Here is a 52929-nt window from a genome sequence, read left to right on the forward strand (position 1 = left end):
CTTCCATGGAAGATTCTATACTAAAAAGGGCAAAGGGTTATATTACAAAGAAACAGGTGAGCATGGCTTTACCCATGGGGCTGTAGCAAGACACACCCATGCACAAGACACTGACCCTCGAACCCAAGAAGGGTGGGGAAAGCTCTGCCATATTTCTGTGTCTGAGCGCCTCAGCACCCAGCCAGGGAGTGTGACTGTCACGTGCAAGGTTGGTCTCCCACACTTCTCTATTCTGCCATCTTGAAATGACATAGATCTGGATTTCTGCAGCACAATAAGGAATTACTGTCTATAGCAATCTATTATATACTTAAAAATAACTAGAAGACTACATTATGCTCCATCAATGTAAAAATAGTATGCCTCAAAAAAAGAAGAAAACTACAATAGTTTAAATGAAATTTTTCCTAGATGGGTTCAATATCAATTTGGCCAGGGGTTGGGGGGGTGCGCTGGGGGGATATAGCTCAGTTGGTAGAATGCTTGCCTCACATGCACAAGGATGTGGGTTCAATCCCCAACACCACAAAAAAAGAAAAGAAAAAAGTCATCAATATCAAATTTTGGGTGGGTAGAGGAAAAAGAATCAGTGAATTAAATAATATGTCAGTTCAGGTTAGCCCATCTGAAGAACAGTAAATAAAAACAATGATGAGACAGCGGGGAGCCGCCGAGAAGCGACCAGCAAGCAGGGAGATTGCTGCAGATTCTGTGGAATCCTGCCGCCTGAGCACTCACGGAGCCCCGGGCTGAGTTCGGGATTTCAGATGGGGAAGGAAACCGGACAGTTCTATCCCCCACAATGGAAACTCCACCAAGGAAACCAGCGGCCACCATCTTGGAGAGCTGAAGTAACCACCGCCACTCTCCAACAGATTGCAACAATGAAACAGGTGCGTGTTACTCAGCTCATCTCCCATACAGCGGGGAATTCGCATAAAATCTCTCCTAGGCTCTCTGGGGGAGGGATTATCAGAGCAAGCCTGCATAAAGACTCAGGGAAAATTAGAGACACCCGACCTTCAACTCCCCCTCCCATCAGCGGGGGAAAATGAAACCTGTATTACCAGTGCAGGGGGAGGGGCAAGCGGAAAAAATCAAAACAATAGAGGGCGGGGGTGGAGGGGGGTTCTCAATAAGCACCCTCCAGGCCCAGAGTACAGTTTGAACTGCCAAGAGGCATCACTCAGGGGAAATCTGGTCTAGCAGGAGAAACCAGGACCAGGAGGAGAAACCACAGGACTAGAGGCCAGGCCCTCGCGACTGGGCGGCTGGAGAACTCACGCCCACCGGCAAAACTCCACCCAGCGCCTGGGCAGCTGGAGACCGCCTGGCCGCCGGCGTCCGGATGCTGAAACCAACCAGAGACAGTCCAGTCCCACCCCTCCATTGGGACACCCCAGTAAGGAGCCTGGGGCCCTCTATAGCAGAGAGGTGACGTCACTGGAGCTTGACCGTCGGAATTCCTTCCCAACGGAATCTACTTTAGCAAGCATAGTCTACCAACACAAAGGAGAGACAACAGAGATATAAAAAACCAAAACAAATTTATAGAAGACAGCAGAAACACAGCAATCAAATAGAGCTAGAAAGTAGTGTGAACATCATGAAAAAAACAAGGGAAAAAAGGAGTACAAACAATGCAAGACAACTTAAATCTACAGGAGGACCTAGAAGCATCAGAAGCATGGATAGGGAAAGAACTCAAGGCATACCTAACTCAGATGGAAAGGAAAATTAGAGAAGACATGAGACAGCAAGTCCAAGCAATAAAAGTATATTTTGAAAATGAATTAAACAAACAAATTCAAATGGCAAAGAACAAGCTTTACCAGAAGATAGAGATCTTAAAAAAATCAAACAGTAATCCTAGAAATGCAGGAAACTATAAACCAAATTAAGAACTCAAACGAGAATATTACAAATAGACTAGATCAAGTAGAAGTCAGAACATCAGATAAAGAAGACAAAGTTTATCAACTTGAAGAGAATATAGTAAACACAGAAAAGATGCTTAAATCCCATGAGCAATCTATTCAAGAAATATGGGATGTCAGAAAAAAAACAAATTTGAGAGTCATCAGGATAGAAGAAGGCATAGAGAATCAAACCAAAGGAATGGACAACCTATTAAATGAAATAATTCTAGAAAACTTCCCAGAGATGAAAGATGGAATGGATTGCCAAATCTTGGAAGCCTACAGGACCCCAAACATTCAAAACTGTAATAGACCAACTCTAATACATATAATTATGAAGATAGCCAACATACAGAACAAGGAGAGAATATTAAAAGCTACGAGAGAAAGGAGGCAGATTACATTCAGGGGTAAACCAATTAGGTTAACGACTGATTTTTCATCACAGACTTTAAAAGCGAGAAGATCCTGGAACAATGTATTTCAAACGCTGAAAAAAAATGGTTTCCAAACAAGAATATTGTATCCAGCAAAATTAAGCTTCAGATTTGACAATGAAATTAAAATCTTTCATGATAAACAAAAGCTAAAAGAATTCACAGCCAGAAAACCAGCACTGCAAAGCATTTTGAGCAAAATACTACAAGAAGAGGAATTGAAAAATAGTGCCCAAAACTAACAGCAGGAGGTATTTCAGTAAAGGGGGAGGAAAATAACCAAAAAGTAAAAACTAGCCAAACTAAAATAAATAAATAAATAAACATGACTGGAAGTACAAATCATATTTCAATTGTAACCTTAAATATTAATGGCCTAAACTCACCAATCAAGAGTCATAGGCTAGTAACCTGGATCAAAAAAACAAATCCAACAATATGCTGCATTCAGGAGACTCATATGATAGGAAAAGACATACACAGGCTGAAGGTAAAAGGTTGGGGAAAATCATATCACTCACATGGCCCTCGGAAGCAAGCAGGAGTGGCCATACTCATATCAAATAAAATCAACTTCAAACCTAAGTTAATCAAAAGGGATGAAGAAGGACACTATATACTGTTAAAAGGAACCATCCACCAACAAGACATAACAATTATCAATTTGTATGCACCAAACAATGGAGCTGCAACATTCATAAAACAAACTCTCCTTAAGTTCAAGAGTCAAATAGACTACAACACAATAATTATGGGTGACTTCAACACACCACTCTCACCATTAGACAGATCCTCTAGACAAAAGCTGAATAAAGAAACTATTGAATTCAATAGCACAATCAATAACCTAGACTTAACCAACATATATAGAATATATCAACCATCATCAAGTGGATACACGTTCTTCTCAGCAGCACATGGATCCTACTCAAAGATAGACCATATATTATGCCATAGGGAAACTCTTAGTAAATATAAAGGCGTGGAGATAATACCATATACCATATCTGATCATAATGGAATGAAACTGGAAATCAATGATAAAAGAAGGAAGGAAAAATCCTACATCACATGGAAAATGAACAATATGTTACTGAATGATCAATGGGTTACAGAAGACATAAAGGAGGAGATAAAAAATTTCATAGAGACAAATGACAATACATACACAACATACCGGAATCTATGGGACACAATGAAAGCAGTTTTAAAAAAAGAAAAAAACAACAAATAAATGAACTCACACTACACCTCATAAACCTAGAAAAGGAAATGTAGTAGAAGACAAGAAATAATTAAAATTAGAGAAGAAATCAATGAAATTGAAACAAAAAAACATTGAAAAAAATTGAAAAAACTAAAAGTTGTTTCTTTGAAAAAATAAGATCGACAGGCCCTTAGCCATGCTAACGAAGAGAAGAAGAGAGAGAACTCAAATTACTAACATACGGGATGAAAAAGGCAATATCACAACAGACACTATAGAAATACAGAAGATTATTAGACAGTATTTTGAAACCCTATATTCCAATAAAATAGAAGATAGTGAAGATATCAATAAATTTCTTAAGTCATACGATATGCCCAGATTGAGTCAGGAAGACACACACAATTTAAACAGACCAATAACAAAGGAAGAAATTGAAGAAGCCATCAAAAGACTACCAACCAAAAAAAGCCCTGGACCGGATGGGTATACAGCAGAGTTTTACAAAACCTTCAAAGAAGAATTAATACCAATACTTTTCAAGCTATTTCAAGAAATAGAAAAAGAAGGAGCTCTTCCAAATTCATTCTATGAGGCCAACATCACCCTGAACCCAAAACCAGACAAAGACACTTCAAAGAAAGAAAACTACAGAACAATATCTCTAATGAACTTGGATGCAAAAATTCTCAATAAAATCTTGGCGAATCGAATACAAAAGCATATCAAAAAAATTGTACAACATGATCAAGTAGGATTCATCCCTGGGATGCAAGACTAGTTCAATATATGGAAATCAATAAATACTATTCACCACATCAATAGACTTAAAGACAAGAACCATATGATCATCTCGATAGATGCAGAAAAACCATTTGACAAAGTACAGCATCCCTTTATGTTCAAAGCACTAGAAAAACTAGGGATAACAGGAATTTACCTCAACATTGTAAAAGCTATATATGCTAAACCTCAGGCTAGCATCATCCTAAATGGAGAAAAACTGAAGGCATTCCCTCTAAAATCTGGAACAAGATAGGAATGCCCTCTATCACCACTTCTATTCAATTTAGTTCTTGAAACACTAGCCAGAGCAATTAGACAGACAAAAAAAATTAAAGGCATAAAAATAGGAAAAGAAGAACTTAAATTATTGCTATTTGTGGATGACATGATAATATATTTAACAGACCCAAAAGGGTCTACAAAGAAACTGCTAGAGTTAATAAATGAATTCAGCAAAATGTCAGGATATAAAATCAACACGCATAAATCAAAGGGAATCCTGTATATCAGCAACAAAACTTCTGAAATGGAAATGAGGAAAACCACTCCATTCACAATATCCTCAAAGAAAATAAAATACTTGGGAATCAACCTAACAAAAGAGGTGAAAGATTTATACAATGAAAACTACAAAACCCTAAAGAGAGAGATAGAAGAAGATCTTAGAAGATGGAAAAATGTACCCTGTTCATGGATAGGCAGAACTAAATCATCAAAATGGTGATACTACCCAAAGTTCTCTACAGGTTTAATGCGATGCCAATCAAAATCCCAATGGCATTTCTGTAGAAATAGATAAAGCAATTATGAAATTCATATGGAAAAACAAAAGACCCAAAATAGCAAAAGCAATTCTAAGCAGGAAGTGTGAATCTGGTGGTATAGTGATACCAGAGTTCAAACTGTACTACAAAGCAATAGTAACAAAAACAGTGTGGTACTGGTACCAAAACAGGCAGGTGGACCAATGGTACAGAATAGAGGACACAGAAACCAATCCACAAAATTACAACTTTCTTATATTTGATAAAGGGGCTAAAAGCATGCAATGGAGGAAGGATAGCATCTTCAACAAATGGTGCTGGGAAAATTAGAAATCCATATGCAACAAAATGAAGCTGAACCCCTTTCTCTCGCCATGCACAAAAGTTAACTCAAAATGGATCAAGGAGCTAGATATCAAATCAGAGACACTGCATCTGATAGAAGAAAAAGTTGGCTACAATCTACATACTGTGGGGTCGGGCTCCAAATTCCTTAATAGGACGCCCATAGCCCAAGAGTTAATAACAAGAATAAATAAATGGGACTTACTTAAACTAAAAAGTTTTTTCTCAGCAAGAGAAACAATAAGAGAGGTGAATAGAGAGCCTACATCCTGGGAACAAATTTTTACCCCTCACACTTTAGATAGAGCCCTAATATCCAGAATATACAAAGAACTCAAAAAATTAAACAATAACAAATAACCCAATCAACAAATGGGCCAAGGACCTGAACAGACACTTCACAGAAGAGGACATACAATCAATCAACAAGTACATGAAAAAATGTTCACCATCTCTAGCAGTCAGAGAAATGCAAATCAAAACCACCCTAAGATACCATCTCACTCCAGTAAGATTGGCAGCCATTATGAAGTCAAACAACAATAAGTGTTGGCGAGGGTGTGGGGAAAAGGGTACTCTTGTACATTGCTGGTGGGACTGCAAATTGGTTTGGCCAATTTGGAAAGCAGTATGGAGATACCTGGGAAAGCTCGGAATGGATCCACCATTTGACCCAGCTATCGCCCTCCTCGGACTATTCCCTGAGGATCTTAAAAGAGCGTACTATAGGGATACTGCCACATCAATGATCATAGCGGCACAATTCACAATAGCTAGACTGTGGAACCAACCTAGATGCCCTTCAATAGATGAATGGATAAAAAAAATGTGGCATCTATACACAATGGAGTATTATGTAGCACTAAGAAATGACAAAATCATGGCATTTGCAGGGAAATGGATGGCATTAGAGCAGATTATGCTAAGTGAAGCTAGCCAAGCCCTAAAAACCAAATACCAAATGTCTTCTTTGATACAAAGAGAGCAACTAAGAACAGAACAGGGAGGAAGAGCATGAGGAAAAGATTAACATTAAACAAAGATGAGTGGGGGGAGAGAAAGGAAGAGAGAAGGGAAAGCATATAGAAATGGTAGGAGACCCTCAATATTACACAAAATTACATAGAAGAGGATGTGAGGGGAAAGGGGAGGGAACAAGGGAGAGAATTAAACAACAGCAGATGAGGTAGAGAGGGAAGATGGGAGGGGAGGGGAGGGGGGATAGTAGAGTATAGGAAAGGTAGCAGAATACAACAGTCACTAATATGCCATTATGTAAAAATGTGAGTGTGTAACCAATGTGATTCTGCAATTTGTATTTGGAGTAAAAATGGGAGTTCGTAACCCAATTGAGTCAAATGTATGAAAGATGATATATCATGAGCTTTGTAATGTTTTGAACAACCAATAAAAAAAATTTTAAAAAAATAAAAATAAAAACAATGAAAAAAAATTGAATGGAACTAAGATCTATGGAAAAGCACAAAGCATATCAACATAAGCATAACAGGAATCCTAGAGGTGGAGAAAAAGTAGAAGTATGCACAAAGAATATTTGAACAGTAATGGCTGAAAAAGTCCCAAATTTGATGAAAGATATGAATCTACATATCCAGAAAGCTCATCAAGCTCCAAGTAGAATAAACTCGGACATACATTAGTTAACCTATCAAAAGACAAAAAAAAAAAAAAAGAAAAATATTGAAAGCAGCAAGTGAGAAAAGACTCATCTCATACAAGGGACCTTCAATAAGATTAGAAGCCTATTATTAATCAGAAACCAGGTAAGCCAGAAAGCAGTGGAATGTTATATTTAATAAGTGCTGAAAGAAAAAAAAACTGTCAATGATGAACTATATATCTAGGAAAACTGTCGTGACCCCTCACCGGCAAAGGAAACACGACGCAGGATTCTTCTTTCAGCAGTTTACTCAGGAGCTTTGAATCATGATGAGAAAACAGGAACAAGCAAGGAAAGAGCGTGAGCGGTCGGTCTGCCCTAGCTTAAGTACCCAGCCTCGCCAATGAACTAGCACCACGTGGAGGAGTCTAATAGGTACAGCGCAGCGAAAGCAGGCCAGAGCCCAGCCCCACAGCCTTACAAGGAGTTGTTTACTTCTAACAACTCTAACCGCTAAGTCATCAGAAGCAGGAGGCCAGTGCCATTTTCAGGGTGCGGTCGCCGGCCCCCAACAGAAAACTATCCTTAATAATCAAGGAAAAACTTAAAAATTCACAGATAAAAAACAATCTGAGGGAGTACATCACAAGTAGGGAATCCTTCATGCTGAAATGAAAGGACATTAGGCAATAACTCAAAGCCAAAGAAAGATATAAAGAACATCAGGAAAAGTGATTATATTATTCTACATGGATAAATATAAAAGCCAGCATTATTCTACTTTTGAGTTTGTAACCCTTTTTTCTAAAAATATGAATCCAAAGAAAACTTTTTTATAAAATTACAGATATATGTTAATGTGTACACAATATGAAAAGATAAAATTTATAACTATGATCAGGAGGATAAATACCGGAGTAGAGTTTAGTAGACTATAAAAGCTAAGTTGGTCTTAATTCCTACCACATGGTTATAAATGTGAGGTGTCAATTTTAATTCCCAGGACAACCACTAATAACAAAAAAAATAGAAAAGGAAATTAAAAGAATGAGAAAAGCACACTAGAAAAAAAGTCAAATAGAAGATAATAAAAAGTTAAGGAATAACAAAAAAGATGTAGGAAAAAAATGTTAAACTATGTAAATCAATACGGAGTTTCCTCAAAAGGCTAGGCATGGAAACACCATATGACCCAGCTATACCACTCCTCAGTATTTATCCTAAAGAATTAAAGTCATCATACACGTATTTAGAGCAGTACAATAGCCAAATCACAGAACCAGCCACGGTGTCCATCAACAGATAAATGGATTCAGAAAATGTGATATACTCAATGGAGTTTTATTCAGCCACAAAGAAAAATGAGTATGTCATTTGCAGGAAAATGGATGAAATTTGACACTATTATATTAAGTTAAATAAACCAAACTCAAAAATCCAAGTTTTCTCTCCTATGTGGAAATTAGAAAGAAAAAAAAATGAGAGAACTCATAATAATAGATCACTAGAATAAGGGAAAGGGATCAGAAGAAGGGAGGAGGAATGTACTGGGGAGTGAAATTGACCAAATTATATTGTTATGTGCATGTATGAATATGTAATAACATACCCCACCATCATGTGTAATTATAATACATCAATAACTTTTTTATTTTTAAAAAGAAAACAAATGGTAAAAGTAATTACTTTTACCTTTCTTACCAGTGAATACTTTAAATGTATTCTAAATTTAAATTATAAATGTGGTTAGTTTTTTTTCATCAACTTGACTGGAGCAAGGTTTTCCAGGAGGCAGTATATGCTCTTGAATCAGATCCAATACATGGTGCTATTTCTCCCATGGCCAGGAGTCACAGGTCCAAGGGGTTGCTACATCCACTGTCCCTTCCCAGATTCAAACCCATACCCTACTTGGGACACTGGAGGAACAAAGCCTGTGTTGCTTACAATGGAATTAATTGGGTTACCACTACTAAGGAGTCCTTCATGCTGTGAGATCGACACTTATGAAAGGCTGGGCTCCTAGAAAGCGTTTGATCAGGACCCTAAAGTTTTCCCCTCCAGCCATCAATGGCTGAGGAGCTATTCTTCCGGACACCACCATTCCCCATTCAAAGGAGCTTCTTAACAGCACAGGGCTATGAGGCAGCAGGGCATAGGAGGACCACTTGACAGGTGGAAACCAGAGCGCTGGCATTTGAGGATCACCTACTACGCCACATGCTTCTACTCCTCTCACAGGGTGAGATACAATGAATTGCTGGATGCAGATATATTGAAAGCTCTAAATAAATGAAAGTTTCCTTGTTACAGGAAGGTGAAGTCACAGGCTGGAATAAACACACGACTTCTTTCACACTATGCTTTTCAGGGTAGATATGAAAGTAGGTGGTATTTACCTGAGAAGATCTGAAGAAGATTTTGAAAAGAAGCAGAAAACAATTCATTGCACCTTTAAATTTTTTATTTTTTTAAAAAGGTCTGCTTTCCAGCTCAAGAGAATACCAGGATACTAGAGGGAAGGACACAGTGGGGTCTCCGGCTAGCCTTTCCAATGACATTTCCCGAGCTCTGGACCTAGAAAGAACCAAAAATAAATTGGTAAATGTGCTGAAATCATTCATCAAGCTTTCACTGAGCCCACACTTGTAGTAAAGCATTGGTACTGGGTACTTCTAGTACCATAGGTTAATGGTACTAGAAGTTTCTATTCCCATGTACTATATTCCTAATATCTTTCCACAATCATTTGTCCCAAACATAAACCATATTGTTTCCTGGGTGTGCTGTCAGGACAGGAGGAAGAAATACACTGTTCTCAAAAAAAAAAAAACCACAGAAGAATGAAATGCACATTTTTAAGAATTGAAATAAGACATCACAGCTCACAGTTGAGTTTTTAGTACATGCTATTAAATTCTTCAGTCTTCACTATATCTTAATGAGTAAGATACTATTTTTTGATCTCTGTTTTATAAATGAGGAAACAGAGCTAGAAGGACCAACCAGCTTCTCTAGGTCATACTTCAAGGCAAAATAGACACACAGCCCCAGTGGTGGGCTTCCATAGTGTGTGTACTCAACCACCACTCTTGATACATACCACTCAATCCAAAAACTAGGTCCAAAAACTAGGTCCAACAACAACTACACTTTCTAAGGTTTAATGTAGTGCCAGATAATACTGATGGCTACACTATGATGGCTTTAACAAATCATATTGAAATTCATCTAGAAGAATAAATCAATTAAATACATTAAATATTTTTTTAAATGATCATATTCTTGTCATATCACATTTTCAAACACTTCTACCTGACATTCATTATCAAGCTTCTGGGCTAACTGGGTTCAAAACAGAAACCTAACTGGTGGTGGTAAACAGAATTCTAGAAATGATACTATGGACTGAATGCATCTCTCCCAAATTCAGGTGTTGCAACTTCATCCCCAACGTGATTGTACTAGGCAGTAAGGACTTTGAGAGGAAATTAGATCTTAAGGGCAGATCTCTCATCAATGAGATTAGTGCCCCGACAAATGGAACCCAGACTGCTCACTCACTCTTCCCACCATGTAGAGTCACAAACTTAGCAGTGTGCAATCCAGAAGCAGGCCCTCATCAGAAGCCGGCTGTGATGCTACCCTGATGTCAGACTTTTAGCCTCCAAAACTGTGAGAAGTAAATTTCTCATTGTTCATCAGCTACCCAGTCTGTTATGTTGGTGACAGCAACTTGAACCAATTAAGAAAAAGAGATTCTATTTTTCACCAGTTCTTGGTTTCTAGTAAACCAGAAGAAACTTGACAGTGCAATTCTTGAACACTGGGATTTTTCAGGCGGGCCTTTCCATCAGAAATGCCTGACTCTCAGCAGAATACAACAGACACTAGTATGGCAGTATGTAAAAACGTGGACGTGTAACCGATGTGATTCTGCAATCTGTATTTGGGGTAAAAATGGGAGTTCATAACCCACTTGAATCTAATGTATGAAATATGATATGTCAAGAGCTATGTAATGTTTTGAACAACCAATTAAAAAAGAAAAGAAATGCCTGACTCTGACTTTGGGGGTTCTCCTTGCTCCAGAGCCTGCAGGACTTTGTGTGCTCTGTATCCAGTCTTTATCCTCTAGCAATAACCCAGAGAGGGCACCAGGATCTCTCTCAGAAACAGAAACTGGGCCCAGCATGGATGAGTTCACAAGTCCTTCAGACCCCGCCATGCCCAGACTCCCCAGAACCTGACACCTCTGAACTCATCCTATGGGGAAAGGGTCTTAGCGGCTGCACCCCTTGCCTTGCCTTCAGACCCTAAGGCCTTACCTTTTGCTCTTGCTTCTCCCTCCATTTCTGTTAGGTTTTCTTAATCCAGTCTGTACATCTCAGAACCTGTCAGGAGGGAGAAGAAGAAAAGTGAGAAGGAAGAAAAGTGAGCCATCATTTTCCCTTTTCCATCTGAAAGCCAAAAGCCTAAAAGAAAATCTCAACTTTCATCCTTCCCAACCCAGAGCCCAACAAGTTGCCAGGCAAGCTGCCGACAAGTCACTGAGGGAGAGAGATTCAGAGGGCATCAGAGCCCCCGAGTCACCACAGGGTCACATCCAGTCCAGCAATCTTCTCTCCCTTTGTGATCCTACTCTCCACTACATACTGGAGCACTCACCTTCTGCAGCTTCGATTGCACTGCCTATGAAAATGCCAAGGCATGGAAGGGAGGGCCCGAAGCCTCTAGGGGCAGCAGCTGCTGTGCTTCTGAACTGACTTGTCCTTGGAGAGGCAGGTGCCCTGCCCCGCAGTCTGCAGCTGTAGGTTCATATGAAGCACATCAGGCCATACTTCTTCCTCAGAGTCTGCAGGATTTTAGCAGCACTTTGGGGATCATCATCACCATCTTCACAGCTCAGTAAGACTCCGTGAACGGCTTCAGTCCCAAATAGGAGTCACTTCCACTAACGAAATAAACCATTCGTCCTTGACATTGGGTCTTCTTAGACACTCAATAGCGTAGGTTTCCTCTGCTTCCTCACCCAGGCCACTGGCACAGCACCATCACAACCACGGGAGCTACTGTCCACAGCCTTGACTTGAGTCCCCAGGTTATTTCAGTATGTTCTTCCCAAGTTCAGTGACACGCACCTTCCTAAAAGGGTCCCTTTGCCTTTTCAGGATTTTAAGCTCTGCCTTTCTCAAAGAACACAAGTCTTAATTGGGAATACCATGCAAAAGACCTGAGTATTTCAAAGAAAAACAGCTCATTCCAGGTGATAAGCCTAAGTCCCCTGGGGCCCTCTCAGCTGCAGGACATGGGCTCTCACCTGGGTGGTGGACATTTTGCTTTGCATTTCACTGTCCACTCCTAGGGGACAGGTTTTCTGTCTCACTTGTCACTTGCTGGGGATGAAAGGGAACTCTGTAGTACTATGCCGAGATGGCCTTTCCATGACCCAACAGTGTGCTGTGGTCTACGATGCTCCTCCTCCAGGGATCTTCCTGGAGTAACCCCCAACTGTCTCTCCTCAGTGCCTTGTCCTCCTCCCAAGACTGGCTTCATCTCAGAGTTCTGAGAAATTCACTTCCCAAGCAAGAAGTTCTTGGGCCCTTGTGTCCTTGGCCACCTTCAGGCTCTAGGTGCAGCGTGGAGGGTGAAAGGCTGAGCAGCTGCACAAAACAAAGTAAGCTGGAGGCAGGAATGAGACTCGACCCCCTTGTCAGGGAACCTGCTCCCCCAGATCATGGTTTGCGCTTTCCAAGTGAAAGTCTCATGCAGTAAGTCCTCCTGTGTCTTTTCCTCTGGCTCTGACCTGGAAGAGAGTCCTCTTGTGGTTCCACTGGGCCACCTGCTGCCTTGGACTTGGGCTCTATGCCATAATCACCAGTACCTTCTCCAGCAGCTGAAACCCTCTTTTCTGCTGGTCCAACAGGGCATCTAGACTGTTAAATCCACAGCAGCTGCCCAGCCAGCAAATGTCACTGTCACTTGTAAACCACAGTTGGGGCTTGCTCTTCAGCATCCCTTCATGGACTTTCTAAAAAAAAAAAAAAAAAAGGGAGGTTCTAGGGTTTCAGGCTCTTGGAGTCCTTGGTCACTGAGCACAGTGTCTGCAACGGGGCATTTTGGCAGCAACATTTGTAAGAGATCATGCTTTTGCTACAATAAGCTTCTTATGAATAGATCAAATCCATTCTCAGACCTCATGCAGTGACCACCATCCCCCCTTCAGGCTGGACAAAGGTGAGAGTGCCTCACCCCTTCAACCTTAAACATCCTTCTCTGGGTTGGTGGAGAACCCATGAGACACAGGTATAGAAGGGGACTGGAGGGAGAGGAGCCACCTGCCTCTAGTGGAGTCCTGCTTAGGGTTTTGGAGACAGATGGCTCAGGCACAAGAGGGGATTTTCCCTCCTGTGGAGGAAACAATTGGAATTCACATAAACTCTATGAGCTCGAGTTTCAAGTACAGAATAGGGATAACTGGACTCTATGACGTCCAAGGGCTCCCCTGTGGTCGATGGGATAATGCTCCCCTGAATATATCCATGTGCTTCTCCCCAGAACCTGTGAATATGTTATGTTATGTAGCAATGGAGAATTAAGCTGCAGGTGGAATTTAGGTTACTGATCAGTTAACCTTGAGACAAGGACCTAATCCTGGGTTATCCAGGATGAACCCATTACAATCACAAGGGCCCTTGGAAATGAGAGGGAGGCAGGCCAAGTAGCATCAGAATTAGAGACAGATTTGAAGGTTCTGGCTTTCAAGTGGGAAGAAATGCAGGTGGCCTCTAGAAATGGAAAAAAAAAAGAAAATGATTGTTCCTTAAAGCCTCCTGGAGGAGCAAAGCCTGGCCAGCACTTCCACATAAGCCCAGGGAAAGCTCTAAGACAATAAATTGATGCTCTTTAACACGTTCAGCTTGGGGTAATTTGTTACAGCAGCCACAGAACACTAATCCACCCTCCCTCCCTAACAGCAGCATGACAACATCCCATTGACTTTACTCTGCTGGCCAGGGCTCCGTCTCCCCTGCCTTAAGTTACAAAGACCCTGCTCCTAGCACAGCTGTGGGGCAGAATCCATATCCTGGTGCCACCTCACATCAACCTTGTATATGCGCTGAAGAAAAACAGGAATATAATGCCCTGGGTTTTTCAAAGGGCCTGGCTGTTTTTAAACCACTATCATTTAAAAAAGGAAAAAAAAAAAAAAGAAAAACTGTTTTCAGAGTGTTCTTCCATGCCAGTTACTGAGCAGCTCCCTAAGGATGCAAAAGCCAAATGGACATCCTCCTTTCCCTCAAGGAATTCACTGTCTAGTTGGAAAAAGAGACACAGGGGCAAATACTAGAATCCTTGATGTTCCAGAGGTTAGGCCAGTGTTGGGTTAGCCCAGCCTCCCTCTGCAGAAACAGCAACTGGCAAAAGACGGATGTTCAAAAGCCCCATGTGCTTCAACCTCAAAACCAACAATCAATGGAATCAGAGACACCTAAGAGGCTGTCAGGGCTTCTGGTTTTTTCATCTAACGAATAATTCTGAGTCCCAGCTAGGACACTGAGCCATTGAAAAATCTTTTCATGTGAGATTTTGTGCTACATGCTCTTTGTACTTGTCTTTTGTCAGAGGGGGATAGAAAGTTCTAGTTAATAGGGAACAGAGAAAAATCACTGCTGAGGAGCAGAATCATAAACAATCCATCCTTTGCCTATCATCTCCTCTCCCCTTCCTGATTCTCAGGTGACATTTCAAACTCATGTGTCTTCTTTATGTAGATGGATAAACTCAAACAAGTTTTTCCCTTTGGGGGTTTTGCTTGTTTTATTAAAACTTGAATTGTCCTGAGGAACTAAAAAGACTGACAATGAAAATTTAACTAAATTCCTCCTCTTGTGTTGAAATATCGACTGCTGAAATAGCCAAACTGGCACTATACCAGAAGGCAATCCGGTAAACGTTTTAGGTGGAATGTCTAAGAACAAATCATTTTAATGGGGGCCGAGGCTTGCCTGTTTCTGCAGTTAAGATAGAGCTTTTCTGAGCCTAGCCAGGTGAGGAACCACTCATATAGAAGTTGGATCCAATTGACAAGATCAGAGCTTCAATTACAAGCTGCCTGAGGATAGTTCTGGAGGCAGGTGATCTTCCCTGGGTGCTTGTTTAGCCCGAGTTCGTAAGAGGAGTATTGCCACAACCTAGTAAGGAAGGGCCCTGGTGGCTTCAAAGATTTCAAAATCACTGCCACTTAGGAAGGTCTGGCAGAAGATAATAACAACAACCATGGAAATAAAAACTTGTTACTTTCGAGTTTTATCAAAGCTGATAATGAAGGGTGGTGAAATCTGTTTACCACTCTGTGTGTGTCTCCTCCTTTACCTTCCTCCCAGTCCCTATCCCTTGCCCACCACACTGTTCACCAACTGCCCACAGCAGAGGAGGAGAGTGGTTCTTCCTGGATGCTTTTCCCACTGAACCCAGAACCTCTTGGTATCTGACCTGAGGAATGGCTTCTCCTCCTGTTCCCTCTTCCTTTGAAAGGCCATCCACCACGCTATAGATTCTCAAAGCAGCAATGATTCTCTCCTTCCCCCTCATTTCATCTCAACACAGGCTCTGCAGCCGCTTTAGATATCACGGGGCCATAGGCATGGAGGAATGCAGTGATCACACCCAAAGACAATAGTCTTAAATCATGTCAGATTTAAAGCAAGCCCCTAAACATCTCACACTAGCTGCAGCATCCACAGGCATTTACCACAAAGCCACATGATTCAAGACACCACTGGCAAACCCAAGGACCCCCCAAAAATATAGCACACAGGCTCATCCTTGGATGAAATGCAAAGCCCAGTAAAGGATGACATCGCTTCAGATTGAGGAATGGTTCAGAGCCAGTAGAGTCAGACTATGACCTGGGCTAGTGGCAAATGTTCTCCTGAGAAATGAAAGGATATGATATTTGTATCTCAAGTGCCAACAATACGTTCAACAACACGGAAGAGTTTTCCTATGTGACTAGAGGGTTATGTGTGTAGAAGAGTAGAGATTCAGGATGTAAAAAAAAAAAACAAAAACAAACAGGATCATTGGGACCAGACTATGCTTTGTCTCCTAAAGCAGAGTTAAAGAGATAGGACTTTCTTCTATTGGCAGTGTGGAGTCATTGAAGAGTTCAGGAGCAGGAATAGGCTGTTCCTGCTAAGTGATCTTTAGGATGGATAGATAGATGGAAGGCAGAGAGACTTTGGTGGATTGAGTAGCATCTCCCCCAAAATGCACATCCACCCAGAACCCCAGAATGTGCCCTTACTTGGGTCTTTTCGGATGTGATTAGCTAAGATGAGGTCATTCTGGATTAAGGTGGACCTTATATCCAATGTACAATCCTTGTACAAAGAGACAAGGATACACAAAGATGGAGTCAAGAACACCATGTGATAACAGAGGCAGAGACTGCAGTGGTCCCCCCTCACAAGCCAAAAAAAATGGCAAGGATCACCAGTAACCACCAGAACCTGGGAGAGAGACATGGCACAGGCTCTCCCCCACAACCCCCAACAAGGGACCCGGCCTGCTGGCATCTTCATTTTATACTTTGAGTCTGCAGCAGGACTGGGAAAAATTAATTTCTGTGATTGAGTCACTCAGTTTGTAGTACTCTGTTACGGCAACCCTAGGAAACTAACAAGCCAATAAAGAATTTAGCTGGAGTGCAAGCTCTGGAAATGACACCTGAGATGAAAATCAGGCCCTGGAAAAAACAATACTTGGAAAGAATGAGGGAGTCCATGGCAATTAATAGAGAACGAGACAACTGTAGCAGCAAAATGCTGCTCCAAATTCAGAGTGGCGCTCCAGTTTTACTCTGAGGACAGTTCTCTAGGGTGTGAATTTCAGGGGGGAAGCTTATGCTCCTTGGAAATACTCCTGGAAGTAGGAGATCAATTTGACCTCCCAGACTTGAAGTCTGCAAACTCTGAAGGGATCTCTGACAATCTCAACCCAAAGACAGTGATATTGCAAATTGAAAAACCAAGGTATATGGCGAGTACTCTTTTTTTTGCTCCACATTCTAAAGACTAGCCCAGAGTCTACAGAAGTGCAGAAAAGACAAAAGAAGAGCTTCCCCTGCTAAAGCCAGCATGGCAGAAGCAGGATGTTTCTAGAATAACCCAAAAGGAAAAGTCCTGCGCCCGCCATGTCGAGGTTGACTCTCCAGTGCCTCCTTTTCCAGATCTGGAATAAGAGAGCAATACATTTCCTGGGTATTCCTTGGCCTCCCTCTCAGCTGGGCCCCTGGAAAGCCCTTCGCCTACCTTGCACACTCAGAACTCAGGCAGCCATACTTCAGAGGGTACAGGGACACATGCCCTCACCCCAAAGCCTGGACAGGGAGTGAACTCTAGAGAGGTCAATTTTGCTCACCAAAGAGTAATTCACCACTCCCACTCCGGGCTGTCCTGAAACTCCTCAGAAGCACCCCCAGAAGCCTTCAATGAAAAGAACTCACAGGACTGTCCTCCACCCCACCCTTCAAGGGAGAAAAACCAAGAAACAATAATCCAGCCTACTGGCCAACTGCTCCTAGACCTCACCTGTGGATTCCAATTCCTTCAAATGCCTCAAGCTTCTCATGGCCTGGAGCCCTCCCTCCTTTCATCTGGGATGGGGAAGGGATTCTAAAAATGAGGGAGGACCTTGTCCCCAGCTTTGGGCTCACTAGCAGTGCAGCCAACTCCAGCCAACAGCTCAATCATCTCCTCTGTTCTCTTCCCCGGGACCCAGAGCTATCCTCCCCTTGAGCCCTGCTCCCTCCTAGTCTCACACACACACACACACACACACACACACACACACACACACCCCAGATGCCACTTGCGTGACCTAAAATGCAACTCACAATTAGGGTGAGAAGCACTAGCAGGCACCTTCCGCCCAACTCCATGGGCACCATTTTGACCAAGTGAGTTTCATAACACAGCTTAGAGGGCCAGTTAGGTACAGCAATACCCTTATACCCATCTCATTCCCTCTGCAAACTCTCCCTTCACACTTTTCTCCCTATTCCCCCACCCCTCCTAGGTCATACCTTTTTTGCTTCACCCAAGCCAGCCTCCCCAGCCCAGCTCAAATGCTCCCTCCACCCACCATCAGATTCTGTTCAGGCTCTCCCTTCTCTGGAGCCTTCTCAAGCACACAGGCCCAGATCAGGGAGCCCTCCTCTGTGGTTCTGCCACGGCCAGAGCAGCGTGCTCACTTAGTTCCACTGAAGCAACAAATGCACTTGGGCTTTTTTCCCAAATCTCTTTGCAATCCTTCTGGGGCTGCCATTTTGAGCAAGTCGTCACTATAGTCTCTGTTCTTGGCACAAGCCTGGCTGCCTGCAGGTACTGCCATCAGAGGCTAACAGTTGGTGGGCTATTTCTGAGGTACGAATGTGTTGCAGGCCCAAGTAGAAGCTGTCTGTAGAAGCTCCTTTGCTCATGTTAAAACTGAAGACCCAGATATCCCAGTGATGGCCCCAGCCGGAAGGAGACTGCTTCAGGTTGCCCCTTTCCTGCACATCAGCCCAGCCCAGAAGGACCCAGGCCAGGCTCCATACCCTTCCCAGGGACACAGAAGGCCTTGGTCCACTAAGAGAGAAGGACTATGGATTTTCCGGGTGGAAACACACCACCCCCACCCCAAAGATGCTTAGATCTAATGGCGTGTTAAAGGAGGAAAGAGCACAGGAGAGTTCCGTGTCCTGAACCTTATTCTTAAAGGGCCTTCAACCCTAGCCTTCAAATCGGATCTCCAATTGAGTTTCCACTCAGCCACTATTGTTTTTACGTGTGATTTTTAAAAAGCAGAGCCCCTGTCCATCTCTAAAATATCCTCAGATCTTGATACAGGGTAGATGAAAACTCAGAGGAGTTGAGGACGTGTCAAAGGAAGGGGGGCAGCCTGTTCTCCAACCCCTTTCCCATGGTGAAAAGCCAGATCAGCAAGGTCCAGAAGCCCTGCAAGGCATAGCCAAGGTCTACCAGAGGCCCAGTTGCCAGAGGTGGGGGCACATGGGCACCACAATCTTGGAGACTTTAGTCTCTTCTCCCTGTTGCCAGGAGAAGGGGAAAAAGTTTCTTACATCCAGATCTGAAATTCCCATACAGCCTTATCCCATTCTCTGTGTGTGGGCAGTGTGTCCCAAGCCGTCTACCTGGAAGGACATGAGCCATGGCAAAGAATGGGAGAGTAGGGGGCAGGAGAAAGACCAAATGAAGGCCAAATTTCCCTAGCAACAGATCTCTTCCTGGGCCTGATAAGGCTCCCACATCAAGTTTTTCTTCAGCTAAAACAGGAAGAGCCCCTAGAAAATGATAAGGCAGGGACTAGGGTCTCACATGAAGCAAAGGCTGTTCTCAAACCTGTGATGGAAATTGAGTTATTAAGTTGATTCATCACATTTTCACTGGACATTTCCATTAGTACTGCCTCCTACATCTCCACAGAAAGGTCTGGACCCCCTGTCCCCGAGACTTAAGAGGCCACCTGGCTATAGAACCAGGGCACCAACTGCTGAGAATTTCAAGAAGAGAAAATTCCAATGGCAGTTGAAGGCAACTGTCATGCAGAGAAGCTCCAGAATCGCATGATCCACAGTACTGGGAGAAGGCGGCCTTAGGAGGAATGTAAATGGGAGGAAAGGGATAAGCAGAGATTCAGCCTGGGGGCCAGCAAAGAAGGGGCAAAGACAGGAAGGAAGAGGTGAAGCCACCCATTACTCACTGGCCCCAGAGGCAAATTGTGTCAGCTTGCATGTTGGCTTGGCGGCCTGTCCAATGATGGAAACTCACAGCCTTTTGAGCTAACCAGCAATTTCTTATCCCCACAGGAAGGCTGCCTCTGATTTTGAATTAATAAGTGAATGCTGTGAATCAAGATCAAGTTCATGCCAAGCCTGCAACTTTTTTTAACTGAAACAAATTAGTAACAGCAGGTTCAAAGAAGCTGGCCAACGACAAAACTGGGAAAGGGATGTTTAGAAGAGATGTCTGTGCACAGGCATATTGCCACGTGTATGTCCACTCGTGTACATGCTGGCAGCATAACTAAACCCCTAAAATCCTGTGGAATATTCTCAGTTCAGGATGCCCTCATTGTCCCCAGTCATGCTTTGCTTGTCTCTAGGCCAAAAGAAAGAGCTGGAAGTTTGGTTAATCGGTAGTGAGGTCAATGTGATGTCTAACGGATGTCACTCTGGTCACTTTGAAAACTTTACAATATTCTGTGGCCCTCCTGGGAGTTTGCTGCAGCACCCCGGGGGACCTTATCACAGAATTTGGGAACTACATCCACAAACCATTGACTAGGAATCATGGTGGAGGCCTTCAGTCTTTTACTGCCCACTCCAGAGGGAAAGACGTCAGGAGTATTTATCTCAAATTTTTACTAAATGAAATTCATTTTTAAAAAGCCACCGTGTTACCAACATGATTTCTGACTCCGTTGTTTTGTTTCTCTAGCCACACTGTCCCAGCCTTCACTGAAAGATTTGCCCCAAAGGAACAGTTGACTCGAGTCCACACAGAAAGTCAAAGTCATCCGTAAGGATCCTTCCCTGGAAGAACCTCAACTTTTCCCCCCACGTGCAGAAGTTTAATCTGCAAAAAGCAATGATAGTGAAATTCTGTTTCGGGTGGTTAACACATGAGCTTGTTCAGCCATCACTGTTCCTTCTGTTTGTGTGTTCTCTCTGACAAGAAGAGCACATTCTAGAGACCAAAGGCTCAGGTCCCTGTCCCTTCCCAGGATCCCCTCACCTAGGTACAGTGCCGAGAGGGGAACTCAGCGAGGGTTTGTGGGCATGGTCTTGAGAAATGGCCACTATTGGGCTGCCACCACTGCTTAAAGAGTGTCCACAGAGAAAGTGACAACAATAAAGAGCTTTCTCTATGTCACATGAGTTCAGTGAATGCATCCCTGAGTTGGGGTTATTTCTTGTTATTCCCAAGTGGAAGTAAGATGAAGTTCAAACCTGGGAAGTAGTCTAGACTATCAGCTTAGCCCCAGGTCCAATACCAACATCCATTGTCTAAATCATTTTCCCAGCCTTTTCAGGTATTGAATGCTGGGGAGACGGGTAGCCCTGGAAGGGGGAGAGAAGGGTATGAGGGAACAAAGGGAGAAGAGGGAGGAAAATGGGGAGAGCTTACTAATTAGTCGAGAAAATGAATTTTGAAATAAAGAACAATAAACTCTTGATCTCCACTTCAAAAGCCAGAGCTTGTATTTAACAGGAGAGTCCCAATTTCTATTATTATTTCTGCCTGCTGCCTAGACCACAGAGACAGGCACCTTTGAATCGCACTCGATCTCTTTTTCTACAGCAATTAAGCAAGCACAAATAATTCTTAAATGTTTGCTAAAATTGCTTCTCTGACTAAATTTAGCATGTACTATGTTCAAGGCAGTGTTCTAGATAATCTGTAATTTTTTTCTATGGTAAAATGTGTCATCTCTCCATGTAGCACCTCTACCACTCTGTTTCAGAGATGTCTCAAATGGAGTCTCATCTTAGTCAAATGCTGTCACTGCTGAGCACACATAGGAGCGGCATTTTGTGTATCCACACCACATTCATATTCTATGTCCTCCCTTCTCAGCATTCTAAATGCTACTCTATAAACTGCAGTGATTTGGGAAATATCCCTGCAAAGAACGAGGAAAGGCTTGCCCTCTTTTCTCTTTCTTGAATGAAGCTTAGAGCCAACAAAGGCCACTGCTTTGATGGAGGAACCCAGTGGGATCCAGCCCCCTCCCCCAGACCCTTGAGTTTTCTCATTTGGGTACGTTGCATTTAACCTGACAGGCACCTGCCCTGCCCACCCCTGGAGCTCAAGTGGGCAGGGCAGGTGCAGAGCCCACCCCAGAAGGCCGCTGATATTCCCTGCGTTGTGCCTCACCATTATCTGGTTCTCTTTGAGTTCCACAGGGCTCTCTTCTTCCAGTCTGCACATCTCAGAAGCTAACATGAGGACCTAAAGCAATGCAGAGTCACAGCATTCAGACAGAGAACACACTCCTCAAAGGAGGTTTCCTAAAACAGTACCGCCCATCCGGGGTGACCAGTGAGGTGGTTAGGAGTGGCCTACAAGTGCTGTTTGGTCCACCCAACCAAAACAGACCCGGTACCTCAAGTTCTGACTTGCCTTACAGAGGCTGAGGCACCCCTCCAGGGTCACCTGGGCCCAGTGGCCATCATCTCAACCAGCCCAATGCCTTTTAAAGCTTTTGACCACAAAACCATAGTTAGAAATAAGTTGAATAAACTTTTCATCTCCACCCAGTGCAGATATTTAGGTATAACACAAGACCGTAACTGGGGCAGGGGGCATTTATCCCATTTTGTGAGTGATACCCTGAGGTTTTTGTTTCTCATCTATCATTGGACAATGCTGGCTGTAAACCACTAAATTGATTTCACAACCCACTAATGGTTTGCGACCCACCGTAGGAGAAGCCCTGCGGTACGAGACAGGCGGTCTGTTTTATTTGGCCCTCCAGCAGCCTTTTGTTTTCGAGGAATACCCCGATAATTCCAAATATGAATTGACCCAAGAGGCAGGCTCCTTTCCACCTCCCATGTCCCCCTTCGGAGGCTGTCAGGAGTCTGACTGCTCAGCTATGCAGGGGGGAGGGGTTTGTCCCCAGCAGAGCCTCTTTGAAGGCAGGCTGGGCCTGGGCCACATCTCCCTCCACGGCTGTCTTCTCTGTATCTCATTCCTCGTCCTCCCCACCCAACTCTTCTCTCTTCCAGGTCATTTACAGGATTGTGGGGTGAATGGGGGCTGAGCACAGGGTGCCCGCAGTAGCTCTGGTGGGAAGGAATGGGCAGGGAGAATCCTGTGTGTGAAGGAGGAAGGGAAGGTTGGGCCCTGCTCCTGTCTCCAGGATAAGGGCTGGTTGGTACCACCGCCAGGGAGTCATGGACAGTAGCTTTTGCCCACCTTCTCCATCTTTCAGATCCCAAACCCGTTTTTTCCACCCAGAAAACCCTTTCCACGGAAGGGACCATCTCTGACCCTAAGAATCCAGTGGAGGGTGGGCTGTCACCCACACCTTTAAATGGCTGGGGTTTGGGGACATCTGAGATGTCATTAAGTTCTAGCTTAAAAAGGGTGAAACTCTGGGAATCGCTTGGCAGAGAGTTTTAACAAAGGATATCTGCAGTCTTCTTGATCTCCCTGCCTCCCCACTGCATCTGGATCAGCAGAAGAAAAGAAAAAGGGCCCTGCTGCCCCAGCCCAAAGATGCCCAGATGCTTAGGCACCTAGCCACACATGCATTCTTTCCTCCGTTCCTCTTTGGATGGTGGACATTTTCTTTGTGTTGGCTTGTGATGGACGGTATTTGTATTCGTCCGAATCAGCTTTCATGCCAACCTGCAGCCAGGTAGTTTGGCCCCTCAGGAGGAATGTCCTAGAAGCTGGGGTTAGTGCTACCAATCTCTGCACAGTGACAGCAATTCCTGTCCAGGACACTCTAGGGCTGGGTCTCTGCTGGTGTTCCCTGTTGATAGGTACAGAGTTCCCCTTCTCTTTCAGAAGAAAAGGGTCATTTCTTCACTCTCCACTTTCCTCCATTGGCTTCTCCCTGCTCACCTTCTCTCAGACCAGGTTCCCCCTCCACTCCAAGGATGACCTAATCTTAGTTGTGCAGCTGTCCCAATCGATGTTATGACTCCCCTAGGCTTGTTCCTGGGGTATCACAGGAGACTAAAATCCACAAGCCTAGCAGCAAGTGCAACCTTCAGGCCCTACATTTAAATCTGAGGCTTCAAAGGACCATCAAATACAACCCGTGCCCACAAGGAATTTACAGTGTCTTTGGAGAGAAAGATGCATAATTACAGGCTTACATGCAAGGCAGCAGCAGGAGGCAGACCCGTTTGTAAGATCCTTAAAGAATGCCAGGTACGGGACTCCTTGGCCTTAGTCCAGGGGAGACAGCCCCTCAAGAGGGGGATTTAAGTTGGAATCAACAAAATTCAATTCTTGCAACATTCCAGAATAGGTAGGAGGAGAGGTGGGAATGTGTACAAGGTGCTCAGACAATTGCAGAATCCTCAGGGTAGGGAATGGAAGATGGCGGTCCAAAGCCTCAGAGGATGGAGGGCCTCGGAGGGTCTAGTCTTTCACACCAAAGTAGAGAGTTTGGACTTGTATTTGTGCATCATGGGAAGCTGTCGAAGGCTTGGTGAGGCTGGAAGTAACAAATGCTAAGTGGTACCAGGGGAGAATGACTTGTCTGGGGTCCGTGGAAAAAAAATGAAAGGGCTGAGCCTGGAGGTTGGGATCCCAGGTAGGAGACTGCGTGCAAGCAGTGGGCTGAAGGGATGGGCACTGGCATGATTTGTTGATTGGTCATGTTGGGGTCCAAGTGACATCCGGGTTTAAAGTTTGGGAGGACGGACAAAGGAGGGAGCAGCAGTGTTCAAGAGCACAGTCAATGGAGTGCACTTGCAGGACTCTCTTGCCCTTGGAGTCCTGTGGTGGAAATCCTGCCCCAGGGACACAGCAGCTGGTTTGTTTACCCCACACACACACCTGTCCCTCCTCTTCAGGCCACAGAAAATCTGCTTCTTGGACCTGAATGTCACTCTGACCCTAGTGATATTGGTATTTCTCTCATGTGACAGATTCCCCATCAATGGCCTCACCAGCCAGGTGGCCTGGGAGGAGGACAGAGGCCACGCCTCAGCCTGCCAGGGCTTGTCGGGCCACTGAGAGCAGCTGGCATGCAACTTGGAGCCCCGCTGGGCCCCTGAATTGACTCGTCCTTGGGAAGCGGTAGGCGGGAGGGCCCTTCTCTCTCAGCTCAATGGAGTGGGCAGGAGTCCCCTTGGCCTCTCCACCTACTTTTGTGGTTCTGGCCTTCTTTCCTGACCAGAAGTTTGCTGAGAGCGATGGGGATCTCTGCAGAGATGCACATCATGGCTAGGATCCAAGGCCAGTCCTATTTCCCCATGGTCTGATCATCTATCTACTTTTGTCCCTCTTAATGCACAAACCCAGTGTAGCCGGGCCAGAAATCCTGGGGCTTCTCTTGGTGCTATTTCCCCTGATGGGTCACTTCTGTTCACACTCAGTGGCAGGAGGAGGTCCTTGCTCTCTTCTTTGATGTTGCCGGAGCTCCCCAGGGTCATGGCCTCAGCCTCTGGAGAGCACTGTGGTGAACAGCGAAGGTTCCTCTCCCCGGGCTCTGGTCCCTGGCACCACCATTGTGGGAAGAAGGTTTTGTGGCAGTGAGCAGGGGCAGGTGCAGGTGAGCACACTGCTTTAGAAGACTATCTGAGAGGAGGTGCCCAGCTCAACCCCTGGGTCCAGAGCAGCTTTATTAGAGGGTAAAGCATCTGGAGTTAGCCCTCCTGTGTCTTTTCCTCTGTTCTTTGGTCTTAATGGCAGCCCTCGGGCCACCGAAGATGAGATTCCCTTCCCCCAGAAAAACTGGTCCTTTTGCACAGGACCTCACAACTGAAAACATTTGCTCCACTAGGGGGCTGGCCCACAAGGCAGTGGCCCACGCCCTGGAAGCCACTATAACCGGGAACCCATTGGTCACAGGGATAGATCTCTAGCCCATGCTACATTGGGTGTGGACACATACGAGACCCAACCTCAGACAGGCCAGGAACAAAGAAAATGAAGTTCCCATGCCCCTTCAGGCCACAAGTGGCCTTGGGTCTAAAATGAGGTCTTTGGACTCAATGGATTATAGGTGACCCTCCAGCACTGCAACCCCATTAGCTTTTTCTTCTTCACCCCAACTCAACCGATCCTGCTTCCCAAATGTCAAAGACACAGGGAGAAGTCCTGGTCATCATATCCTGATCGTATTGTCATTCGCCTGAGTGGAAACTAGGTGGTGGCACTAGAAGGACTCACACTGGGAGAGTGCTTGCATCCCCCAAAGCACTGATTAAATACTTCTGGTGGGTACAGGGCACCAGCAGCAAAATGAACAAATAGCAGAACCCACCCCAGATGCTCGTTCCCCGCTCTGTCGGAGAGACAGGCAAAGAAGCCGCAATCTAAATGCTGCCGTCCTTAGCAACAGACGGGAGCCAGACCCAGGCCCAGGTCTTTCTCCCATGTTAGCATGAGGTGATGCTAGCTTTCTGGACCTGTCATGAAATCTGGCAGGGAAAAGAAAGTAATCCCACATTCAACTTGATAGCACCCACATCCTTCTTGTTTGCATTTTGTGCTTTTGGCACTTTCTCTGTTTATCCTTTGGTTAGGAGGTGCTTGGAATTTTTTGATAATGAAGATGCTTTTAAAAATTTGGCTGACGGATACCGATCTTTCCATTCCAAAAGCACATTCTGGGGACTGGAGGCCCTGGCTGTTTCCTGATGGGTGTTGGCCCCTGGCCTGCTGGTTCCAGCCTCATCTGAGCAGCTTCCCCCACGCCGCCCCCCCCCCCCCCGCCCGCCGCCGGCAGCTCCCCACACTGGGAAAACAGAGGAACACCTGAGACACAGTGGCAGAAACTGTCCACCCACTGGTGCTGGCCTCAGCCCTGGACCTACCTAAGGAATATTGGTTGCTCCTGTTCTCTTTGCCCTTCCCCTCTTCATCCAGTTCTGTCCCAAGCAAATGCCAAACCTGTATGTTTGGGTGACATTGGTGACATTTTTAAGCCATGACAACCGTTCCCCCTGCTTGTCCTAACTCACCTGGGGCCCAGGAGACTCCCACCTTCCTTCCTTTTTGTCTACCTGCCTCAGTCAAACGGACAGGGAAGATAGAAATATTACTGTCTGAAATTAGTGTGGATGTGTGTCCGCTGGGGCGTAGGGTCAGGGACGAGTCCCCTCTCAAAGAAGGCTTTGAAATTGCCTTTGAACCCTTGCCGCTCCAAGCAGCCCAATGATCTAAAGTGAAAAGGCCTCCAACTGCTGCAGCTGGTCTGGGCCTCTGTCTCTTCTGTTTCTACTACTTGTTTTTGAAAAGGCCTGGAGAATTTCGAACTCAATTCCAAAAATGGAGACTTCGCTGACATGTAAAATGTCATATAAAATGCCTCCTGTACTTTCCTCTGCTGATTTGAGAGTCCTGATATTTCTTCCTCTCTAAGTAGAAAGGATGCTCAGAAATCCCTTCAGAGAGTGAAATCCCGTTCCCATAGGCTGATTTACAACAGGTGACACTCCGTGAGGTGGGTCAGAAGGGCTGTCAGTCCCCAGATGACCCTCAGCTGAATCTGTGGTGCATCCTGCTGAACCCCAATCCGCACCCGTCTCTTGGGACACATAAAGCTACCGTGTCAGTCCCTGCTTTTGTAGAACCTGCCCTCACCGGTGGAAATTCTTGAGAAATTCCTCGGAACACAAAGTTTGACTTCCAGGAATTTGATTCAAATAGCCCCACTCTGGATGGGGATCCTTCCTGGAGGACTGCGTTGCCTGTTTCAAAAGTCCTGGGGAAAGAACTGATTGACAGGCTCTCTCTACCCGGTGGTCCTGTCCCACACAGTGTTGCTATTGAGCACTGACCCTGGGCAGTTCCCCCAACTTGCCCAACAGTGATGATTCATTCGCTGGTTGTCTTCTTCAAAGGAAGATGGACCCTCTTCCACAGCGTCAGATTCTATCATGGGTACTCCACCCTGGAGGGCACACACCCACTCAGTTGCTATTTCCAAAGCATGCCCAGTACACTTGTGTGACTGGGTCACAGGTTGCCTCTCCCCAACCCCACTCTGAACTAGAATCCCAGCCTTTCATTTCCCGCCAGCTCTCAGCTTTTGCCCTCCTTGCACATGGCATAGTGAGCCAAGTCAATAGCCCATTCTCAAGGTATTAGTTTGGTCCACTCTTACCCACACCAAGGACTTAAGAAGGTTGACTATTGGGAACTCAGAGTTGGAGTCTTTCCCAGAAAACTCTAGTTCCTGAGCCACTAAGCCCACCCTTCATATAATTAGATTTGCATTTGGGAGATTCAGGACAGGTTGTGGGAAGTTCTAGAACATTCTAAATCCATTTTTTGAAATGAGTGTTTGTTTACACATAACTAAGGGGGTGCTCAAGTGGATATTTTAACTGAGGATACTAATTTCTTCTCAATTGTAAAAAAAGCCAAGGCTACTGTGTTTATATTCCTTCTGTATGTTCTGTCCATTCTGTCTGCTTGGGGTTTATGGTCACCCTTTGTCTTCTACTTATTCTGTATATTTCACAAATGAGTTAATTATCTAAACCTAATCTAAACAAAAATTCTAATTTTTCTTAGCATAGGCAATGGGGCCCTCCATATTTGAAATTGGAAAGAAGAATACTTTCTCCTAGAGTGTTTTGAAAACAGAATCTTAATGGAGAAACCATTGACTCTTTTATACTCATAAAGTCCTAATATAAACATGAAAAAACTAACCTCATTTCTACTCTCGGGCCAATATCATAGGTTATACCAAATTTGGCTCCATTTATCACTTTTTTAAATGTTTGAAATATTTTATTAGGATGATTAGAAACCCAATGGAGATAACTGTTTGATATGCAAGACAGCTACTAAGTGACTAATGGTAAGGTAGTGTATGAAGTGTGGATGCACTGGACAAAGTGATGATTAAGGTCCTGGGCAGGATGGACCAGTAGATAGACAAAATTTCATCATATTACTCAAAATAGCACACAATTTAAAATCTCAGAGTTGACTGTTTATGGAACTTCTCCATTTAGTATTTTTGGATCACAGTTGACTACAGTTAAGTAAAACCATGGAAAGTAAAATCCAGATAGGGGGGCTAACTAGTATAACATTATTTCATTGCCATAAATTAGAAACATTTTAAAAACAAATGGCCCTACTTTCAATAAAACTATTACAAATTCTGCCCCCAACACTTGATTAATAGACCTGTATAGCATGTCAACTCTAATGTACTGGGTTTGACATTTTGGAAACTTGTATTTTTGGAAAATGCAGGAAACTACTTTGCTCAAAAGTTAATTGAGTATCTTATAATGATTTTCATAAATGTGTTTATAGATTAAGAGGACATCTGGATACACCTGTTTTCAGAAAGATTCAGGGAAGAAGAAAAAGCATAGTCAACAAATATGTTTTAAAATGAGACATTGGGCTTGGTTTGAAGGACTCAAACAAAAATTTAAAAACAGATTGAAATTGTTTTAATTGACACATAATAATCATATCTATTTATGGGGTACAGTGTTCTCCTTTAATGAAAATATATTGAAGATTAAAATTTAACCACGTCAGCCTCAAAAATAGATCAAAGCTGCTTTAATAGTATGATTTTTTTAATCGTGCAAATTTGGGCACTAAAAAAATGGCATATTTTCATAATTTTAGTGTTTTGCTAAATAATGAGAGAATGGCTATGCACGTTCTACATTCCCACTGCAGCAGAGGAAGGCTTTTATCCAGACTCCCTGAAATGCACGTTCGTTTTCCTTTTGAACATTCTTTTTTGAGGTGCTGGAGACCTCTTGATGTAAGAGTACTTCAAAGTGTTGTTCAAACTAAGGATTTTGATGAGATGAATGTAACTTAGAGCTCTGGAAAGGATTATCCTGCAGCAAATCTGTAGCAGCATTTTCATGTCTGTGTTCCACATTGACGTAATTTAACATCAGGATTCCCTTTGCTTCCTATTTTTAACTTAACAAGTTCATTATGAGTATAAAACAAATGACAGAGGACCAAGGAAAAGAGTAATCACTGTTTCATAGTCAGAAAGCATCATGGTGACTACCAGTGATGGACTAAGGGGCACAATACAGAATGATTGGGTCCCAAAGAGGCTCACAGGGTCTCCAAACCTGTCAGAAGATGCATCAACTTATGCACAGAGCATCCACACTTTCTATTGAAGGGGAATTATTTTAATAAAGTATTTAAGATTTTTAAAGTTAGATATATACCTTTTTTAATTCCTCCTTGTTCCTAGGAATTGTGTCCCAGAACACCTGCTGAGAGGCAGGATGACCATGACAGCTGAAAAGTTTCAAAGGGCTTGTTTGGGGTTGGTTCCTATTGGTTGGCTTGTTGGAGGGAGCATTGGCCCTGCCTGCTGCATTTGCTGCTCTCAACTCCTTGCTCTTCCAGCCCGTGGGGTCATCTCCTAGATCTCAGTTCTGCTCCAGCCGAGCTGACTGTGAAAGCACCCTGGAAGGAAGGTACTCTCGGGTCAGCAGGTGCTGTGTACTCGTTCACTCAACCAAGAACAGTGGACAAACCTTCCAAAATGCAGGCCATGCTGTTCATTTGGCACTCCAAAGTGGCATTGTGCAGGTTTTTTATAAAACCCATTCATCATTTTGATAACTCTAAAGGGCAGCAAATTATTTTTGTATTTATTTGAAATTTCAAAATTCAACCCCATAACTTGAAAAAAAAAATTGAGACAATGGGCCCACGCACCCACTTGTATTCTTTCTAATTTATTCTAATTACTTATACATGATAGCAGAATGCACTTTGACATATCATACATAAATGGAGTACAGCTTCTCTTTCTTCTGGTGGTACATGATGTATAGTTACACAGGTCATTAATCATATATGCACATAGGATAATAATTTCCTATTCTTAATACTATCACTCCTATCATACCCCTTTCCCCTCCCTTCACTCCCCTCTGTCTAACCCAAAGTACCTTTATTCTTTTGTAACCTATCCCCTTATTGTGAATTAGCATCTGCATATCAGAGAAAACATTCAGCCTTTGGTTCTTTGGGATTAGTTTATTTTACTTAGCATGATATTCTCCAGCTCCATCCATTTACCTGCAAATGCCATAATTTCACTCTTCTTTAAAGCTGAGTAATATTTCATTATATATATATATATATATATATATTCTTTATCCACAGTTATATATATAATATTTTATTATATATATATATAAATTCTTTATCAACAGTTCTTTATCCATTCATCTGTTGAAGGGCACCTATATTGGTTCCATAGTTTAGCTATTGTGAATTGAGCTGCTATAAACATTGATATGGCTATGTCACACTGTAGTATGCTGATTTTAAGTCCTTTGGATATAAACAGAGGAGTGGGATAGCTGGATTAAATGGTGGTTCCTTCCAAGTCTTCTGAGGAATCTCCATATTGTTTTCCATAGTGGTTGCACCAATTTCCAGTGCCACTCGCAATGTTTGAGTGTGCCTTTTTCCCCACATACTCACCAACATTTATTGTTGCTTGTCTTCTTGATAATTGCCATTCTGACTGAAGGGAGATAGAATCTCAATGTTGTTTTGATTGGCATTTTTCTAATTGCTAGACATATTGAACATTTTTTCATATATTTTTTGATGGATTGTATTTCTTCCTTTGCCCATTTATTGATTGGGTGGGTTATTTGTTTTGGGGGGTGTTAAGGTTTTGGAGTTCTTTATATACCCTGGAGATTAATGCTCTATCTGAGATGCAGGTGGCAAAGATTTTCTCCCATTCTGTAGCTCTCACTTCACGTTATTATTTCCTTTGCTGTGAAGAAGCTTTTTAGTTTGATTCCACCCCACTTATTGATTCTTGATTTTGCTTCTTGTGCTTTAGGAGTCTTGTTCAGGAACTCAGATCCTAGGCCGACATGTGAAGATTTGGGCCTACTATTTCTTCTATTAGGCACACAGTTTCTGTTCTAGTGCCCAAGTCCTTGATCCACTTTGAGTTGATTTTTGTGCAGGGTGAGAGATAGAGGTTTAATTTCATTTTGCTACATATGGATTTCCAGTTTCCCAGCACATTTATTGAAGAGGTTATCTTTTCTCCAATGAATGTTTTTGGCACCTTTGTCTAGTATGAGATAACCATATTTATGTGGATTTGTCTCCATGTCCTCTATTCTGTACCATTGGTCCACTTGCTTTCAAACTCTAAATAGAAAGAAGGAAACAAAATAATTGACACTTGAGGACTATACTATGATTACACACTGAGATGCCATAAGTAACTGTCAGATTCTAAGTATTAATGAGGAACTAGGGAATTGGTCAGATACAAGATAAACATATCAACATCTCCAAGATCAACACCTTTCCTATTCCAACAAACATGCAGAAAATATAGAATGTTGCATTCATAAAACTACTGAAAGTTTTTTAGAAACAACACTAATAAGAAATATCCAAGATCTCAGGGCTGGGGTTGTGGCTCAGTGGTAGAGTGCTCACCTAGTACACGTGAGGCACTGGGTTCAGTCTTCAGCACCACAATATAAAATATTGTGTCAACCTAAAACTAAAAAATATTTTTAAAAAAATAAATATCCAAGATCTAAAGTCACACAATTTTTATAGAGATTTACAAAAGATAACAGTTAGTGGATAAATAAAACCTTGGATTGAAATAATTGGACACTTAGATGCTGTGAATCTTAAAATGTTTAGGTAAAATGTCATCCAAATTAAATCCCAGTGTAATCTTTTTTTCTTTGAATTCAATGAAAGCTCACTTGGAACAAGAGGGGATGAGAAGAGTTAAAAGTCATTTAAAGAGTGTATCAAAGAGGTGCCTGGCATGGTGGCACACACCTGTAATCCCAGTAGCTCAGGAGCCTAAGGCAGGAGGATCTCAAGTTCACAGCCAGTCGCAGCAAAAGTGAGGCTCTAAGCAACTCAGTGAGTCTAAATCAAATACATAATAGGGCTGGGGATGTGGCTCAGTGGTTGATTGTCCTTGAGTTCAATCCTTGGTATCCAAATAAATAAGAGTATCAAGGAGGTGCTTTCTCCATGAGTTATCTATATTATTGTTGGTACAGTAATTAAATAGTATAGGGCTAGAACAAGATTCTAGGGGCTGGTCAATGAAGTAGAACTGGACAGTCCTGAAATCTATTGCATAGGTTTAAAAAGTAAATCTGGAAAATAAACATTTGAGAAAAGAATCACCTAAAACCTGTTGTACTACCTAAATGTAAAATTGAAAAAAAAAAAAAAAAAACGATTATAGGAGGGGGAGGCATCGAAGTTTGATCCCTCCCTCATACCATACACTAAAATAAAATCTCAGGGTATAAAATGTAAAAGATGAACCAAAAACATCTGAAAGGGAGCAGTGGTGCATGCCTGTAATCCCAGAGGTTCAGGAGGCTGAGGGAGGAGGACTGCGAGTTCAAAGCCAGCCTCAGCAAAAAGTGAGGTACTAAGCAACTCAGTGAGACCCTGTCTCTAAATAAAATATAAAATAGGGCTAGGGATGTGGCTCTATGGTCGAGTGCTCCTGAGTTCAATCCCCATTACCCACCCCTGCCAAAAAAATGTGAATATCCAGAAGAAAAAATTATTGAGTGAGAGCTTTCCGAACATGAAGTAAATAAAGTGATAATAACAGAAGAGTGAGTTTTTTAAAAAACATAGAAGACATAAAGTGAAAATTATAGTGGTTAAAATTATTCAGCCGTGAGGGCTGAGAGCTTGGTTGGGGTGCTGTACAGCTGAGTACTTGAAGCTGAGTGCTCTATTAGAGCACTTGCCTAATATGCATGAGGCCCTCATTTGATCCCAGCATGTAAAAAAAAAAAAAAAAATCTGACAGAAATGAACAAATAATTAACAAGTTTAATATAATAAATACTCTGACATATCAATAAAGAATATAATCTGATGTAGAAGAAATAACAAGTATATAATAAAATTCATGAGAAATGTTTGATCTCAGGTTATTCAGAAAATCACAAACCAGCAAAATGAGACCACTTTTGCCATTGTTAATTATAAATTTTAATTATATGCACTGCTTACCTGGTGAAGTGGGGTGACCATGTTAGGGATATAGGGGGTCCTCAGGTCTCCTTCTTTCAAACTTGGCCCTGGGAAGCAAAGTTGACTGACCACTCCAGTTGCCTGCCCCCTGGAAACCCCCAGCCAAAGTTTCAGCATGACCAGAGTTCTTAAACCAACCCATTCCTGCTCCCCTAGAAATCTTCTTGGAATCTATTTTGGTTTAGGGACTCCAAACCCCCTGCTCAACTTCTTAGAATCAGGCAGCAGTGGGAGACTCCTCTTCCCTCTCTTGCCTCCACGAACACTGGGCTGAAGGCTCTCCTGCCTGCCTGCCTGCTTCCTCCTCTTGCTAGAATTTTCCCCTAACTCCATCTCATTATGGTGAAGTAATACAGGCACTTGGGACACATGGCTGTCTCCTAGACTGCTAGTGGGAAGATAAATGGGAACTGCCATTTTGGAAACTATAAATAATTGAATTATCATATTCCCTCATTCAATAGAATATTTGCACAGCTAGTAAATATCAAGTCTGTGAAGAGCCCCGATTAGGAAAATACTTGTTCTTTAATCCTAAATAGATAAAGTTAGAAACAATTGAAGGGCATCTGGGTTGGTTCCACAGTCTAGCTATTGTGAATTGTGCTGCTATGAACATCGATATGGCAGCATCCCTGTAGCATGCTCTTTTAAGGTCTTCAGGGAATAGTCCAAGAAGGGCAATAGCAGGGTCAAGTGGTGGTTCCATTCCCAGCTTTCCCAGGAATCTCCAAACTGCCTTCCAAATTGGCCGCACCAATTTGCAGTCCCACCAGCAATGTTACAATGTGGCATCTATACACAATGGAGTACTATGCAGCAATAAAAAATGACAAAATCATAGAATTTGCAGGGAAATGGATGGCACTAGAGCAGATTATGCTTAGTGAAGCTAGTCAATCCCTAAAAAACAAATACCAAATGTCTTCTTTGATATAATGAGAGCAACTATGAACAGAGCAAGGAGGAAGAGCAGGAAGAAAAGACTAACATTTAACAGAGTCATGAGATGGGAGGGAAAGGGAGAGAAAAGGGAAATTGCATGGAAATGAAAAAAAAAGAAAAAAAAATAAAGTTAGAAACAAAAATACATAAACATCATCAACAGCAAATGGAATCCATTTGATAAACTATCACATATAGTAGATACATACACAAGAAAAAAGATAGTCAGGGGTTCCATCAAGATGTATGGATGCCTCTCTCCAAGGATAGAATTATGAATGATTTTCATTTTTCTTCTACTTTTCTCTATCTGTCATACTCCCTGCAAAAAAAAAAAAGTATAAATTCTTTCATAAGGAGAAGATGTTATTTTAAAACAGGATTCAAATCTAAGCCAAACAAGATGTAGCAAAAGAGGGAGTGTAGTCAGAAACTACTGTAATGGACTGGGAGAAGAAAGAGGGTCCTGCCTGGGTTAGGAGAAAAGTTACTGTTCTGATGGCAGGTGGGGTCATGCCCACCAGGAGGAAATGGATATACACATGGAATAATCTGAACAGTCTGAGGGCTTGTGAGAAAAGTCATAGGAAATACTAGAGAGAGAGATTGAAATCAGAACTACAAAGGGTCAGTGCCAAGCTATGTGTTCAGTGGAAACCATGGAAGGTTTTGTGGCACTGACAGTTGACCAACACTGCTTTCTCCCCAGCCTTCCTCTAAATTTTCGAAATGTGCACTCAGAGAAAGCAATCTCCCCTAGCCAGCCACAAGTACCCTGGATCTTAATGTCACGAGTGCTTTCCGGGGCACCTGTCAAAAGGAGAGGCCCCCGAACATGGCCACAGCACCATTTATGCTTTCCGAACCGGGGAAGTCAGGCTTCCCTCAAAGAAGCTATATCTCTGGATTTGTTGTTTTCTTTTGCTGAACCGGTTTTTCCCATTTTAAAGGGAGATGCTTGGGAAACATTCCTTAGGTTATGAGGTAGTCACACATCCCAAGAATGTGACTCTGAATCCTCCCCACACTCTGGGATGCCCACGTGTCGTTACATTCTGAGATGTGCAGAAACATCTCAAATATCTTGAAAGGGGAGAGGGGAGGGTACGCAGAATCTAGGTGAACACCGGGAGTGCCAGCCCTTCGGAGAAGTCATTCTGGTACAAACACACACCCTCACTTGGATGAGTAGAGCAGCCAGGACCCCTCCCAACCTGTCACTTCCTCTTGCTTTTAGAAATTTACTTTTAGAAATTTCCCCCACAATGTTTCTTAGCCATATTTTAGCTTGCAGTTTGGGTAAATTATGACAACTGATCTTCTAAAGATGTTTCCGTTGGGAAAGCAATAATAAAATCCTCCCAGGGTTTTCCTACTGTGCTGATGGGCCTCCCTCATGCTTCTGTTTGACTCTCAGGGATCCTGCAGAGCCCAACTGTCCAAAGGATCCACCTCTGTCTGCTCTTGTTTTTCACTTCTGTATCCTGTAGCAAGCTACCTGACACTCTTGGATATCAATGATATGAGGCCATGTGACCCAAGAACCCATTTCTGGTGGGCCTCTCCTCTCCCTACCCTCAGAGACACTAGCTCCCATGGGATCTTCCTGGGCCACTGCAGATCTGACCTACCAAGAAAAGAGGATCCCAGATTCTGGGACCTCCCACCACACCCAAGTGTATTCCAATCTCTCTCCCCTCTGGAGTGGTGGGGGCTGAGTGGGGAAGGAAGCCTGAGAAAGGGGAGGGGAAGGAGGAAGGGAGGCTGGACAAGTTCTCCAAGTCTCTTCTTTCTTCCAGCCTGTAGTGGGGCTGTCTCCTTTCAGTCTGTGCATCTCAGAAATTCATGGGAGTTTTAGGGATGAAGCAAACCCTGGGCACTTTTACAACTAAAAAAACCACTAAGTCAATCTCTTTTTCATTAATTCCCAAAGAGTAGGCTTTCTTCCTACTCAGATACTCTTGACAGGACCTGCTTCAAGAAGTAGTCAGAGCACAAGGCCCATGATGGTCTCCCAAGCCCCAAAGCACCTTGGAGCCTATCCACATCTAGCTAGGGTGCGGCCTTTTCTCTCACCCCGGTCTGCCTACCCCAGAATTAGTGGGGATCAGCTGAGATGCTTTAGTGAATCATTCAGATGTTTTGTTTTGCTTCTAACAAAGAACACCATAAGAAATGTATATCTTTGGTGGGCACCCATTCCACCCATTGGCGTACCCAAAGATGAAACACAAGTTCTGCAGACCAGCACTCAACCTGTGATGTGCAGTACATGCTGATATTTTCTCTTCTATTATTATCAAGACCCACTAAATTATTGGACAACTCGCCATCAGGCAGCAATTGGCAGTTTAAAAAGCACTCACATAGGGTGCAAGTGGTGTCTCTCAGGCTCCCAGACATCTTGGCAGCCTCTTCTTAGGTATTAGAGAAAAACGATCTGAAATCATGAACACATGCTCATTATGGAATCCCCTTCCCGCCCTGATTCCCTGTGGTGTGTCCCAGGGACTCTGGCAGAATGTTAGGGAAGAGGGATCCAACACTGGAGAATTTGCTGCTGGACCTTAGACCATAAAGAAGACACAGGCCAATGGTCTCAGCAGAGCACACCCTATGGATGTCGTTCCAGGATCTTATCCGTGTGTCTCTAGAACTCACCTCTGCATACTTCCTGTCACTTTTTAGGTTGAGAGGCAAAAGCTCAGCTCCTGAGTGGACAAAGATGCCCATAAGACAGATACTAGGAGGGGGGCGGGATTTCTGAGGGAATCTGCCAGATGATTTTCCCATGCAGTTTCCAGGTTTGAAGCAAAATTTGTCCAGTAGAACTGTGTTCTCATGGAGTCCCTTTCCCATGCAGCCCTTCCCCCAGCCTGCTGAAGAAACAGGACCATGGCTCAAGGAATCCTGCATTCCCACATGACCCCAAGTTTCAGAGACGAGCTGGTCACCCTCTTGCTGAAGGATTGGAGTTTAAGAAGTCCTTCCAATCCCACCTTGGCAGAGGGTGAGATGAGCCCCTATGATGTCCTTTCCCTTTGGACACAAGAAATAGATGATTCCCCCTCGGAGCCACCCTCCCTCTCCCAGGGTGAGAAGCCTGTCTAAAAGTCCCCCCAGGGGGAATGAAACAGAAAAGGCAGGAGACCCACCCCTCCCACAAGCCCTGATTTCCTCTTTTATTCTGCCCACAAACCATCATTTTGGGAAGCTGTTGTCCTGTTCCTGGAGCTGAGTATTCCCAGCAAGATCACCATCAGTCTCCAGCAAAATGACATCCACTTGGTGGCCATCGCTCTGGCCTTGTCAGAGGCCCCACGGCCCCAGAGTACTGCACAGGAGAAATTGCTGCAGCCGTGGCTGGGTTCGCTGCGGCTGAGGAGTTGGGAGTGCTTTCTTTTGTTGTTTTCTCCTCGTGTTGAGTCTTCTCTTCTGTTCCCAGCCACAGAGACTGGCTCAGGAGTGGGATTTTATCAAACTCTGCTTTCCAAGGCTACAGTTATCTACATCTCTGGCTCGAGCCACTTCAGAGTCTCCTGAGTTCTCACTGGACCACCCTTGTCCATAAACATTTACAGAGTGCTCACTATGCCATGCTCAAGTCTAAGGAAGTGAAAAAAGGCCAGACAGATTCCAAACAGGCAATGTGACTAGGAAGACAGGATTAATATTGTCAAATGCACACTATGACCCAAGCCATGTATAAGTGCCCGTCAGTGGCCAAGATAGGAAGTCTAAGGAGCGAGAAGACAGAGGCAGGTGGAATGGGAGCTCAAAGGGCAGTGGTAGGATTTGCATGTCCAAGAAGAATTACAGATGCCACTAAGCCAGGGAGAGAGTGTCTGTGTGAGAATGTCAATAGGGGTTGAGGGTAGGACATCATCAGGAAGTTTGTTTAGTCATGCTAAAGACACTATTCATGCAGTCGGCAATTAGAATTCAGAGAAGTTTCCTAAAGCCTTCTATGGGTTGATGTTGGCTTTCTCCAAAATCACAAAAAAAAAAAAAAAAAAAAAATTCAGTCACAGCAACAATTCAAGGAGTAATTGCAGTTTTCAGGTATCCTGTGACATCATCAGTGACACAGCACAGTTCTGTGAGTCTGAGAATAAGGAAAGTCCGGGGAAGGCATCATCTCAGCCTCCCCAGGCCACAAACAAGGTTGCTTCTTGGATCTATTTTATTTCTCTTCCTCGATTTCACTTTTTGTCAAAGGGGCAACAAATGTGTTTGAAAGAAGAGACTCTTCCTGTTTTCCTCCCATTCACTGATGCTTCGCCTTCCTCCCGCCCCAGATCAGAGAGTACCTGATGGGTCAGGGAGTACCACCACAAGCAGGAAGATCAGTGCTGGAACTGGGTTGTTGTTGGACTTAAGGAGATGCCTCAGACCACTTCCAAATCCAAGGTTCTGCCAGTCTCTACTCCCTCCCAGATTTACCCCCATTTCCAAGGTGGCTGGGTAGATGATTGACCGAGCTACTATCCTACTCCCAGTGAGAGACAGGCATATGACAACCTCCTTTCCGCTGGGAGCAGAAGAGGTGCATGCCACTTCCAGGTATCCGTAAAAACTCCCGGGTGTTTTCCTTAAGCGTCCCACAAGCTAAAACAATGATGACAATAATGATAGCAATGTTGGAAGCCAGTTGTTGCATTCGGCAATGCCACCATCAGCCTGGGCCCCGGGGGATTACACAAAACAGCACTTTCTCCATTGCCTGCACTCCAGCAATCTAGAACATCTGCCCTGGACTGGTATGTGAGAAAGAAAGAAACGTCTCTTGTGTTTGAGCCACTGTCTTTTGGATCTACTTGTTATAGCAGTTTGGCCTAACAGAATCTCAAAGACCCGAGTTTTCTTTGTCAATTAAGTGACCAGATAAACAATTACTTATGATTTGGAGTACTGCCTAGGGAAAGGAAAAAAAAAAGATGGAAATTTAAAATGAAGGGTTACATATTAATAGGCTTTTGGAGATGTCAGCCTCCGCTGGGTGTTATCTCTGCTGGGTGTATTTGAAATTGAAGGCAGATGTGGAAATTCATTCAAAGGGAGGTATCTGAGAATTGTTCTTCAATTCAGCAAATATTTCCTGAGAGAAGCTCACAGGTTCCCTAATGGAGAAGGAATTGTAAACAAAATTGAAGAACAACTCAGGCCTGACCCTAATCGATGTACCACATAGTAAAGGGATAAGTTTCAATAGTTTACTACTATTTTTTTCCTGCTTGGCTCAGGGATGTCTCAGTGCCAGATGTACCTTGTTTGATTCTGACTGAAACCGTTAACAGAATTCTGCTGAGCTCAGTCAGAGCAGGGCTTTGGGACGCCCCCACCTCATGCTGGCCCTGGCATTGTGTTGTTAGCAGAGAGCCAGGTGTATGTTTCGAGTGACTTTCTAAAAACAACGTCGTCGCACTGTATTGAGCTCTGAAAAAGCAATCGAATACAGTGACCAAACAGGTTCTCGCCTGCCGAGTTCCTTGGATAATCCTGACATAATGCTATTGTGGTGTGTGAGAGAGAAAAACCAAAAGGTCCTGGAAGGAAGAATCATGACTTTCCTTCACTTAGAATTCCCCTTTCAAAGGGGAAGTGTGTCTTAGGAAGAAAACTACTGTTATCAGCATGCACCATCCAGGAAGGCAGAAATGCTAAGGGCGGGGACACCTGGGCCGGGGAAAGAAAGACTTCCACCTGGTCAGCCCCAAAGATGTCCTGGTGAGCCCTCCAGGAGATTTCTGGAACTTGCATCTAAAAGCACACATGTTGGCATATTGCACACCAAAAACCTGATATGTAGCTTCTCTCCAATTCCCATTAAAGTATCCCAAAATACGCCCAACCCTGCGGGGACCCTCACCAGCTGCAAGTCCGTGGAGAAGCATGAGCTTCCCGCCTGGGTAGCAGACCACAGCTTGCCTCAGTGAAGGCACACGACTGCCCTGGCCCACCTGTCTGCTACTAACTCTGGGACACAGGAGCTTCACCAGGCCTGAGGCAGCCCCTCCCTGCTGCCCAGAAACTCGGTTCTGATGGGGAGAGGCTGGCGCCGCAGCCTCACCTTCACCAGGGCTGTCTCCAGGTCAACAGAGAACAGAAGCTAGTGGGCTTCACAGGCAGTGAGGCACAGGTGTCGTGCATCCTTGGAGAAGTATTATTCTAGGCTGGGGAAAGGGGGCCACGGACAGCCTTCTCCTTCGCCACCCCATAAGGTTCTAATCATAACCTCCCTCATCTTGCCAGGAGGGCTGACTTGGTGAATGAAAGGCCTTTGTCTTTGCCAAGCACCATCAGGAGTGAGCTGTGAGCTTAGACAGAGGATGTACAGAGAATCTCCTACCCAACAGTGGGGGGGGGGAGTTCTTCTAACAGAGGGAAAGGCATGGGAAGAGGAAGGAGTGGCGGGCAGGGGAGGAACAGTAACTCCTCATTGAAGCAGAAGCAGAAGAGTCAACAATAGAGCCCCAGCGACATCTGGTGTGACTGGATTGTCTGGGGGAGATGGTGAGGGGCAGCAGGAATGCAAGCCACTGACAAGTCTGAGGCCAGGGGACAGTAAGAAGACCCTTTTCCAGAAGTCAAGGGTATGTTCTGGCCTTGCGCAGATCTGTGTCCTCACAGGAATGGGTGGCCCCGCTCCCGGGACAAGAGGGACCCATCCAGTGGACCATGGCTGTCCTGCACAGTGGCCTCACCAGTGACACACATGTCTTAATGAAGCTCAGTCACTTAGATATTTTGAGAAGTGCCAAATTGCTATCATGCAAATACTTTCTACATCCCATTTCTTTATCTATGTAATGGAAAGAAAATGCAAATGAATGCCCCAGAAGATGCCCTGACTGGATAGACTCTTTTTTTCCACCTCATGTAAGCCCCAGCAATGCCATTAACTGGTCTCAGTTCCTAACAACCCAGCTCAATGAACTTCTGCTGCCATTCTCTTAGCTGACATCTGGGCTGCTAGAGACAGAAGCCAGGCTGCCTCTGACCTCTGGCAGCCCACCCTCTGGACTCTGCACAGCATCCTCCCCTTGGTGAAAGTTTTGTGGTGTCTGACACTGAGCTCTGGAGTACTATGCAACCTGCCCTCCCCTGCAGGCAGAAACTTGGCAGACGGATCTGCTCAATCTCAGGAGACTAGTGATAAAAGCTAAAGAGGTTCTATATTCCCTGGACTATTGACAAGAAGTCTTTGTTTAAGAACAAGTAAACCAAGAGACGGGGATAAGGGGGTCTTTGGCACAAAGAGAAAGAAATCCCACCCTGGTGACTTAGGACAGTAAAAGATTCCTAAACATATCCTAATGCAGGAAAGAAGGCCTTGAGAACTAGAAATCTACAGGGCAGGGTTTTCTACCCACCCTGCCTCCTTTGGTCTGTTTTGCAGGCTAGTATGTCTCCAGTGCCCAACATAGGACTTGGCACATAGTAGGTGCTCAGTAAATATTTGTAAAATGAATGAATAAAGGAGTAGGTAGAGCAGTTACTTATAAACTGAAAGTTGACCTGTGGAATGATGGAGTTGCAGAGAACCCATGCTAGTAGAGCTGCTGGAGGCACAGCCCCAACAGAACAACTGTCTCCTTTCCAAAGGGCATGCTTTTCCCTGGAGGCCACGGGAGGACCAGTGGAGGCACGATGCCTCCATCCAGCCTTCACAAGCTCAGAATCCTGGTTTTCCTTCACATCCCAAACTGATAAAAGTCCAAGGAAATCGTTCCAAAAAAGAGAAAGACCTCCATCCCCGGGGCCATCAGAATAGTCTGCAGGCATACCTACCAGAATTGGACCCCTCCTCTCTGACCCACTGGGCTCTACAGGTCCCTGGAGCACTCAGAACTCTCCCTCTCTCCTTTTGGGGCTGTCCCCTTGCCCCAAGGCCCCTTTGACTCAGCAGCAGGTGAGTGACAATGCCAAGTCTGGAGGCTCTCTTGGGTGACCTTATGCACCAGCCTCCTCCAGTCTCATTCCAGGGCTGTGAGCCTCTCATCTGCCTTTCCCCTCCAAGCTCTGCTGCTCCACTCTCTCAGCCTGCACATCCCTGGAGATGGCGAAAAGCCCCACAGCCAAGGAAGGGCCCAGAGAAGTTGCTGAGGCTTCTGCTTCTGGAAACAGCCCACCAGGCCATTGAAACCATCCACTGGGGCCAACCAGGAGACAGAGGCATGGGACATTTAAAAAGAAGACGAAGAATATTTTTAAAGGCATCAAAGAGATTGCAAGATAGTGAGGAACTACTGGGCAGAGACAGTCCTAGAGAAGAGAACCCAAAACGGTAAACTCAGCTCTCAAAGCTGCTTTTGCCTTGAGGGCAGTGGCCGCTCCAGGTGACTCTGCTTAGAAACTGAACTGTGCTTCTGATGGGCTCACAGTCCTGTATCCTCCCACCCTGAAGGCTTACACTCTCAGAATAAAGGGGCACCAGAACTCAGCCGACCCTCTACAGACTTGCAGCTCAGCTTCGTGCCATCCGGTCGATCCGGAGAACCTCAAGCTGTGAACTTGGATTATGGTGGTTCCAGCCTGCCGGGATCCCATCAGAAGCAGAGAAATGTTTTCTCAGGAGGGAGATAAAATATCATCCTAGGCCTTAAATTATTTCTGCAAAGAAAGAGCCACCCTGTAAGTGCCTCACCAGAAACTTAAAAAAAGAAAAAAAGAAGGAAGTATGGAAGCCACCCCCAAAAGAGATGGAGTACTGTTGTCTGACCCCTGGGGCAGAGACAAACCTGATCCCCTCCCCAAGCTCCAGGCTGCCCTCACTGTCCACTTTTCTGGGATGAACCTGGATCCAGCTGCAGGTTCTCTATGAAATCTGCTGCATCCAAGCTGGAAGCTGTTTCTTGCTAAGGGACAAAGAGGGAATCCAAACTAGGACCATTCAAACTCCTCACACTCTGCCCACACTCTTCTTTGCAAAGAGCTCTAAGGCTCTCTTAGCCACCAGCCAGCCCTGTCCCAGAGAGGGCGTCTAACACTGGGCTCAGAACACATCCCACCTCTTGACCTCTTCTCCTGAGCCTCCTTCTGATCCTCCCTGGTTCCACCCATGTCCCTTCCTGCCCTGTATGATTAGTTTTGAGACTGCCCACAGCCTGAGCTTGTGATCTGCATTGAGTAGGAGGCTGCCCTCCATCCTCCCTGAGAGCTCTGGGCACCCACCACTGGTTTTTGTTTCTATCCATCTTTTGCTTAGCAAAGACCCTAGGAAAGGAGAAGCTGTCTTGTCTTGTTCACTAGGGCGTTCTCAGTTCCTAGAACAGTGCCTGGCACAGAGTAGGACTCAAAGAGTCTACTTTCAGGGGAATGAATGAAATCACAGCCTTTCCTTGAATCCTGGGCAGCTTTGGGGCTCCTCAGCTCTTCCTGCAGTACTGGACTTCCCTTTCCTTGGGGAAGGCAGGGTGCCCTTGTCCGTATCTTGCTTCATTTTCCTCTTCTTTTGTGTCCTCCTTTTGTACAAGATTTTTTTTCCAGTGCCTGGATCATCTGGTGTTTTCAGAGGACTCGTACAGTGAAGTGCTGGCCGACTGAATCTTCCTCTCTAAAAACACTCCCAAAGCCACTTGGTGGTGGCGAGTCTTCATGCTACCTTCATTGTCACTATCCAAATTACTCACCACCCCTGCCGCTCAAGTGCAAGATCCGGGCCTGGCGCAAAGAGAATTAATTAAGGCTCTGGTCCTTGCCCACCCTGAAGCTGGGCCACCAAGGGGAAGGCTGGACCCGAGAGTGATCTGGAGCGCCGCAGATGTGTAAACGAGTGTTGTGGGGGATGTATGAATAGCTGGCACATTCTTAGAGAAGACATGCTCTTTGCGTGGGGGTGGGGGGAAGGGGTTCATCTGTGCTTATGACAGAAGGTGAGTTCCCAAGAGCCTGGTGTGGACTATGCCAAGGTTCAGAGAAGAGGAGGGACTGGCTCCATTTGATGAGCAGGGAGAACTGGACTTTCTTTTTTTTTGTTTGTTTGTTGTGGAGGGTGAGAGGAGGAATTGAGTGATTCAAACATAAATAAATAAATAAATGTAACCAGAAAGCACGGAGGAGGCACGAGTATAAGGCTGGACACTGAGCTGAGACGAAGGGGTCCTTCCAGTGACAAGGGGACAAGAAGAATGTTTAAAAGCAAGAATGCCTCAGGAGTCCTTGTGAGCATAGCCTGTGCGTGTCAGCCATTCACAATGGTGGTCCACTCCAGCTCCTCCATCAAGTCAAGACTTGATCCCCAAATATTTCATGTGACTGAGTTCTGATTGTATCTTATACTTGGCACAACGTGGTAAACAGAACAGATGTACAGAAGGCAGAGACCAGAGGCCCAGAGAGCTTCCCAAGCCCTTGGGCCTTTCAGGATGCTTAGAAAGTGGAATTGCAGCTGAGTTTCCTAGATCATAAAGCTCAAGGGAGCCTGGTCCCAGGTGGAGCCACATTGCCACTCAAAAAGTAGAAATGGAACTGGATGTTGACCTAGAGGTCCATGCAGGTCAAAGAGGATACCTAGTATGTTAAGAAACAGTTGAGACTGGATGGGAAGAAACAAAAGGACTGTGCGGGAAACTAGAGGAGCCGGGTGCTGGCTTCAAAAAGACCCCTAAGCTAAGTTAAAGAGTTTGGACTTTTAATCTGTTGGCACTGGGGAGCCACTGAAAGTTGATCGACTGAAGGAGGGCAGGTGGCCAGTGAGGGAGGGTGAAAGAGGAGAGGACAGAGGGGCACTGGGAGAAGTGGGGGGCAGGAGATCCTCCAAGAGGATCAGGGAGCTTAGGGTCTGTCAGCTGGGAAGAAAATCTGCCAGATGAGCTCATGTGAGGAGAGGTGGGTGGTTGTCCCTCCACCTTCACACTGCTCTTCTCAGATGCAAACCTCCTCTGTCCTCTGCTGTGTACAGAGGCGGCGCACAGGTTTGCTTTGGGATAAGAGAGGCATCTGTTTCTCATTGGGCAGAGAAATGCATCACCCCAAAATGCCCACTGTGCAGCCATTCAGCACCCCTCACTTCACGGCATTTGCAAAGGGAGCCTGGCAGCTCCCGCCTGGCCCAGGGCCTTTGCTGGCTGTTCCTGGGGACCACCCTGCTATCCTGGTGAACCTGCTCAGGATCCACACAGCCTTTGGGCTACCCAGCTGCCTTTTCCACCCAAACCACTCAGACCACCACCTATAAAAGCATCCGTTAGGCATTTGATGTGCCCCATCTGCAAAAACCTGAAACTCCTCTGGCATTTAAACCCTCCCGGCACCTGTTTGCCATCCTCTGTCCTCTCGCGCTGTCTCATGGTTCTTCACCTCTGCTTCCAAAGTTTGCTCCTGTCACTTTGCACGTATTGCAGTTGGAGGTTTCCCGTGACGTTTCTTTGTCTCCGCTGCATCTATTTCTTCCTCAGACCAATTTGTGTCCTGCCTGGCTAGTTTACAAATGCTTTTCTGTGTTCATTTTTTCCACAATTCACAATTCCCCTGGACGACAGTGATGATTTGGCCTACGGCCCTTTAATCAGTCCTTCTCTAACTTGCTGTCTCACACAGCAAGTCCTGGAGCCCAGAAGCACCCTTTTCTATTTTAATTCCCCACCCACCCTAGGATCTGGCTGTTCGTGCCGCACTGATTGCTGGGAAACCCAGCAGTGGCCTCTCTTCTCTGGGATCTTCCTGGGAAGGCAAGATTACCTCCGCCAGACCAGCAAGGCCAGGGGGGTCCTATAGGGGACATTTGGTCTTCCTCAAGGACTAGACCCTCTCGTTCTGATTCAGGATTCTTTTGCCCATAGGTTTCTAAGAAGGAAAGGTGACTCTGTAGTACTTTTTGAAGTCTTTTCTGCTCAGCAGATATCTCTGGGGGTGTGGCCTGCCCTCCTACCAGTCTAGCTGACCCTTCCTCAGATGTCAGGAAATTCTGTTCCTCCAAACAGGGAGGTGGCTTCCAGAGCATGGGCAGGAGTCTGTCACCCCATTCGCGTCCCCAGTCCCCTCCAGGGCAGGTGATGTCTTCATCCAAGCCTTCTGGCCTCAGGTATCTGGGATGGTATTTGGAGTCACATGTGTGACCCTCCAGCCAGGACATCCATGTCTGGCCACCGTGATTTTGATATAGGAGGCATCATGGTTTCTGAGAGTGAGGGGGGATGGGCATGATTACTGGGCTGTGGCCCACACCCTCACGGATAGAATCCACACAGCCAAGGGATGCTGTTGAAATGGGGATGCTAGAGAAAGGGAAACCTAAATGCCTTACTTCTCAAGACAGAGACCCTGAACTAGGAGCAATGGCGTCTCCTGGGAACTTGTTGGAAATGCAGAATCTCAGGCTGCACGCGTGTGGAGTCAGCACGTGGAACCCTCTACGCAGGTTCTTGTGGTGATTCCTTGTGAGTCTTTAATATACCATGTGGGCTTAGCCTCAGTGGGGGCCTCCCAAGGACATCCATGGGCTGGATATTGGATTCCCTGGGCCTCGCCCCTCTTGCTGGAACCCCTGATACCTCTCACACCCAGCATGCCCGCCATGGGACACCCACCACTGTAGCTTCCACCCCGCAGTCCCAGAGGGCCCTGACTGAGAATTGCAGCTGAAGCCCTACAGCTGAAGCCCCACAACAGAAGCTGCAGTGGCTTGTCCAACCAGTGGGTGTCACCACCCTCCACAGTGTTTCCTGGCTCCCCTAAAAAGCTCAAGGCTACCAGACCCCTGGAAATCTTGGTAACTCTTGAGCTTATGGTTCTTCTGCTCAGAAGTGTTGCATTGTGAATCCAAGGGTCTTTTTTGTTTTGTTTTGTTTTTGATAGGCACCTCCAAATCCATTCTCTGCTGTGCATGCAGCAGCCACACCCCTCCCAATCTGGACGGGGGTAAGAATGCCAACCCAACCCACATTGGGCATCCTCCTCTTGAGTCGGTGGGGAAGCTGTGAAGTACAGGTGTAGACATGTGGCACCAGTCTTGCTTAGGGCTCTGGGGACAGATGGCCCAGGCTCAGAGGGGATATTTTTTCCCTCCTGTGGTAGAAATGGTTGGAATTCACATAAACTCTGACCTCGAGTTTGCCCAAGTATAGAGTGTGGACATGGAAGTCGAGGGTGTCTGGGTTCTCTCCCCATCAACCACCCACATGACAAACCCCCTGGGTGGCGTCCTGCCCAGCAGGGCTCAGTCCTCAGGTACAAATTGCAGGTTGGACCTTTCTGGGCTCTAGGACCTAGTCCCAAGGATAACGGTTAGTAGCTTAGAGAAAAAATGCAAAAGCTTTAAACACAAAACTCTAATATAGAATGGAGTTTATGACAGCGGTGCTGGCATGGCTGGATTGATGCCTGGGAGCAAATAAATTTGAATCCAAAGCTCCCACAATGGCTGTTTCAGAGACAGGGCTCAGGGAGACTGGCACACCAGGGTCTCTAGAGATTGCAGTCATTGAGGGGGAAACCAGGGCACAGCGGGGAGGGCAGGGGGCAGTGTTGGCAAGCTTGTCATGAGCAACGAGCCTTGGCTTCATCTGCCCTTGGAGCCTTCATCTGACAGGCTGCCCATGGGCAGCAGCTGCTTTTGTGGGGTTTGTTCCATGTCACAAGCATGGTCACCGCTGTTCTCTGCCCCGGGAGAGCACAGAGTGAGAGCTACATGGGACCCAGTCCTGACTGCTGGTGTGACCAGGAGCAGACCCTTCATGATCAGGCAGAGATGATGGGCCACAGCAGCCCGAGTTCAGCACTCAGGCAGGCTTCATCCTTCTCCACCGTTCACACTGAATGATCGAAGGGGTGGAGTAGGTGGAAGTAATGCGGAGGAGGAAAGGACCCTCTACCTAGTATCTGAGATCTTCTAAGGAACCCCTTCAGACCCCAGAGGCCTCGCTCACACTTCTCTGGAAAGCCAGCACTCTCTCTGTCCACCTAGAATAGCCTGGTGGACCTGGCTGGGGTCATCCTTCCTCTACATACCTGGCCCCTCATCTTGGACAGAGTCCTAGCACTGGGTGGCAATGTGACACCATGAATAACGCCCAGTCCTTCAGCAGCAGGCAGACCACTGCTAGCCAGGGATCTGGGCAAGGTCATTATCAAAGTCTTGGCTTCCTCACTCTCAAAGTAGAAATGATGACACAGAAGCTACTTTGCAGCGCTGCTGTATACATGAACAAACACATTAGTGCTGCGTGCCTCGCGGTGTCAAAAGTACTCAAAAGACATTAACACATCCAGTTCACAATACCCGGATGAAAGGTAATACTACTGATTCTCCTGTCACAGATGAGGAGAGGGGAATCACAGAGGTTAAGAGATTTGCCTAAGGTCACACAGGTGGTAAATGTTAGAACCTGGATTCACACCCAGGGAATCCGGCTTCAGAGTCCAAGCTTCAGCTTAGTATGCAAATGAGTCTCTTTACAACACCCTGACCCCTGGAACACCATAAAAGCACCATAAATTGCAGCTGTTGCTCTCAGTTGCCAGGATGCAGATGCCTCAGAGAAGCAGAAGTGTGGGCCATGATGGGGCTCTGCACAGACCTTATCTCCCTCCTACCCCAACGGTCTGAAAGCCAGGAGTGTGCCAGCCCCGGTCACCTTGGAAGCCCAGCAGGCACCAGCATCCGGGCCGCAATTCTCTGCTGGATGTGTAACAAAATGATAGTTCATGTCCTGAGCACCCACCATGGGTGCTCTCCTTGCCTCCCAAAGCTGTGAGAAGCTGAGAATTTTAGGGTCTCAGCAAGGGGACACCAGCACAAAGTGAATGGTGTAGAAAAGGAGGCTGGTCTGCACAGTGGCATACCCTGCACCTGGCAGAGCTGCCAAATGAAAGAGAGATTATTCCATTTCATTAGTTGCTTTATGTGGTACTTATACAACTCTGCTGTTCTTCACTTTCTATTCCGGAACGTTTCCAGCAATTATTTTCCATGGGTCCTGATTCCAGCTAAAGGAGAGAAGAGTATACGCACACTCACCAAGACCTCGGGGGAACAGGGAGGGAGAGGGAAAAGATCAGATTCTGGGGATTGATGTCAAGCCCGGCTGAATCAACAATGGTCTCAAAATCTCAGTGTGGGAAAACAATCATTATAAAGAAAAACGTGCCATCGCGGAACAGTGGGCATCCCAAAGCTCATCTCTACATCATTGATTTAAAAAGAGAGAGAGAGGAGACGTGCACCATCCCTGCAAACTGACTCCATTTTGGCAAATCGTGACCTCACCTCACCATGTTCTGGATGGGCTCTTCAGGGATGAGAGCCAGACAAAGAGAGAGACCAAGTGTTCTGATTTGGATTTGGAATGTCCCCCAAAGGCTCATGTGTTGAAGGCTTGGTACCTAGGGCAGCAGTGTTCAGAGGAGGGGCCCTTGGGAAGTGATTGGATCATGAAGGCTCTGCCCTCACCAGTGGATGAATCCATTGCTTGCTTCATAATCTTAATCCATTGCTTGCTTCATAATATATCTAATGGGCTATTGGAGGTGGTGGAAGCTTAGGAGGTAGGGCCTAGCTGGAGGTGGTAGGTCCTTTGGGGCATGCCCTTGAAGGCTCTATCTTGTCCCTGTATTCTGTGACTCTTTCCACTTCGTAGCTGCCACAAGGTGACAGCTTTGCTCCACCACACCTTCTCCACTGTGGGGCTCTGCCTTACTATAAGCCCAGAAACCCCAGAGCCAAGTGATCATGGACTGAAACCTCTGAAACCATGAGCCAAAATCAAACTTTCCTCCTTTGAGTTAATTTTCTTGGGTATTTTGTCACAGCAACAGAAGCAGACTAATACAACAAGGTATGCTATGTTCCCCAGCACACAGCCCAATCAGATTCCAGTCACATTTGGGCAGAAAGCATTCCAGAATCCTGGATGCCCAGGTGAAATCTAAAAAGGGAAAGGCGCGGGCTCCAGGGGACATAGCCCCTTTGCCCTACAAATTCCTTTCCCCCGACCCCCAGGAGGGGACACAGCTGAGTTGGCACCTCTTTGTTATATTTAAGTCTCCTTAAGCCACAGCTCAGGCATTCCGCCATCCCAAGTGTAAACTTTTAGAGTCTCAAAAGGAAAGTATCCCACCTCTTCCCTTCACATAAATGACCTGGAAAAGGGCAGGAGATTCCTGATTCAAGACCTCCCCCTCATGAATCATGTGACCCTGTAGAGTGATTGACCTTCCCAGACTCATCCCTGCACATAGAAAATGAAGGCATTCACCCATCTCACTACATTGTCAGTAGGATTTAGAGGGTGTTGAAGTGCTAGGCAAATGGATCTGTTTCCTTATGGGGAGCTGAGGAGAGGGAAAGTGGCTGAATGGAACAGCCCTGGGCCTACCTAAATGGTCACCGAATGCTCAAGTCTATTCCAGGGACAACACCTACCCAAGGACTCACTGAAGAACTGAATTATATGCAAAGGTTCCTGGCACACAAGAGGAACTCTAGATCATTAATGGTGACCATTCCCAAGTGTCCCCTCATGCCAGATATCTGCAGCACGTTCTTGGCTAAATTATACCTTTTAATGATCACAATAACCAATGGAATATGGTTTCTCTCATATGTGGGGAGAGTAAGGCTAACATGGCAGAGACCACGAGCAGCAAGGCCAAGAATCACATAGAGGCCTGCCTGCATCCTGATCCTTGGTCCTTCCCAGCTGGTTTCCTTGCAGAATTTTGCAGGCTCTGAGGCTAATGCATTCAAAACACCCACAGCACGACACCTGCTCACAGTGCCCATGCCAGATGAGCCATTTAAATATTTAAATTGGAGACCGTGGGCTACCTGCTTTGCCAACAGATACATATGAGCTTACTGTGTTCCCATCCACGTAGACTTGGCTCATCCAAAAACCCATCCCCTCAAGCTAGGCACATGGGCACATGCCTCTAATCCTAACTACTCAGGAGGCTGAGGCAGGAGGATTGCAAGTTCAAGGTTAGTCTGGGCAACTTAGTGAGGCCCTGTCTCAAAATTAAAAAAAAAAAAAATAATAGGGACTGGTAGTATAGCTCAGAGGTAGAATGCTTCTAGGTTCAATACCCAGTACTGGAGGGGATGTTGGAGGGAAAGAAATATGGAGTTTACTAAGCTAACTCACTAAACCTCATATAAGAAATAAAAGCAAATTTTGAGGCACTTTACAAAGAGTATCACACCCAGGTACTTTGTGGACCAAAGACTCAGGTAGCAATGCAGGATGTGGCTCATGACAACCATCTGGAAAGTTCACATCTATTTGGTTCCCAATAATAATGGGAAATTAACCCTGTTTTCAAAAGTTGTATGTTGGGTACTGTACACTGAGTCCACATCAAGTGTTCTTTCTCTGATAAATAAAAGCCACAAAAAATTCTGGCACTGCTGGGCTGGAGGGTGGTAAGCACTGATTCTCACCTGTCAGTAGAAACAGCCAGAAGGCCTCATGGGAACAGATCCTTTTCCTACACTGGTGGTGTTAGGAGTGGACACATCCAGGCCCTAGAACTGCACACACACACACACACACACACACACACACACACACACACACCACACACAGAGAATTAAGTCATTTATTTGCACCAAAGCAAACTTAACTCTACCCCCAGAGTTTCCAACACAATGAGGGTGTATCCCTGAGTGTCAGGAGGAACCAGCCCGGCAGGAAGGTGCTCAGTGGAGGGAGCTGAGATGATGGGAGATCATCCACCATCCAGTGCTTGCCTCTAACACAATCCTGCTTGGATAAAGAGCTATCCCGGAGAACTCCAGTCACAGTCATGGTAAAAGAGAAAGAAAGGGCAGAGAAGTCAAGTAGAGCATATCCTTCAGCTTTTTGGTCCTGTCCAAGAGTGACATGTTAGAATAGGAGGGAAAAAAAAAAGTAAGCTTCCTTTTCTGGCTGTTACTCACTTAGGGATTAACCCAGCCTGGATGCATGCATCCCATTCACACTCATAAAAATCTTATGCTGACCCAGGTGTGAGGAAATGATAAGCTAACTTTTTTTTTTTTTAACATGATTAGTTCTGTGTCCTCTGCAGATATCCCAAGAGTTTCCAAACACAACGAGGGGCAGTATCTCCTAACCTATAGCCAGTTTCCAGGAAATGATCAAATGAGCTCATGTGTATGTAGCACCATT

The 52929-nt window shown here is 45.1% G+C and overlaps 2 long non-coding RNA genes across 2 annotated transcripts; both read right to left on the reverse strand.

Annotated features, from left to right (window-relative positions):
• Positions 1 to 9525: 9525 nt before the first annotated feature.
• Positions 9526 to 15481, reverse strand: LOC120886804 (uncharacterized). The gene is made up of 3 exons (XR_013438582.1): positions 11748 to 15481; positions 11408 to 11473; positions 9526 to 9656 (listed from the first exon to the last, which is right to left on the reverse strand). It is a non-coding gene; the product is annotated as an uncharacterized LOC120886804 (long non-coding RNA).
• Positions 15482 to 30518: 15037 nt separating this feature from the next.
• Positions 30519 to 35008, reverse strand: LOC144378018 (uncharacterized). The gene is made up of 3 exons (XR_013439448.1): positions 33854 to 35008; positions 32282 to 32348; positions 30519 to 31984 (listed from the first exon to the last, which is right to left on the reverse strand). It is a non-coding gene; the product is annotated as an uncharacterized LOC144378018 (long non-coding RNA).
• Positions 35009 to 52929: the final 17921 nt, after the last annotated feature.

This window comes from Ictidomys tridecemlineatus, chromosome 5 (genome assembly GCF_052094955.1).
Source record: "Ictidomys tridecemlineatus isolate mIctTri1 chromosome 5, mIctTri1.hap1, whole genome shotgun sequence".
NCBI classification, from domain to species: domain Eukaryota; kingdom Metazoa; phylum Chordata; class Mammalia; order Rodentia; family Sciuridae; genus Ictidomys; species Ictidomys tridecemlineatus.